Here is a 70,648-nt window from a genome sequence, read left to right as displayed (position 1 = left end):
TTGATAAAAATAGAGAATATAGTTCTGAGAGAAATCTGTCCCTTAAGAAATCTTCTTTCTGATATTTTTCCCCTGAAACTTATGGATCAATATACCTTTAAATATTTTGTACACATATACTCAAGTTAAAGACTGTTGGCTTACATGAATGGTTGTTCTCAGGGCACTGCGAGGAGAGTCCAAGTGTGGGTTAACACAGTCTATCTGCTCTAGGACTGAGTGAGTTTTTTCTCTTGGCCACGCCTCCCTTTGCCTCCATTATTCAGTTTAAAAAACGAGGAACCACCGAGCAGGAAGCCCGTACAGTCATGTCCAGTCATCACCCTCGCATCCGCTAAGACACGGGGTGGGGTTGGACTCTCCTCACAGCGCCCTGAGAATGACCGTTCAGATAAACCAACGGTCTTTCTTCAGTGTGCTGCTTGGAGAGTCCAAGCGTAGGACATGCCCAAGCTATAGTGTCCCCGGGTGGGAAGAAACTTGAGTCTCTGGAACATCCACAACCTTCTGTAGAACTCTTCGCCCAAAGGAGGCTTTGGCTGAGGCAAAGGTGTCAATCTTATAGTTCCTGATAAATGCAGTGGGAGAAGCCCACATGGCCGCTCTGCATACATCGAGAATAGATGCCTGGGTCGCCCAAGCCGCAGAAGTGGCAGCGCTCCTCATCGAACGCGCAGTCACCCGGCTAAGCACAGACCTGCCCTGATGTTCGTAGGCAAGCTTGATGCAGGCCTGCAACCAACGCCCAATGGTGTGGGAAGATGCTTTGTGACCAAGCGACCCCAGATGAATGGCAGGTCCCAGGACGGGTAACGGTGAACAGCTCGGGGGCAGATGTTTGTCGCTTCCTTCAGGAAACTCTTGACCTGCGGGGGTTGGCTCAAGGGCCAGGAGGACCCCTTGATCAGGATGGTAGAAAGGGCCACAACCTGACGCTGGAGAGTGCTGGGGGCCAGACCCCTGTCCAAACCCTCCTGCAGAAAGTCCAGCAGCTGGGGAACAGACACGGACACATCCCTTATGCCTTGTTTCTGGCACCAGGAAGAAAACGCAACCCAGGTCAGCTTGTATATCCTGGTGGTCAAAGGCCTCCTGGAAGCCTGGATAGTGTGAATGACCATGTCCAAGATCTTCTGCCTCCTCAGGAGCTTCCCCTCAAGTGCCAGACAGCTAGTTGCAGCCACTGGGGATCCAGGTGGCGAACCGCCCCCTGGCAGAGGGAGATCTGATCCTGAGGAATCCTCCACAGTCTCTGCATCGAGAGACCCACTAGATCCAAATACCAAGACCTCCTGGGCCAATGGGGGGCGACCAGGAGGATCTCCGCACCTTCTGCAATGACCTTGGATACCACGTGCGGAATGAGAGGTAGAGGAGGGAATGCGTACAATAGTCCTGGAGGCCACTTGCACTTCAGTGGATCTGTCCCCTCCGTCCACTGAGAACGGTATTGGGAGAAGAATCATGGCAGATGTGTGTTGACATGTGTGGCAAAGAAGTCCACTTGTGGTTTGCCGAATCTCCTCACAATCTGTTGGAACAGGTCTGGATGCAGCTGCCATTCGGAGTGGTCAATCTGCTGCCTGCTCAACCAATCTGCCTCCTGATTGCTGGACCCTGAGATGTGGTCCACTCTGATGTATGCCAGGTGGTGTTCTGCCCACCTGCCCAGAGATTCCGCCTCTGCCATGAGCTTTTTGGAGTGGGTACTGCCCTGCCTGTTTATGTGAGCCTTCGTGGCCATGTTGTCCATCAGCAAGAGTACATGGTGCCCCGCAACCAGGCTCGAGAACTGCCTTAGGGCGAGGCTGGCGGCCCTCAGCTCCAACCAGTTTATGCTTTGGGAGGCTTCCCTCTGGGTCCACGGTCCTTGTGTGAGTTGGCCCTGACAGTGAGCCCCCCACCCGAAGAGGCTGGCGTCGGAAGTCACCACAATCCGCTCGGGTTCCTTGAAGAGGCACCCCTTCTCGACTGTCGCTGTCCTCCACCAGGCAAGGGACCAGATCACCTTGGGGGAAGGCATCACCCATCTTGAAGAGTTGCTGATCTTGGCTCTCTGCATCAGCAGGAGAAACCATTGCAGCTCCCTGGCATGGAGATGTGCCCAGGGAACCACATTCAAACAGGAGATCATGATCCTGAGGAGCTGTGACAGCATGACAATCGGCACCAACTTGGATCTCTGACATTGCTGTACTCTGTGTCTGAGGTTCTGCAGGCAGTCTGGAGTGAGAAATACCTGACAGGTGAGAGAGTCTATGACCGTGCCTAGATTTTGGATGCGCGTGGTCGGCTCCAGCTGGCTTTTGGCCAGATTCACTGAGAAGCCGTGTAGACGCAATGTGAGAATGGTCAGCTGGACGTCTCGCCTGGCCTGCTCCCAACTTGCGGAGTGAATGATGATGTCATCCAGGTAGCATTCTAGATGAATCGGGTGGTTCCTGAGTTGAGCCGCCACCACCGCTAGGATCTTTGTGAAAGTCCTGGGCATGGACGAGAGGCCGAACAGCAAGGCACGGTTCTGGTAGTGCCTCCCGTCGTAGAAGAACCTCAGGAACTGTCTGTGAGTTGCGTGTATTGGTACGTGCAGGTAGGGCTCCTTTAGATCTATTGACGTGAGAAGATCTCCCCGCCTGACGCAGTCCAGGATGGAGTGGAGCGACTGCATCTTGAACATCTTGTACGCCAGATGCTGATTTAGGCATTTCAGATCCAAGATGGCTCTCCACCACTGTTCCCTCTAAGGTGCGTGGCTGCGCAGCCGCGCACATGGCAAGAAAACCCCGCGCAGCAGTTTTAACTGCTGCGCAGTGATTTCTGCCAAAGCAAACGTGGGGAAATCCTTTGCGGGCAGCTAGAACTGGCCGTTCGCAAAGGACCTCCACAGACTTGTTTTGATGAGCACGGAGCGATTGATGGTAGTTTGTGCTGTCTGCGGCCGCTCAAACTAGCATCAGTCGCTCCTGTGTTCAGCAAAGCAAGCCTGGGGAGGTCCTTTGTGGGCCGCTAATCCTAGCCGCTTGTGCCCGCGCTGCGGCTAAAGTAACCCCCCAATGCCCCTGCTGCCACCACAATATCTGAGGCCTCCTCCTCCTCCTCCTCTAACAGTACCAGATTTGCCGCCCGACACCGCGGCTGAGATGAAGCCGCCAAAGCTCCCGTCAGCAGCACCCCTCCCTCCCCCTCCACGCGGAGCACCTGACCTGGCCCGCACGTTATCCCTCCCCCTTCCACCTCTGCCGTGCTTTTGAGGAGCCATGAGGCCACGGGAGTTAGTAGAAAGGCGACGAAGGGGGTGGGAGCAGGAAAAAAGGCCTCCTGGCTTCTGAAAAGCACTGTGGGGGTGGAGGCGGCGGCAGGGGTAACCCAGAGCCCAGATGCGGTGCTCCGAGCAGAGTGGGAGGCACCGCCGTCGCTGCCATGGGCGGGGGCGCCTGCGGGAGCTTTGAAGGCTTCACCTCGGCTGCACTGCCGGGCAGCAAATGTGGTGGTCCTCTTGGAGGAAGGGGAGGCAGCAACAGTTATTCTGGTGGTGGGGGCTCGTTGGCATCTTCAGCGACAGCCCTGCCCCCTGTGAAAAAAAACCAAAGATGGAGCAGATCCACGCAGATGACATCGTCGCAACATGACTGGAGGAGGAATTCTGGGAATTGAAGTCCACAAGTCTTAAGCTGTCAGGTTTGAAGATCCCTGTGTTTTTTTTCCCTAAAGGGTTATGGGTGCAAGGATCTTAGAACTTGACAGCTTTAAGACTTGCATGCTTCACTGCCAGAATTTCTGAGCCAACATGACTGGAGGAGGAATTCTGGGAGTTGAAGTCCACAAATCTTAAAGCTGTCAGGTTTGAAGACCCCTGGGTTTTTTTTTCTAAAGGGTTAGGGGTGCGAGGGTGTTGTAACAACAGCTTTAAGATTTGTGTGCTTCAAAAGCCAGACTTTCTGAGCCAACATTTTGGTTGCTAAGCAGTAGCGTTGTTAAGTGATACTGATATTATATAACACTTTTAATTAAGCGGGTACCTTGAATAAACATAACTTTGAGTTTCAAATAATACTGATTTCGTTGTTGTCTTAGGTGACATCTGTTAAAAAAATTCAGGTGCGCAGGCATGAAAATATGCCGCTCAAACACTATACTTTTCTGCTCACACTGAAAGAAAATTAGAGGGAACATTGCTCTCCACCCCCTTGAGCTCTTGGGGACTAAGAACAGTATGGAATAGAACCCCTGCCTCTCCTGTTCTTGGGGAACGGGTTCTATGGCCCTGATCTGGAGAAGATGAGCAATTTCCTCCTGCATAAGGGACCTCTTCAGGGGATTCTTTGGGGTCGGGCACCGGATTAATGTCCTTTGTGGAAAAGAGAGAAATTCTACCACCAGGCCCCTCCTGATCGTGTTGAGGACCCAAGAGTCTGTGGTGATCTCCTCCCACACATTGGCGTATAACTGTAGCCGACCCCCTATGCGAGGACCCCTGTGATGGTCACTTGCCCTTACGGAACTGGCGGGAGTTGTTCCCACCACAGTACAGCTTCTGAAAGGAATGTTGCTGCTGCTGCCTGCCGTGTGACCCAAAGGAACCCCTGTTCTGATTCCTATCCCCACCCTGGGAATAGGGTCTCTGGTAGGTGGAAGAAGTGGACGGCTGGTTGGCGTCTGGAGCCCGAAAGGACTGCTTCCGAAGGGAACCAGAACCCTTGCGCTCGCCCTTCTTCAAGGTGGCCGGGAGAATCTTACGTTTGTCTTTCGTCTCGATGACAAACTTGTCCAGGAGCTCCCCAAAAAGCAAGCTTCCATTTGGCCTTCATGTCGGCTTGCCAGTGACGAAGCCACTGCTCTAGAGGCAAATTTTGTGGTGTTCAATGAGGCATCTGCCGAGTATTCCACAGCCGTAATGATCTTGCTGAGGTCATGCTTCCACCGGGATCCCCTGGCGGGAGGCCTAGCCCTCAGCTGTCTGAGCCAAAGAAGGGACGCCATGATGAAGAAAGAGGCCGAGGTGGATGCCCTGATAGTCCAGGTGGCCGCCTGGTGTGTCTTATGGCAGGCCTTCTCAGAACATTTATCCTCTGCCTTTAGACCTTCCAGGAGGTCTGCTGGCAGGTTCAAGGTCGATGTTAAGGAAACCACTGGCGCATCCACCTCGGTCAGTTTCAGCACATCCTCCATTTTACCCTCCATGGAATAAAGGGATTTATCTGCTCCGCTAGGATTGTGACTCCGCCCCCAAAGCAGCGCACTGGATATGGTTATTGTTTTAGTATATCAAGGCACTTACCTGGCTCAGCTTATTTACATAAAAAAATATTTAACTATTTTATATAGAAAATCTGTACAGGGTGGAAAAATACAAAAATTATGAAATCATTCTAGTGTAAATATTGGTTCCTGCTTTTTCTTAAAATTCTTCTTGCCTAAAAGCAGATATGAAAAATTATTGAGGGAATAGATTTTATTAAAAACACACAAACACATTCATTATCATGTTGTCTTACAATTTAGAAAGATGCAGCAATTTTATGCCCATTTAAAGTGGAAAAAGTATGGCTGTGCAGGCTTCTGAAAATAAAGAAATGCTCTAGAATATGCCAAGGATTAAAGGGGCACTAATGCTGCATTGGTTTGCAAGTCCTTAAAACAGCTACACTTTATTCTGGAATCAATCATGCAGCTTCTGCACAAAAATGCATTTCATTTGAAGAAGTGCAGAGTTGCCTGCCTTCAAAAATCTGCGTAGCATTTTAAAAAAAAACATTGTAGCAGTTTACTGTTCATTTAAAACCAAAATGGGCAACCATCTGAACATAAACTACATTTAACACGTGGTCTAATTTTATACAACCCCCAACATGTGTTATTTTCCTTTCTCTCCTTTTCCAAGGGATTCATGGAAAACAGAGTACCAGCAGGTTGAAACTAGGATGCCTGTCACAGATTGTGGTGTTTATATTGTTCTCTGTTTCATGTCCTGCACAGCTTAGTCTTTCCAAAGAGGTATTCAAATTCTTTTCTCTACCCATATTCCTCACCCACACAATATTCATAATTTCAGGCATGTCCCTATACAAGCCTGCAAGCAATCATTATTACTAAAAAGCAAATTGACAGTCCTACCACCTTTACCCCAAAGTTAGCATTTGAATTTTTGAACATTCCAACTGCTGTTGAACAATAAAATCATAGTCACATTCTCTGATTTAATACATAGAATAATAAGGTTGGAAACGACCTTGAATACCTTTTAGCCCAACCTCCTGTTCAAGGCAGAACTTAATTTACCTAATTAATACATTTTGTAGGGGCTCAAAAGCATCTTGTTTCAGTTTTTTGAATATGCTACCAGTTTAAAAGTATCATGGAAATCATCAATTGAACCAATTTCTTTCCCTTTCTAATCAAAGTGTAGAAATATCTAATAATCGTTAACAAACCAAAGGTCCTTTTACAAAAGGCATTTGGACTTCGCTTTTCATATCTCATCCAAGAGGCTTCTTCAGTTCGGACCATGGATGAGAAGCGAAAGATCTTCAAGGGAAAAACAAAATGCCTTTTGAAAAAGCCCCTTTGGGCTAACCATGACCTGGATGGCCGAGAATCTCCAAAGCCATTAAGCGTCAACAACAGGATTTCTTAAATAACACAGGCTTAAATAATGCCAAAAGCTCTGTGGCCAATCAGTTCAAAGTGGAGTTTCTCAATAAATGTGCTTCGGCAGGATGATGAATCCAGTGGTCGTACGAAGTCCAATTCAGTTCGGTTCCCGTTCCTGTTCCCATAGACCCATTGTGTGCCTATCTTAATACCTCTTTCTTTTCGTTATGCCCTACGATAACACCACCGCTAGTCTCCTCCTTTTGCGCTATTCCGTATCTCTCCTTGTCCCAACAGTTAGGCTAGCCGACGGAGGGTGCCCCCGTTATTATGGGATACACAGCCCTCCAGCGCCTCCTTTGAAGAAGCTCGGCTCTCCCACCGTTCAATTTTACACTCCCTTCTCCGAGCCCAGCCTTCAAATGCCGCAGCGGAGGACGCTTAAGAAAGAAAAAAAAACCACGGCTCCTGTTTTTATTCAAAAGCGATGACGTCAACTTTTAGAACGCTCGCTAGAAAAGTTGGGGGGGGGGGGCGGAGGGCAGGAGAGCGTCGAACTTAAGCCGCGCCGCAGTTCCATAACGGAGGCGGAAAGAAGAAAAAACGACCACCGTCCATAACAGTATTTCCCAACCGTGGCAACTTGAAGATGTCTGGACTGATGGTGTAGACAGTTGGCTGGCTGGGGAATTCTGGGAGTTAAAGTCCAGACATCTTCAAGTTGCCAAGGTTGGGAAACACAGATCTATATGGAGATTCTCAGTCATGGTTGTCCCAAAGGAGCTTTTTTTCAAGAGGCAACTGGATTTTCTGGGGGGTTTTTTCTCCTTTCCTTTGAAGACTTTCACTTCTCATCCAAGAAATGAGCTGAAGGAACTTCTTGGATGAGAAGCGAAATGTCTTCAAAGAAAATAACAACAACCAGAAAGTCCAGTTGCCTCTTGAAAAGCAGCCACCATTCTCCAATGAGGGTTTTGTGGAGGCAGCTTATAATTCACTAGCTTGGCTTCAGTGGCATCCCAGGCGTGAAAAGCTGTTGGAAGGGCGAAATAACTGTGAATGGGAAATAGCCGGAGGTTTTGAAAGCTGCCTTTCAATGTTGAGCCTGAGTGAAATTGCAAGGTCAGAGTGAACTCGGTTGTAAAATCCGTCTTTCTAGGCGTTGCTGCTGCTAGTACCATATCAAGCCTGTCATAAGAATGATGGTGTAGACACCGGAGGGCATCTTCACCCTGACAATTGGCAATTTAGCCTGCATGGATGAGGTCATGAAGCCACCAGAATTCTGTAAGAGATGACAGGCCTCCCTTTTCCACCTTTTACAAGTATACCAATGTCAAGCAAATGTCTGCAGTTGACCAAATCAATCACTGAATTTGCCCATTTCTCACAAAAGGCAGATTTTTGTATGTAGACTGCCTCTGGCAAGGGAAGCTCCACTCATTAATGTAGCTCTGGATGAACTTCCCGTTTCACTTCCATTTTTACTGCTTCCCCTTCCTCCTCACACTTGGAGACTTTGGTACTAATGTATTTATCGCCAAACAATCATGTAGTTTGCCGTCTGGATAGATTTGCAAAACAAAGAATATTCCTGAACTTTGCTTTATGATTTTTCTCATGATTCCTGTAAAACTGTGTGAATGGATCAGTGCAGGGCATGTTGTCTCAGCTTGCAGAGCTTGGATTCATTCAATGAGTTTACTAAAACTGTAAATATTGCAGAAAATACAGCTTCGTGCTACATAACTAAATTCCATTTCAAGCTGAATAAACTAAAGTATTAATGTATCTTAAAAAGAAAATTAGATTGAGATAAATATTTATCCCAAAAGCATTTTATTAAAGTAAATTTGATAAAAAAAACAAGAAATGATTTAATTCAAGGAAAATTCTCATTTTTTATTTTTATTTTTTAATATATTTTTATCCACTCTGATTTCTTCCATGCAATCAACACTTATTTTGTACCATTTCTATTGTATGGAATATAAAACCAAACCCAATTCTGTGTCCTGGATTCCCTCTTTTCATTTAGGAAAATCTCTTCATAGTCTAATTAAGAAATGGCCTTGAAATGGACATCCCATTCGGTGCCTAATTGAAGCAAGTGTTCCCTGGCTGAATCTAGGGCTAATTTGGCCCTTATTGTGTCAGATATGAAAGTGTTTTTCCCTGTCATTGATTGATATATGTGGGTTTTCCAAATGTCAGAACCATGAAAGACCAATTCCAGATATCCGAAACTCCTGTCAGTTGAATTCCCTGAATGGTTCCCTTGTCTTCCAGCAGAAACCGCTATAAGGGACTCTCTAAGGCTAAGAAAACTTTGTAAGATACCAGCCATATTCTCAAAAGGCCTCCATCCTTTTAACCTTAAACACCTGGTTTTTCCCCAGGCGATGGGACATCGGACAGTGAGAAATTGGCATGGATTGAGGATTTTGTTTGTTGGTTTTTGGGGTCTGGTTTTCTCTGCCCCGCCCCCACATTCACCATTCCCCCTCCCCATCTGGGTCCCTCCCTAGGCAAGGTGGCGAGGGGGTCTGGGAGGGAACCCAGGCAAGCGAGAGCTGGAGGGGCCACAGATTTTTACCTCATTTTAATGTTCTTGTTCTACACTGAAGACCTGAGGTAATCTGTTGTTGGAGCTCAGTGAAGTTCTCAAGGTGTTTTTAGACATATGAAGGAAGTTCCCTTGTCAGCTGACAGAATAAGAACAAACAAGCTGGAAGGGACCTTAGAGGTCTTCTAGTCCAACCCTCTGCTCAAGCAGGAGATCATATCCCAAAGGTGCTTTTTCAAGAGGCAACTGGATTTTCTTTGCTTTACCTTGAAGATGTTTCACTTCTCATCCACGAAACTTCTTCAGTTAATAGAATAGAGTAGAATGAATATAATAGAGCAGAGCAGAATGGAACCGAATAGAATAGAATAGTGTGATTGGACATGTCGAAAGTTATCACCGCCCTCTCCCAGAAAAATGAAATAGCCTAGGAAATATTGAAAAGGCAGAATATTTCTCTGGATGTGAAAAGAAAAAACATGTTTTAAAAGACAGAATAGCTGCCTGTAGCTTCCTGCCCATTCCCACTTTGTCAGTGGGCCATTAAGAAGGACAAGATAGTCCCTTTACATAATAAAGAGTTCTCCACTTCAGCTCCAGGGAGATTGGATTAAGGCATGATAATATTGGCACTTTACCCAACTCACAACATAGCATCTGAGAACTCAACCGAACCTGGATTCAAAACACAGCCTAGGGAGTTGCCCCTGCATGGCCCCATGGGAGTCTGACAACCAATCAGAATACAAGCTCAAGATCAAAGGTCAGAGAGGGCATAAAATCAGGGTCTCAGCATCTCAGTCCTTCCTTCTCTTTTCTCCACCAACATTGAAGCATGTGATCACCTTTCCTGTTCAGGACTCAAGCCACGTGGTCCTGTCCACCATTAAACCATCTCCATGTTTCCAGTTTCTTTTTCCCCACCTGGAGCCGAACCCAGAAGGACATTTCTTTCATCAGACACATAATGAATTTGTCTTTGATGCAAAGACTCTCGGTGTACATAAAGAAAAATAAAATTCATTCATCAAGATACAACACTTAGTGATAGTCGTAAGTTACTAATAAGCAAAGAAATCACAGTAGGAAAGAAGTAGAACAATATAAATTGTAAGGATACAAGCAACATGGTTATAGTCCTAAGTGAGAAGAGAGGACGGAAAGCTCCACTCATTAACGTAGCTCTGGAAGAGCTTCCCATCGCATTCCCTTTCTTTTGCCATGCTCTTTTGTGTTTTGTTCCATCATCCCAGGTGAGCTCCCTCCATGATTTCTCCTTAGGTGAGAGACCTTTTTGTGACTCCCAAAGTAATTCAGCAATCCAGTAGAGAGGGAAAAAATCCTGTCCCCTTGGAGAATTTCTGCCAAAAGAAAATACCACATAGCTTAATGATCCAGCTGTTAGAGACCCAGAAAAAAGAACCCAATTTGGATCCTATCAATATTGCATGATTTACTGTTTCCTTTTTCCAACAATGAGGTATTGATTTCTATGAGGAAATTCACTAGCAGGAACCATTGGCAGGAGATTCTCCTTCTCAGGTCCTCTTTAACTGGAGACAGTCTCCTTTTGTGGAAGAATTCAGAATTCTTATATCCAGGAAGAATAATTGTCCTGCATCGAATAGAGGCCATGTAGTTGCTGTTTAAAAACACACTTGAGTGAGTCATATATGGAGAGTTTATTTATTTGGATCCTGACCTTATTATTTCTACAAATAAGATAAGAACAATTACAAGAAAAGGAAGGGGGCAATTTGGAGCTCAGGGTTGGATTGAGGGACTTTTGGAGCTCTCTGAGCCCCTCCCCCTTCCAACCACGGTGACCCCTCCCTTCTCTCTTCCCCCAACAACAACCCTGTGAGGTGGGCTGGACCGAAAGAGCGGCTGCCCCACACTTGAACTCAGGCTCTCTTGCTTTCTCCCCACTGGACCCCACTGGCTCCCCTTTATAGGCGGCTATAAGGTCTACGTCCCAAAAGAGCCCCTGAGCTCCCCCGGCCTCAATAGGGGGGAAAGGGGGAAGAAGGACCCCAAAGATCAAAGGGAGCCCTCCGCCCCACCTCCACGGGGAACCATAGCAACCATCTAAACTGCGCAGGCGCCATCTGGATGGTTGGAGGAAGACGGATGTCAATTGGTCGTTCTGGGGAGGGCGGTGATTGGCAGGAAGACTTCTTGGGGCGGTTCTTCCAAGGGAAAAGACGGACGTTCTGGAGAAAAAAGGGCATGAAGCCTCTATTTCTGAAAACAGTAAGATCAAGGAGGCGGTGCCTGGGGAGGAAAAGGCGGGGCTCCGCAGAAAGGAGTGGCTGGGAAATCGAGCTCCTTCACTTTCGGAACCAGCGAGCAGAGGGAAGGAGCGGTTCGCTTCCGAGACGGAGAAACCGGATGTAAGTAGACGCTGCTGGGACTGAGTTGCAGTCTGGGAGGGTTGTTTTTTCGGGTCCACGTGAGGGGAGGCCTCGGCTTGGGCTTCTCCTGCGGTGAGGGGGACGCAAACGTGACCCGCCTCTCTCTTTCTCCCCTGCAGGAGGGCGGAAGAGCCTGGCGGGGGGAGAAAGGAAGGAAGCGCCGCCTGAGAGGAGGAGGTCCCTGCGCGGCTTCCCCGGGAGACGGCGGGGAAAGGCCTGGAGGCTCTGGGGCTGCAGGAGGGATGAGCCCAGGTGGACCCCGGGAAACGCCGCTGCCTGGAGGGCGATTCGGTGAGGAGGAAACGGGAGGAGACCTCGAGACGGTCCTGGAGAGTGGAGGGTACGTCGGAAGACCCGATATGCCTCAAAGGGTCCAGGAGGGAGGAAAGGAATATCAGTGCCTGGAATTTGAAAAGTCCTTCAAAAGAAATGAACATCTTCAGGGCCATCTAAAGCTCCATTCAGGAGATAATCCATTTAAATGCTTGAAGTGTGGAAAGAGCTTCAGTCAGAGAAGAGACTTTGATAGACATGAAAGAATCCACTCAGGGGAAAAGAAACACGAGCGCACAGAATGTGAAAAATCCTTCAAAAGAAAACACCATCTTAAAAGTCATCTAAGAATCCACTCAGGAGAGAAATCTCATAAATGCCTGGAGTGTGGAAAGAGCTTCAGTCATAGCAGCAGCCTTTATATACATCAAAAGATCCACTCAGGAGAAAAACCTCATAAATGCCTGGAATGTGGAAAGAGCTTCCGTCATAGAAGCACCCTTTATGTACATCAAAGAATCCACTCAGGAGAGAAACCTCATAAATGCCCGGAGTGTGGAAAGAGCTTCCGTCATAGAAGCACCCTTTATGTACATCAAAGAATCCACTCAGGAGAGAAACCTCATAAATGCCAGGAGTGTGGAAAGAGCTTCAGTCAGAGGAGCAGCCTTTATAAACATAAAAAGATCCACACAGGAGAAAAACCTCATAAATGCTTCGAATGTGGAAAGACCTTCAGTGAGAGGAGCAGCCTTTATATACATCAAAGGATCCACTCAGGAGAGAAACCTCATAAATGCCTGGAGTGTGGAAAGAGCTTCAGTCAGAGGGGCAGCCTTTATAGACATCAAAGTATCCATTGGGGAGAAAAACCACATAAATGCCTGGAGTGTGGAAATAAATTTAGTCAGCGTTCATATCTTTATGCACATCAAAAAAGCCATTTCCAGAGAAAACAACTTTCATTGCATCTAAGAATCCACTCAGGAGAGAAATCTCATAAATGCTTGGAGTGTGGAAAGAACTTCAGTCACAGGAGTAACTTTTATAAACATCAAAGGATCCACACAGGAGAAAAACCACACACATGCCTGGTGTGTGGAAAGAACTTCAGTCATAGGGAAAGCCTTTATGTACATCAAAGAATCCACACGGGAGAAAAGCCTTATAAATGCCTAGAATGTGGAAAGAGCTTTACTGACCATTCAAACTTCCGCCGACATCAAAGAATCCATACAGGAGAAAAACCACATAAATGCCTAGAATGTGGAAAGTGTTTCAATACTAGAGATATTCTGTATAAACATCAAATGATTCACACAGGAGAAAAACCTCATAAATGCCTGGAGTGTGGAAAGAGCTTCAGTAAGCGGTGCACCCTTAATAGACACCAAAGAGTCCACACAGGAGAAAAACCATATAAATGCCTGGAGTGTGGAAAGAGCTTCAGTCATAGAAGCAGCCTTTATGTACATCAAAGAATCCACTCAGGAGAGAAACCTCATAAATGCCAGGAGTGTGGAAAGAACTTCAGTCAGAGGAGCAACCTTTATAAACATAAAAAGATCCACACAGGAGAAAAACCTCATCAGTGCCTGAAGTATGGAAAGAGCTTCACTGAGCGTGGTAGCCTCCATAAACACCAAACAATTCACACAGGAGAAAAACCACATACATGTGTGTGTTGTAGAAAGAGCTTCAGTCAGAAAGCACAGCTTAACAGACATCAAAGAATCCACTTGGAGAATTCAGCTGGGAAAATATGATAAAATGTCTGAGTGTGAGAAGCCCTTCAATCACACTGTATCTGAGGAATTGAATTGAATTGTATATTTAATTTGGCCAAGTGTGAATAGGCACACTAGGAATTCGCCTTGAGTGCACAAGCTCTCAATGTACAAAAAAAGCAACAGTATAATAATAATCGTAATATTTTTAATAATTCAAAAAGGAGGAATTATTTTTCTTTGCTCCAAATGAGTAAAGAAGATATTAAGAAGGGTAAATAATAATTACTAAGTAAAGGACTTTCTCAGGCTGAATAATAAAGGCCTTTTTCAATTGTGCCTGGTACATGATTCAACTGACTGAAATTGTACTTTTTCAGAACAAACTTAAGTGACTCATGATGACATTTCCCATGTGAATGTTCTTTTAATGCAACGCTCATTTCAGTGGTTGTACTTAATATTATGGGATGTTACTGTCAATGTCTCTTATGTAACTGTAACTGCACAGGATGATTTCTTCCATGCGATGAACTCTTATTTTGTACTTTTCTTACTGTATGAAGTATAAAATTAAGCCCAATTCTGTGTCCTGAATTCCTTCTTTTCATTGAGGGAAATCTCTTTGCTCCAATAATAAGTTGCCTTTTAAAGGACATTCCACTTGATGCCTAATTGGTGCAAGTGTGGCATGGCTGAATCTATGGCTAATTGGCCTTTAAAAGTTTCTCCCTGTCATTATTTGATATAATCTATATGAGTTTTCCAAATATCACTGTCATGTAAGACCTTCCCCAGACAATTGGATTTTCTCATTGGTCCTGTTGTCTTCCAGCGGAAACTGCTACAAAGGAGTCTCAGGTCCCATAGATGCCTATTCTGTTTGGGGGAGGGGGAGGGGGAGGCCTGGGTGTATTCCTCACTTTATACTCCTTTTCTTGCTTATCCTGTACTGTGATGTTCCTTCTTGGGAATGAAAGTGGGGAGGGAAGCAATTGAGGGCCATCTGTTATGTCCCACCACCAGAGACTTCAGCGAGCGATGCCTGAAAACAACATCGTTTTCTCATACTGCGGTATTATTATTATGGTAATATTATGGGATGATTTCTTTCAAAATGGAATCAAATGTTGATTAAAAATCAATACAGGTTGCATGCAGTAATTCTCTCCCTGCCATTTTAATTTGTTTCGTTTAGAAGAAAGTTTACTCCTAAATTAAAAATTGCTCCTTGGACCAGTTTCAACTGATTTCACAGCAAATTGAGATTATTTGTTAAAAGGGTACCCCTACTTTTCCCATAGTTCATTCCCCCTTTCCCCATGAGCCACCCTCGCTCCATTATAGCAATAGCAGTTAGACTTATATACCGCTTCATAGGGCTTTCAGCCCTCTCTAAGCGGTTTACAGAGTCAGCATATTGCCCCCAACAACAATCTGGGTCCTCATTTTACCCACCTCAGAAGGATGGAAGGCTGAGTCAACCCTGAGCCGGTGAGATTTGAACAGCCGAACTGCAGTCAGCTGAAGTAGCCTGCAGTGCTGCATTTAACCACTGCGTCATTATGTCCCTCAATCACTTCTGTTCATTTTGTTATGGGAAGAAATCAGCCATGCTGGAAAATCTGGTTGGGATGTCCCTGTGGTGGGAGTAATTTCTCACAGGAAAGTGACGCCATTCCCCGCAACCATTGGATTCCATCCCACCCCTCCCTTTTATTTATCCAGGTGGGAGTGAAGTAGAATATAGGTGACAGTTCTAGTCAGTCTTCACATGCTGACACACCCCCCCCCCCAAGAAAGGTTGACCTGAAACAAAACATGTTCAAATTATTACTTGATTATCTGTTTTTCCAGGTGGACAAAAGCTTTTTGTATGCAGACTCTTCCCTCTGTCAAGGGAAGCTCCACTCATTAATGTAGCTCTGGATGAGCTTCCCATCGCATTCCCTTTCTTTTGCCATGCTCTTTTATGTTTTGTTCCATCATCCCAGATTATCTCCCTCCATGATTTCTGCTTAGGTGAGAAAGCTTTTTGTGACTCCCAAAATAATAAAACAATTCAGTAGATAGGAAAAAAAATCCTGTCCCCTTGAACAACTTCTGCCAAAGAAAATACTACATGGCTTAATGACCCTCTTTTACCCAAGTTCCAAATTTTAAGGGATCCATCAGTTAAAAGAAATCAGAAAGAATCCAATGTGGATCATATCAAATGACATGATTTCCTTTTTCCAACAATGAGGTATTGATTTCTATGAGGAAACTCACTAGCAGGAACCATTGGCAGGAGATTCTCCTCTTTAGGTCCTCTTTAACTGGAGACAGTCTCCTTTTGTGCAAGAATTCAGAATTCTTATATCTAGGAAGAATAATTGTCCTGCATCGAATAGAGGCCATGTAGTTGCTCTTTAAAAAAACACTTGAGTGAGTCGCATATGGAGAGTTTATTTATTTGGATCCGGACTTTATTATTTCTACAAAGAAGGCGGAGAAGAGATGCAAGAAAAGGAAGGAGCCAATTTGGAGCTCAGGGTTGGACTGAGGGGCCTTTGGAGCTCTCTGAGCCCCTCCCCCTTCCAGCCACGGTGACCCCTCCCTCCTCTCAACAACAACCCTGTGAGGTGGGCTGGACTAAAGAGCGGCTGCCCCACACTTGAACTCAGGCTCTCTTGCTTTCTCCCCACTGGACCCCCTTTATAGGCGGCTATAAGGCCTCCGCCCCAGAAGAGCCCCTGAGCTCCCCCGGCCTCAATAGCGGGGAAAGAGGGGGGGGAGGGCTCCAAACATCAATGGGATTCCTCCGCCCCACCTCTGCGGGGAACCATAGCAACCATCCACGCCGCGCAGGCGCCATCTGGCAGGTTGGAGGAAGGCGGAGGCCGATTGGTCAGTCTGGAGAGGCTGGCGATTGGCAGGAGGACTCCTTGGAGGCGGTCCCTCCAAAGGAACTGGCACGACTTCTAGGGGAAAAAGGACGTGAAGCCTCCACTTCCGGAAAAGAAATGGGTAACGAGGGAGTTGCTTGAACAGCGACAGAGAGGCCCGGATGACACGGGTTTGGCGCAGGGGATGCTGGGAGTTGCAGTCTGGGAGGGTGTGCGAGACAGAGGCCATGTCTGGGGAGCGAGTCCGGGAAGATGGAAGGGGAGGAAAGGGTAGAGGGAAAAGCATTAATTTCCTCGGCTCCTTTTGATACCGTAGAATAAATAACACAACACTTCAACTTTCTACTTTTATATAATACATAGCTTCCCTAGCATCAAATCTAATTGGCAAAACCCAAAATCAAAGTTTTTTTCCCCATCTTAAGCACAAAATCCAAAAGTGGTTTCCAAATAAAAAATATATATGATCTTTTCTTTAATCAGTCCGTTTAGCTGCCTCTGCTAACTCCCATCAGCTTTTGCAGCCATTATTGTCCATTGAGGGAATGGCAGTTTGGTCATTTGCTTACTGATGTGTCACTTGGACTGAATATTATATTTCTTTACATGACCCTGTTGGAAGAAATGTCCTTCTGGGTTCGGTTCCAAGTGGGGAAAAGGACACTGGAGACATGGAGGCTGCTTGGGAAGATGGTTTTAATGGTGGACAGGACCACATGGCTCGAGTCCTGAACAGAAAAGGAGATCACATGCTTCAATGTTGATGGAGAAGAGAAGGAAGGACTGAGATGCTGAGTCCCCGGTTTTATGTCCTCTCTGGCCTTTGATCTTGATCTTGTATTCTGATTGGTTGTCAGACTCCCATGGGCCCATGCAGGGGCAACTCTCTAAGCTGCATTTTGAATCCAGGTTTGGTTGAGTTCTCAGATGCCATGTGGTGAGTTGGGTAAAGGGCCAATATTATCATGCCTTAATCCAGTCACTCTGGAGCTGAAGGGGAGAACTCTTTATTATGTAAAGTGAACTAGCCCAGGCTTTAATGGCTCATTGACAAAGGGGGATGGGCAGGAAGATGCAGGCAGCTATTCTGTCTTTTAAAACATGTTTCTTCCTTTTCACATCCAGAGAAATATTCTGCCTTTTCAATATTTCCTACTGTTAAAACGGAAAAGGGTTTTCCTCCGCGGATCCGGATTTCCCAGCTGGGAGAATGTCCCCGGCTGAGTGAATGAATTTAGGATCGAAGCAAGCTGCGTTTGAAAGCAAGTTGTCTTTATTGTTTCATGAAGGCCAGACCTACGGTGGTGTAGATCAGCGTTCTTGGGTGAGCTGACCCCGACATACAGTAAGTGTACATTTTATACCATTTTCCTCTTTGAAGTCCTTTTGTTTTCTTTGTACTATTGTTTTACCACTTTTGTGTGTGCCTTTGCTAATGGTTCTAATCCTGTCTTGCGTTTTGTTATTCCTCTGTCCTAAAGTACTCCCCATGGAGCTGAGATGAGCCCAAGTGTCTTCTACTGTATTTCCTATTTTTACATTTTTTGTCCTGAGCTAATCAGTCTTTGTTGCCACTCGGACCTTTTCCTTTGCTTAAGGGTAACTTCTTCCCGCCCTTCCTTATCTTTTATATTATTTCTTAATCTGCAGCTATTCTTGATTGTCCTGATATCCTGGTAATTATTCTCCGGAGATTTCTCTTAGAATGTATGCTGGCTTTGATATTCTAGTTTGGTTATGGGCTGTACTGGTCTACCTAATACAACGCTGTGTTGGTGAAGTTCCCTTTCCACACTACGATATTTCATTTTTCTGGGAGAGGGCTGTGTGATAACTTCCTACAACCCTTAATCAACCATTTCTGCTTTCCTTGAATTACTTGGTGATTTGTATTTGTATGTTCAGGTGAGCAAAGGAGCCCCTTTAGAAAGGCAAAAGTCTCCCAAAGGGGAGGAAATTCAGCTCTTTTCAGCTCCACACAAAAGCGCCTGGCTTTAGAAGCAACAATCCCACTTGATTAAAAACGCTCAATGACTAATTAAAAGAAGGAAGGGAGCTGGGTGTTCTCTGGGGCACATCTTCACCCACCTCCCCTTCCCTGAGAACAGAAATTGAGTTGAAGATTTGGAATACAACTCTGATAAATTGGCTGCAAATAGAGGGAAGCTTCCCCAGAGCCCAGGAGCCCCTCTGAAGACTGACCAACCTCTTGGGTGGCATCTTCACTCTGTCAACTGAGAGTAACTGGCAGCTTAGGCTGCATGGATGAGATCATAAAGTCATCAGAATTCCCAAGGAGATGACAGGTGCCTATCAAACCTCCCCTGCTCCACCTTTTCTACCTGCAACAATGCCAGGCAAATGTCTGTAGGAGGCAAGGAGACAAATCACTCAAGCTGCCCATTTCTCACAAAAGGCAGATTGCTGGATGTAGACTGCCCCTTTCTAGGGAAGCTCCATTAAGACTTATTTATACATCCTCGGGTCAACCTCCCATTGCATTCCCTTTTGGTTGCCCTGTTCTGTTTTGTTCCATCATCCCAGGTGAGCTCCCTCCATGATTTCTGCCTGGGGGCTGAAGCCTCTTTCACCCAAAGGCATCCAGAGAAAGTATGGTGAAACGTTTGAGCACCCAGAAATTCTCAGCGTTTTGAACTTCAGGCCTCCTTTCTCCCCCATCGATCCAGGCCAGGAATATGAATTCCAGCCTCCCTGGAACAGATTCTGCCAAAAGAAAAAACTACACAGCTTAATGGAGCGGGGCGTAGAAGAAGGGGGGTGGGGGTGGGAAGTAGAGGAGGGGCAGGGGGTGGGGAGAGGGATGAAATATGGATCTTGAGCCTGTAATTTAGCGTGTTGGCTATTCCTACCCTCCTAGTATTATCTGCAAATTTGATGTGTCCCCCATCTAGTCCCTAATTTAAGTCATTTATGAAGATATTGAAAAGTCCTCAGCCCAAGACGGAACCTTGTGGTACCCAACTGCTTCCTTCCCTGCCTGTACATATAGTACCATTAAGGACCAACCCTTTAGTAGTTTGTTAGCCGGTTAGAAATCAATCCATCCAACTCAGTCATGAGTTTCATCTCACCATGTTTCAGTAATAGCAATAAGGTGACCAGATGTCCCGCTTTTGGCGGGACAGTCCGATTTTTCAAAATTTGTCCCATGTCCCACTGCATGTTCAAAAAGTCCCGATTTAAAAAGGACGCCGTTAAAATAAAAGTTTTTATTTCTCTGAAGTGTCGTTCCCAATGTGGCCTTTAGAGGGCAGTGGTTTCCCTCCCTCCGCTCGGCTTGCTTGCAGCGCCCGACGAGGGGCGAGGCTCCTCCCTCCGCTTGGCTTGCTTGCAGCGTCTGATGAGGGGCGAGGCTCCTCCCTCCCCTCCTGCTCTTCCAAACATGATCATATCTCCCTTCCTTTCGATCTGGTTGCTTTTCTCTGGTCTCCTTTTGGTGAGCGGGGGGCGGGAGGGGGGAAGAAGATCTGTCATTTTCCTTCCTTTAAAAAAAGGGGGGGGAAAACCCAGGATTTATTGCAAATAAAGAAATCCACCCCAAATGGATCGGGAGGCGGGGTGGGGGGGAGTGGGAATTAGAGGAAAGGGGGATTTTCCTCCTGTGCCTTGGATTTCATTTATTTATTTATTTATTTATTTATTTATTTATTTATTTAAAAAGTTGCTTGTCTTGTATTTCCTTTGCTCCTTTGTTTGGTTGAGGGGGGGATGAGTGGAGAAAAAAAGAGAGAGAGAGATCTGGGAGCTTGAATTGGTGCAGCTGGAATTGGGGCTGTGGGATGGGGAGGGCAGTGTGTATAATTTGGAAGAGGCGGGGGGGATGGAGGAGATTTCCTTCTCTCTGCTGCTCTTCTCTCGTCTCCTTCTGTCGGATGGGGTTGGGAGTGGGTGGGTGGGGACGTACGATCCCCTCTTATTTTTTTAATCTATCCCTTTCGTACCTTTTGATCTCCAATCCCCCTCCCTCCCCTGCGCCCCCTTCCTAGGTTCCCCCATTCCTCCTGAGATCTCGTAATTGCTGTAACCGAGAACTTAACAGCTGCAAATAAAAGACTCTACTAGCAATTCCCCTTTTGTTGCTAGTAAAAATTGTGCGCGCGCACACACACACACACACACACACACACACACACAGTTTGACTTTTTTTTAAAGGGGGCGTTCTATTTAGGAACCGTCTCCCTGCTTCCCCTCTGCAGATTCTGCTTTAAAGCAGTGGTCCCCAACCAGTGGTCCGTGGTGGACCACTGGTGGTCTGTGAGAAAATGTTGGTGGTCCGCAGATATTAACATCTATATCATTCTGGATTGACTTGGAGTGCCTGCCTGCTGGTAAGTGAGCCGGGTTTTTTCTTTTATTTTTTTAATGTATTTTAGAATAATATTTTATTTATTGTGTATAGGATTTTTTAAAATAGTTTTATTCTGTGTGGATTCTTTTTTTTAAATTGTCTTAGATAATTTAAAAAAAGATTCTATCCAAAATAAATTGAAGTGAAACCATTTTTAAAAATTCTATGCACAATACTTTGAAATATATTGTGCATAGAATTTTTAAAAATAGTTTTACTTCAATTTATTCTGTGTGGAATAGTTTGAAATGTTTTACTTCAATTTATTCTGTGTGGATTCTTTTTTTAAATTGTCTTAGACTATTTAAAAAAAGATTCCATACAAAATACCAGCTGCAGTTATTCACTTAAGAACTGTGGCAAGAAAGGTGGTATAGTGACCAAAGTTACAATGGCATTGAAAAAAGTGACTGATGACCATTTTTCACACTTAGCGACCATTTTCACACTGAGCGACTGTTGCAGCATCCTCATGGTCATGTGATCAAAATTTTGATGTTTGGCAACACATTCATATTTATGATGGTTTCAGTGTCCTGGGGTCATGTAATTGCCTTTTGTGACCTTTTGACAAAGTCAAATGGGGAAACCAGATTTACTTACGTTACTAACTTATGAGCTGCAGTTATTCACTTAAGAACTGTGGCAAGAAAGGTGGTATAGTGACCAAAGTTACAATGGCATTGAAAAAAGTGACTGATGACCATTTTTCACACTTAGTGACCATTTTCACACTTAGCGACCGTTGCAGCATCCTCATGGTCATGTGATCAAAATTTTGATGTTTGGCAACAGTTACAATTTATATTTGTAAATTGTAGTTATGTTGAAATAAAAAAAAAATATTACAATTGTAAAATTTTGTATGAAAATTTTTATTGCTCCGTATAAAATTTTTAATCAAGCCCCCCTCCCCCCGGTCAAAGGTGTCCCTCTTTACCAATCTGAAAATCTGGTCACCTTACAATTATATCATACATAACTACATGTATTAGTATTTCAGCTTCTCCCTGTCTATTGAGCATTCATATATAGGGATTAGAGTCCTCCTTGGATCTTGGGTATGTTTCTTGTATCTCCTACTCTGTGACTGGGTTTTCCATCTTTTCTATCACTCTATTTCACTGTGTTTCCCCTTGATTTCTTCTTCTTTCTCTTTACACCCCACTGCCTTGTATGATTGGTTATTTAGTAGCTTTTCCTTGGAATCGGGCTTTAGAGGTCTTGAGGAATGGACCCCCTCCACGCTCAACTGCCTAATTTCACAATGAAGACCATTTTCAAGTAAGGTGACCAGATTTTAACATTGGTAAAGAGGGACACCATTGACTTGGGGGGTGGGGGGGCGGCGTTCTTGATTATTTTTTTTTTAAAAAAATCGGTACTTTTTAAAAACACCGTGGGAGGCGGAACAAATTGTTCACGTCTGCATGCTCACATTTGTGAACCTGTAAGATTCACCACTGGTCTTTTATCAGATCAAACAACACTCGAATAAAGGCATACACCAAGGAGGGAGGTAGAGGGAAAGAAGAGGGAGGAGTAAGGAAGGAGTAAGGGGAATGTAAGGAGGGTGTCCGGGGAGTAAGGGGAGAAGGAAGGTTTGAGGGGAAAGGGAAGTAGGAGGGGAGTGTTAGAGGGAGAAAGGAAAGTTGGAGGGGGTAGATGGGGTGTATGGAGGATGGAAGGGTTAGGTGGGGTTGTGAATGATGAGTTGTGTTTCCTTTTTATTTGTTCGTTTTATTCCCTTTTTCTTTTTTTTTCTTTTCTTATAGTAAATACCCTGTATATAAGTGATTGCAAATGGAATGTGAAAAATGAATAAAATATATTAAAAAAAAAAAGATTCACCACTGGTCCTGTCACTTTTTTAGTGCTATTGTAAATTGATTAGTCATTAAATGAACTGTTGTAAGTCAAGGACTACCTGTACTGTTCTAAACAAAAAACCTGTAACCATATATCCCCATAACCATTAGTCTGATCAGCCCTTGTAACATATATCACAGCCTTCAAGATGGGGATATCTGCAATAGGAGATTAAAAAAAATAGTTTTCAATTATAGGCTGGAACCAGCATCTTGACTATTCTGACTCCCCACAACCCTACTTCATGTTAATATAAAGAAATTGGGTGGATACAATTACATATTGAATTCCAATTGACTTACAATCGTGTGTGTGTGTTCTGTGTGTGTATGTGTATACATACGTACACAGTATATCATATACATATAGCATTGTAAAAGTGAAATTTCCACCTATTGTCACTCATATACTGGGTTCCTAAGTTCCTGTTAATTTTAACGGTTTTATATTGCTGTTTTATTGTATTGTAAGCTTCTCAGTATCACTTTGGATAGTAAGATGAGTGGCATATAAATTTAATAAATAAATAAATAATACTCATTAACTTATCATACCTATCTATAGATAAGGGCAAAAAGCAATTAAACAAGCATTTTCAAGAGGAGAAAAGTATCTTGAGTCTAAAAGATAACCTCTTGGGATTAATTGCAAAAGGTTTGAATGTTCTGCCAGTTCCCTTTTGTTTTGAATTATGCTATCCTGATGGGAAATAGTCTTCAAAACATGTAATTAAATATAATGAACAGAAATAGGATTTTAGGTACTGTTCTAAAGATAGAAAGATATATTGCTCCTGAAAATCTCTTTATAAAGTGTTTATCAACACTAAGGTACCCGTAGCTGTAGTTTCATAGCAAGTTGAAAACTTTATTTCATATTTTTTGAAATTGAAATGATCCCCAACTAATCAAGCAAGGCAGAAATGTATGATATTCTAATAAAGAAAAATAAACCTCAATGGACTCAATGGGAATTGTTTTAACTAAGTGAGCAGAAGATTAGTCCTACTAACAAAACTCATGAATTTGGAATACAGAGTACAGAATTCATATTCTATATTGTGGCATACAGAGCTATTCCTCTGTATGTAAATGTTACAAGGCTAGCATACTGTGGACACTTTCTCCCCTGTTTGCTTCCACAGGCGCTTCTGCTATGCATTTCCAGGATGACCAGAGGCTAAAGAAAATAGGAATGTCATACATCTGCAGAATATATACATAATATCAGCTGGTAATCCATATCTCACTATTTCTTTGCATCTGCTCCCCAGTATTTTTTTCAGGAGCCTGATAATTTAACAAAAAATGCTTTTCCAAGCTTAACCAGTAAGTGGTCAGAAAAGATCCTTCTGCCTTAATTAACCCAGCTAATTGTTGCAAGCACAAAGGTATGCTGTTAGATATTGCACAATAGGTATGCAAGATCTTTATTCCCTTGTCAATTGCCTTTATTAAGGTTTGCTTCCTTAAACTGCTATTAGTACAATACATAGCATTTGTTGTTTTAGAAATTAAATTCCCCCTCCCATCAATACCAGAGCTCATCTCATTAGCAGCGGGGATGGTTAAATGTTACATCGGAAGATTGATGGGGTATTTTGGAATGCAATCAGCTAACAAGAGTATACAACTAAACAGTTGAGGGGGGGGCAGAGAGGAGGGGGGGTGCATCAGCTTCCCAGTTCGCGGCAGACCTTTTCTAGCCGGCGCAAAGGACTTCCCCGGACTTGTTTTGCTGAGCGGGGGCTTCAGTAGAAAGGAAAGCAACTTCAAAGCTACGTCTGGCATCGGGCCGGCAAAGGCTTCCCACTGACCTCCCCCCCCACCTCCGAGTTCCTGACAGATCGAATTATTTCAGCAACATCTCCCCCCACCCCGGCACCCCGCCTCCCCCTCGCACATCACCTCCGCTCCGTTCTCCAGCAAGCCTCATGGGGCTTTTTTTGCCTTTAGGCATAAGAATGTTTAAAAGGCTTTTTTAAATTTGGAAACAAAAAAAGATGATGCAGGTTCTGCAAGAGCAAATCTCCATCGCACAGCTACGCTTTTTCTTCCTTCAAATAATGGTCACTGCTTATTGTAGTGAGTCAGCCTTCTAACTTCAGTCCAGGGTCTGCAATTACCTTCTCTCCCCCGCCCACCCAAACAGGAGGGAATCAGTCATTATCACTAGCACTCTCTCCCACGCTTGGCCTCCCCTTCGGAGGTAAGGGGCGGGGAAGAGCAGGGGACACAAATATTCCCCAAGTGGCCACCACCCGTTTCTCGTCTCCCCCCCTCCCCCTAGAAAACGGGAGAGGAGTGAAATAATGCTACGCTTTGGAATCGCGGATCTCCAACGCCAGGTCCACGCCAGGAGGTTCGGGGCTTCCCTCCAGGCCACCTGCACAGCCAGCAGCCACGTCCACAGGCTCCGTGGGGAAAGGCGGGCCATAGGAAAGGGGAGCAAGCGCGCTCCCCGCCTGCCCGCTCCAATCTTGCCCGCCCAGTTCCCAAACCCTCTCTTCGGAAAGAGTTCTCCAGCAGCCTCTGGCAAGGTGTTGTCCCTGCCCCGCTCGGGCCGAGAGCAAATAAATAAAATATAAAATGCTGGTTTACCTTTCTCTGCTGCTTCTCTCCCAGACTGGAGCCGAGAGGAGATCCCTGTCCTAGTCTTCCTGATGCCCTCGTGGCACGGGGAAAACGGATGGTACTTTGTCCCTTCTGTCTTTGGTGGCAGCAGGCGTCCTAGAATCTGCCTGCTAGCAAAGGACCTTCCTGAATTTGCTTTGCTGAGCAACAGGGAGACAGAAGGGACAAAATACCTTCTGGCCGGGACGGGTATACAGGGCTGGGGGCGGGGCAGGCTTACTTCCAGGTCCGGTCACAAAAATCGGGACTTTTTAAGAACACTGCGGGACACGGGACAAATTGTGCGAAATCGTGACTGTCCTGCCAAAATCGGGACATCTGGTCACCTTATTTTCAAGTGTACATGCTATGCATTTTAACTGGCTCAAATTGTAGCTTTTTGCAATAGGTTTCCGTGACTCCTTTCACCAGCCAGACATTTTCCTTTTCAAAGGTTGTGCTTAATATTACAGGATGTTTGACTGATTGTCCATGTCTCTCATGTAACTGAGCAGGATTTCTTCCACCGAATCACCTGTTTTGTACTTTTTCTGGTGTATAAAAGTGTAAAATGAATCCCGAGTCTGTGGTCGGTTCCATTTTTTCATGAAGGGAATCCTCTTTGCTAGATTACTCTAAGGATGCCCTTAAATGATCTTCCAACTCTGTGCCTAATTTGACCAATTGTGTCAGGCCTGCCCCAACCTGGTCCTTTAGGAAAGGAAGACCCTCAACCCTCTATGTGGGTTTTCCAAAGGTGGGTACCATTTAAGACCCTCCCCAGATATCCGAAACTCTTCTCAGTTGGATTCTCTGAATGGTCCCCCTGTCTTCCAGCAGAAACTGCTACAATGAACTCTCTGCTAGGTCCCATAGATCCCTATCGGACACTGCCGTTCTGGTTTAGGGGGAGGCCTGGGTACATTCCTCACTTTATAACCCTTTTCCTGCCTATCACGTACTTTGAATTTCCTTCTTGGAAATAAACGGGGGGAGGCAATGAATTGAGGGCCATCTGTTACGTCTCAGCATTAGACATAAGCAAGAGACGCCTGAAAACAAGTTATTGCTTTCTCAGGCGGCACTTCAAAGGCCAACAAAGCTTTGTGAGATACTAGCCATATTCTCAGCATATAGGAGGAGAAGTACATTGGGGATTGTACGGATTGAGGCAGGTGTATGTAGGAGATGCAGGTGCTCCCTAAAAAAGGTGGAGGTCAAAATACAGCCCTGGGAGACTTTTCTGAAAAAGATGGCTAGCACATTTCATCCAACTGCTGAATGAGAAACACTTTTTGTACTGTATTTTCCAAGTTCCTCATAATGATTTCTCTCAAAGTGGAATCAAATGTCGATTTAAAATCAACACAGGCTGCATGTAGTCATTCTCTCCCTGCCATTTTAATTTCTTTCGGTTAGAAGAAAGTTTACTCGTAAATCAATAATTATGCTCTGGATCAGTTTCAACAGTAAATTGAGGTTATTTGGTAAAAGGGTACTCCTACTTTTGGTATAGTTCATTCCCCCTTTCCCCATGGGCCACCCACGGTCCATTATGTCCATCAACAACTTTTGTTCATTTTGTTATGGGAAGAAACCAGCCATGCTGGGAAATGTGGTTGGGATGTCCTTGCGATGGGAGTAATTTCTCACGGGAATCGACAATTCCTCCCAAACGGTTGCATTCCATCCCACCCCCTCCCTTTTCTTCATCCAGGTAGGAGTGAAGCAGAATATAGGTGACAGTTCTAGTCAGTCATGACATGCTGACCCACCCACCCCAGAAGAAAGGTGGACCTGAAACAAAAATAAGTTCAAATTATTACTTGATTATCTGTGTTTTCAGGTGGACAAAGAAGCTCCTTTGCTTCTCTCAAAAGTCTCTCAAATTCAGGTAATCAAGTTCTATTCATCTCCACACCAAAATTGGTGCCTGAGTTGGCGATTAAGACTTGATTTAAAATCATCAACCAATAATTAATAATAACAGGAAACAGGGCTCGGTGCACACTGGGAATTCACCTTGAATGCACAAACTCTCAATATACAAAAAAGCAACAATATATTCATGATAATTATAATAATTCCAGTAAGAGGAATTATTTTTCTTTACTCCAAATGAGTAAAGAAGATATTAAGAAGGGCAAATAATAATTACCAAGTAAGGGACTTTCTCAGGCTGAATAATAAAGGATTTTTTTCAATTGTCCCTGGTACATGATTCAACCAACTGAAATTGTACTTTTTCAGAACAGACATAAGTGACTCATGATGCTGTTTCCCATGTGAACGTCCTTTTAGTGCAATGCTCATTTCAGTGGTTATACTTAATATTATGGGATGTTACTGTTGAAACACCTCCTTCCCTCTGTAAATCAGTTTAGATATATTTCGAGTTTTCCTTTTTTTCCTAATCTGATAAGCTAACCATCTGCCAGGTTTGTTTGCATTACAAAATTATTATGTTTTGCATATAATAAATTAGTGGCTACCTGGTCAGAGATCAACATGTCAAATTGAGATTTTAATATATTAATAGCTTCCTTAACCTTTGTATCGCCTGGGTTCATTGTTAACTCCAACTCTTTTCTCTTAATTTCCTCTTCCAGTTCTGTTCGTTTTAACCCTTGTTTATTTCTATGTGTTTTATTTATATTCATCAGCACTCCTCTCATATACGCTTTGCTTGCATCCCATACGAATTCCATAGATGTACCCTTATTCATATTCAAAACAAAATATTCAGATAGCAATTTTTTACAATCATTAATATACTTTTCATATCTAAATAAGTTTTCATTCAATCTCCAAGACCTTCTTGCCTGCACTACCCTTCCCAACTCCATCCAAACTGGGTTATGGTCCGAAAGGACCCTAGCCGCAATCTTTGTCTTCTTGACCCTAGAAAGCAAATCATTAGTGGTTAGTATAAATTCAATCCTTGAAAGGGATTGATGCCTGTCAGAGAAGAAAGTGAAGTCATATTCCTCTGCATTTCTTTCTCGCCAAATATCTCTCAATTCAAAGTCATCCATGATGTCAAAGAAAGGTTTGGGTAACTTTGCTCGCATCTTAGTATTTGGGTGAGAAGTCTTCTTATCTCTCTTAGTGTCTATCACTCCATTCCAATCACCCAATAGTATGCAGGAACTATAGTCCCATTGTACTAATTTAGCATGAAGATTTCTATAGAATCTATCTTGCTGTTGATTGGGGGCATAAATTCCCAAAAGTAATGTCTTTTTCCCTTCTAGGATTAGGTCTAAAGCAATATATCTTCCGAAGGGATCTGCTTCAATTAATTCAGCTTTCATATATTTTCTTAAGTATACAACTATACCATTCTTCTTTTCCATAGCGGAAGCTACAAAATGTTGACCAAGTTTTGAGTTAATCAAATATTTTTGATCAGTTGACTTGATCAAAAGTCAACTGAGTTGAGTTTCTTGCAAATTACGTCATTCTTAAACTGTTTGAGATAGTGAAATATTTTCTTTCTCTTCTGTGGAGAATTCAGTCCATTGACATTCCATGTTAAAATCTTAGTTGTCATCTTTGGTTGGCTGAAGCATTTTAGAGCTTCCTGCATGGCCTGTTTAACCTTAGGCCTAGCTCCTCCCACTGCTTCCAGACTTGTTATTGTAGTTCCTTGATCGATGGCCGGTGATTGTTGATGTTGTTGCTTTTTAGCTTGTTTCTCCATTCGTCTAGTAATCATGTGGCTAGGTCTTTGTTCCATAACACCTTGCACTTCTAGAAGAGAGAGATGCTCCATCTTATCTGGTGGTTGTGTAGTTTGCTGTCTATCCTGTCCTTCTTGTGGTCTTTCTCCAGGTCCAGATGGTGCAGGATATCCAGCCTTCAATATATTATAATAAAAATCTCGGGCTTTCCTTACAGAGTTGAGGCGATATCTTTGCCTATCAAATGTAAATATAATGCCAAATGGTGCGTCCCATCTATACTGTATCTGACGATTTCTGAGTTCTTCGACCAAAAAAGTGTAGTCTCTCCTGGCTCTTAACATTTGAGGTGGTATCTCTTTCAAAACAATCAGGTCTTGACCCCCAATTTGAAGCTTAGTGTTATAAGACTCTTGTAGTACCATATTTCTAAGCTCTCTTGTAGTGAAGTATATAACGATGTCTCGAGGAAGCTGCTTCTGCTTTGCCAGCCAAGAGTTAATGCGATAAGCTTTGTCGATTTGCCAGTCAATATTGGTCCCTGGTCTTCCCATCAGGCAGTCAAAAGCTTCCGATAGGATCTGTTTCAGGTTCTCCTGTTTCTCCTCATGCAGCCCCCTTACTCTTAACGCGAACTCTATTTGTCGATACTGTATCATAATAATTTCTTTTTCAGCGTTTTCCATTTTTTGTTCCACCGCCTCTGTTTTCAATGTCAAGTTGGTATTGGCATCATTAAGATCCTCTAGACTATATTCAATTCCAGAAACATGTTCTGTCAATACAGTTACAAGTCTCAGCATTTCATCTTTAAATTTAAGAACCCTGGCATCGATTTTCTCATACAACTCCTGTTTAAGTCCTTTTATTTCATCTTTGATTTCTTCTTTCATTTCTTTTATTTCCTCTTTTCTCTCCTGTTTTATCTCCTCTCTATGATCTCTAAGCTTATCTTCCATTTTAATTGTCTGTGCATTAAGAGCCACACTTAGTTCGCTCAAGAAAAATTCTTTCGTTAACACATCCCCAGCAGGGGGCGTAGGAAGTGGAGGCTGCAACCTTGTGCCAGACACTGGGGATGTGCCCCTGGGAATAGAGGGTGACGGCTTCAAATTAGAATTTGGTTTTGAAGCCATTTCAAAACTTATCTTCCTGCAATTAATAAAACTCTGCTGCCTGACTATGCAGCTTTAAGCAGCTTTAAGTAAAGAAGCTGAATTTCTCCCTTTACTTTGAAATTTGAGGCTTGGCAAAACTTTCAGTGAGTAAACATTGTAACAAGACAGTTCAGCAGATTCATCAGCAGTCCATTTTTTAAAAAACAATAAAAGTTTCTCACCATCTTAACATTTCTCCTCCATATTGCCCTGACTTTGTCAGCCTTGATAGACTGGAATTTTGATTGCCAGCAGAAGACTTTTGCCTTGCTTTTCTCGGCGATTTTGCGATATCCCCGAGATCAGCAAGATGTAATCTTCCTGTTCACCATCTCTTTGGGATGATTTAGGTCCGTTGGAACCCCCCAGCAATAAAAGTGTTGAGTGCGATCTCAGAGCTTTGAGATCATGCATCGTCTCATCACGGCATCGGCCCCTCCACCCCAGAGAACAACTTCTTATCACTTTCTCAGCCTGCAGTTCCCAAAACAACTTCAAACCCGCAGATTGGCTTATCCTACTCAGGACTGAGTAGCTGTTTTACCCTGAAAGAATTTCATGGAAATCCTCAGATCCTGCTTCTTTGTTTTCCTATCACTTTCTCAATAGGTTTCTTTTGAAATACCAAGCGTTTCAAGAGTTCTAGTTTCTTGAGTGGAGAGACGAGACAAGTCCTTACACACTGTAAGGCCAACAAAGCTTTGTGAGATAGTAGCCATATTCTCAGACTTTAGGAGGAGAGGTACATTGGGGCCCAGGGATAGAGGTAGGTTTAAGTAGGAGATGGTCAGTTGACCTGTTGAGGAGTGGAACTGCTCCTTAAAGAAGATGGAGGTGAAATACAACTCTTGGAAACTTTTCTGAAAAGGATGGTTAACACATTTCACCCAATTGCTGAATGAGAAACACCTTTTGTACTGTAATTTCCAAGTTCCTCTTAATGATTTCTCTCAAAATGGAATCAAATGTCAATTTAAGATCAACACAGGCTACATGCAGTAATTCTCTCCCTGCCATTTTAATTTGTTTCGGTTAGAAGAAACTTTACTTGTAAGTCAAAATTTACGGCCTGCATCAGTTTCAACTGATTTCACAGAAAATTGAGATTATTTGTTAAAAGGGTAGCCCTACTTTTTCCATAGTTCATTCCCCCTTTCCCCATAAGCCACCCATGCTCCATTATGTCCCTCAATCACTTCTGTTCATTTTGTTATGGAAAGAAACCAGTCATGCTGGGAAATCCGCTTATGATGTCCTTGCAGTGGGAGTAATTTCTCACCGGAAAGTGAAGCCATTCCCTCCAAACATTGCATTCCATCCCACTCCTCCCTTTTCTTTTTCCAGGTGGGAGTGAAGCAGAATATAGGTGACAGTGCTAGTCAGTATTGACATGCTGACCCCCCCCCCCGCCTCAATAAAGGTGGACCTGAAACAAAAATAAACATAAGTTCAAATTATTACTTTATTATCTGTGTTTTCAGGCGGACAAAGAAGCTCCTTTACTTCTCTCAAAGTCTCTCAAATTCAGTTATTCAAGTTGTTTTCATCTCCACATCAAAATTGGTGCCTGAGTTTGGAGATTAAGACTTGATTTAAAATCATCAACGAATAATTGAAAGTAACAGGAAACAGGGCTGGGTGTTCTCATTTTCTCCCTGCTTCCCTTTCCTAAGAAGGGGCCAAATGGGCATTTTTGCCCTTGGAATACAACCCTGATAAATAGGCTGCAAATAGGGCCAGGTTTCCCAGAGTCCAGGAGCCCTTGGGACACCAACTTACTTCTTGGAGGGCATCTTCACTCTAACATCTGGCAGTTTAGCCTGCATGGATGAGGTCATAAAGCCTCAGAATTCCCTAAGAGATGACAGGCTCCCTTGGCATCCTACAAAAGGTCACCCGCTCCACCTTTTACAACTACACCAAAGTCAAGCAAATGTCTGCAGAAGGTGACCAAACCACTGGATTTGCCCATTTCGCACAAAAGGCAGATTTTTATACGTAGACTGCCTCTGTCAGTGGAAGCTCCACTCATTAATGTAGCTCTGGATGAGCTTCCCATTGCATTCCTTCTTTTGCCATTCTCTTTTGTGTTTTCAGTGCCTAATTGGAGCAAGGGTTCCCTGGCTGAATCTAGGGATAATTTGGCCCTTATTGTGCCAGATGTGAAAGTGCTTTTTCCTGGCATTGTTTGATACAATCTCTATGGGTTTTCCAAATATTGATACCAATAGTTTTTTGAGAGCTGCAGAATTGACTGAAAGATGGGCATTATAACAATGTTTTAAATGAATAAGTCTCATTAGGGACCTATTTGATCTCCCACTAGGTGCAGAGACTAGTAGTCACTAGGGGTTCCCCAGTTGTCAGGATAGTGAAAGTCCCCCATTACTATGCTTTCTGTTCATCAGCCAAATCGGCGTCCACCCTCCTTCAGCCAGCTAGAGGGCACCTACAAGTCCCTAGTCTCACGGGGAGACGGCGGGGAAAGGCCGGGAGGCTCCGGGGCTGCAGAAGGGATGATCGTAAAAGTTTTCCCGATGCAAATGACACGATCTGACAGGAAAAGCGCTTTCTTCCCGACTTCCGCAATCAGACCAAGAGAGCTGCAGGCGGCAGTACCAGGAGAGGAAGAGGCGGAGCTTGGCCGAAAACGGACGGAGGCCGGTCTGGCCCTCATTTTCGGATACAAAGAAGCGACGGGGGGGGGGAAATCGATTAAGGGTGCGCATGCGGACTAATGCAGGTAGGGCGGAAGGGACGCCGGGAGTTGCAGTCCGGGAGGTTCCTCCGGAGAAGGGAGACCTGTGAGGGAGGAGAGGGCGGGCGCCCTTGGCTTGGTCTGACGGCTGAGGGGGACTTGGCGAGAGAGGCCCGTGGGATGCGGAGGCTTCGGCCTGGGCCTCTCCTGCGGGGAAGGGGACGCAGCCGAGACCGCCTCTCTCTCTCCCCTGAAGGAGGACGGAGGAGCCCGGCGGGGGAAGGAAGGAAGCGCCGCCTGAGAGCAGGAGATCCCGGCGCGGCTTCCCCGGCAGACGGCGGAGAAAGGCCGGGAGGCTCCGGGGCTGCAGGAGGGATGCTCTCAGGGGGATCCCGAGAAAGGCGGCTGCCTGGAGGGCGATGCGGGGAGGAGGAAACGGGCGGAGACCCAAAACGGTCCTGAAGGGCGGAGGGTCCTTCGGAAGACCCCGGAATCCCCAAAGGATCCAGGAGGAAGAAGAGAAATATCAGTGCCCGGAATGTGAAAAATCCTTCAAGAGAAACGACCATCTTGAAAACCATCTAAAAATCCACTCATTTGGAAACCCACATAAATGCTTTGAGTGTGGAAAGAGCTTCAACTATAGAGCAGAAGTTAGGCAACATGCAAGAATCCACACAGGAGAAAAACCTCATAAATGCCTGGATTGTGGAAAGAGCTTCAGTAAATTGGGAAACCTTTATAAACATCAAAGGATCCACACAGGAGAAAAACCTCATACATGCCTGGAGTGTGGAAAGAGCTTCAGTCAGAGGGACAACCTTTATAACCATCAAAGGATCCACACAGGAGAAAAACATCATAAATGCCTGGAGTGTGGAAAGAGCTTCAGTCAAAGGGGCAACCTTAATAAACATCAAAGGATCCACACAGGAGAGAAACCTCATAAATGCCTGGAGTGTGGAAAGAGCTTCAGTCAGAAGAGCCACCTTTATACACATCAAAGGATCCACACAGGAGAGAAACCTCATAAATGCCTGGAGTGTGGTAAGAGCTTCAGTGAGCGGAGCAAACTTTATACACATCAAAGAATCCACACAGGAGAGAAACTTCATAAATGCCTAGAGTGTGGAAAGAGCTTCAGTCGGAAGAGCCACCTTTATACACATCAAAGAATTCACACAGGAGAGAATCCTCATAAATGCCTGGAGTGTGGAAAGAGCTTCAGTGAGCGGAGCAGCCTTTATAACCATCAAAGGATCCACACAGCAGAAAAACATCATCAATGCCTGGAGTGTGGAAAGAGCTTCAGTCATAGGGGCAACCTTTATAAACATCAAAGGATCCACACAGGAGAGAAACATCATAAATGCCTGGAGTGTGGAAAGAGCTTCAGTCAGAAGAGCCACCTTTATACACATCAAAGGATCCACACAGGAGAGAAACCTCATAAATGCCTGGAGTGTGGTAAGAGCTTCAGTCAGAAGAGCCACCTTTATACACATCAAAGGATCCACACAGGAGAGAATCCTCATAAATGCCTGGAGTGTGGAAAGAGCTTCAGTCAGAAGAGCCACCTTTATACACATCAAAGGATCCACACAGGAGAGAATCCTCATAAATGCCTGGAGTGTGGAAAGAGCTTCAGTGCGCGGAGCAGCCTTTATAACCATCAAAGGATCCACACAGGAGAAAAACCTCATAAATGCCTGGAGTGTGGAAAGAGCTTCAGTCAGAGGAGCAACCTTTATAGACATCAAAGGATGCACACAGGAGAAAAACCTCATAAATGCCTGGAGTGTGGAAAGAGCTTCAGTCATAGGAGCACCCTTTATGTACATCAAAGGATCCACACAGGAGAGAAACCTCATAAATGCCTGGAGTGTGGAAAGAGCTTCAGCCAGAAGAGCCACCTTTGTACACACCAAATGATCCATTCGGGAGAAAAAACACATAAATGCCTGGAATGTGGAAAGGGGTTCAAAAGAAATAATGTTCTTAAAATGCATCTGAGTATGCACTCAGGAGAGAAACCCCATAAATGCTTGGAGTGTCGAAAGAGCTTCAGTCTTAGGGGCAACCTTTATAAACATCAAAGGATCCACACAGGAGAAAAACCTCATAAATGCCTGGAGTGTGGAAAGAACTTTAGTCAGAGAAGCAGCCTTTGTAGACATCAAAGGATCCACTGGAGAGAGAAACCGAATATATGCCTGGAGGACGGAGGTTCCTTGGGAAGACCCTGGATTTCCCAAAAGGATTCAGGAGGGGGAAGAGAAATATCAGTGCCTAGAATGTGAAAAATCTTTCAAAACTAATTGACATCTTCAAAGGCATCTAATAATCCACACAGGAGATAAACCTCACAAATGCCTGGAGTGTGGAAAGAGTTTCAGTCAGAGGATCCACCTTTATGCACATCTAAGGATCCATTGGGCAGAAAAACCACATAAATGTGTGGAGTGGGGAAAGAGCTTCAGTCAAAGGGGAAGTCTAGATATCCATCAAAGAATCCACACAGGAGAAAAATCCTACAAATGTCTCGACTGTTCAAAGAGCTTCACTAGTACTTCACACCTCTGTCAACATCAAAGAATCCACACAGGAGAAAAACCACATAAATGCCTGGAGGGTGAAAAGAGCTATACTGAGCGTAAAAAGCTCCATCGACACTAAAGAATTCACGTCGGAGAAAAATGATAAACATGCCTGAGTGTGAGAAGATCTTCAGTCACGGTGTGCATTTAAGGAATTGAATTCAATTGCATATTCAATTTGGCTAAGTGTGAATAGACAGGCTAGGAATTTGTGTCGAGTGCACAAGCTCTCAGTGTACATACAAAGCAACAGAATAAGGATATTCATGATAATAATTGTAATAATCCAATGTGGGGGTGGGGTAGGGTGAGTAAAGAAGATATTAAGAAGAGTAAATAATAACTGCCAAATAAGGGACTGTCTCAGACTGAATAACAAAGGACTTTTTCAGTTGTATATGCTGTTTCAACCTCTTGAAATTGTACTTTTTCAGAAGAGACTTATGTGACTCAGGATGCCGTTTCCCATGTGAATGTTCTTTTAATGCAATGCTCATTTCAGTTATGCTTAATATTATGGGATGTTAGCATCCATGTCTTTGATGTAAATGCAACTTAGCAGGATGATTTTCTTCCATGCAATCAACTCTCATTTTCTACTTTTTTTACTGAGTCTCTCGAGGGTGGGCCGCATACAAATCCTAATAATAAACAGTACTGTATGGAGTATAAAATGAAGCCCAATTTTGTGTCCTGAATTCCCTCTCTTCATTGATGGAAATCTCTTTGCTACAATCCTCTAATAAATTGCCTTTAAATAATCATCCCACTCAGATCGTAATTGAAGCAAGTGTTCCCTGGTTGAATCTAAGGCTAAGACCCCGTAATCCTGCTTCCCCAGCTCTGCTTAATAACCTGTCCAATCACTGCAACTGGGAGAGCCTGGATTGCAGTCGCTGAGCAAAACAGCCACCCGACACAATTCTGAACCCAACTGTGGTCGTAAGTCAAAGGCAATCTGCCCAATTATGGGTCCTGCCCAATTTCCTCTGGCGAACAGAAACCGTGCATCTTGGCTCTGGATGTTTGCTTCCCTCTGTCTCCTCCCTAACACCTTTCCAACTAGCATCCGATTGCACCTGAGATAAAAGGGCACCCAAAACATATTTTGAAAGCAAGGTTTGCACACACACACACACACACACACACAGTCACTGATTTGTCATCAATTCATATTCCCGAGTCGGCTGCTGAAAGAGGCAGAGACATAAATCAACCTGGCTTATGGGAGGGGGGGATATGTCAACTTCTCCAGCAGCCCCTTGAGGCGTGGCCCTCATCCAGATTTCCTTGGTGCAGACCTTCCCCTTCCTCAGTTCTTGAACCCGGTTTTCTTTTTCTTTTTTATTGAAAATTTTAGGGGAAAAAACTTTTACAAATGTTTTACAAATTATTTTCATTAGAAATTGCCAATTCACTCGATCAAAGGCTTTCTCGGCATCTAAAAATATAAGCGCTGCAGGGATTTGATTATTCTTTCCCAAATATTCCAGTATATTAACAATTTGTCTTACATTACTTCTCATTTGTCTCCCTTGCATAAAGCTGGTTTGATCACTATGAATCAATTGCTGAATAACCAACATTAACCTATTCGCTAGTATTTTAGTGAAAATTTTATAATCTATGTTAATTAATGATATAGGTCTATAATTTTTTGGTTGACTACAGTTGCAAGAAAAAGTATGTGAACCCCTTGGGATTATGTGGAGTTTTGAATGAATTGGTCATAAAATGTGCTCTGAACTTCATCTAAGTCACAACAATAGAAAAACACAGTCTGCTGAAAATAATACTACACAAACATTAGATGTTGCCATGGTTTAATTGCACATAACATGTAAACATTCACAGTGCAGGGAGGAAATGTGAACCCTTGGACTTAATAACTGGTTGACCCTCCTTTGGCAGCAATAACCTCAACCAAATGTTTCTTGTAGTTGCAGATCAGACCTGCACAACAATCTGGAGAAATTGTGGACCACTCCTCTTCACAAAACTTTCAGTGTAGCAATATTCTTGGGATGTCTGGTGTGAATCGCTCTCTTAAGGTCATGCCACAGCATTTCAATCGGGTTGAGGTCAGGACTCTGACTGGGCCACAGCTTCAGTTGGCAGACAGATGGTCGTACGTTTTCCTGCAAAATGTCTTGATAAACTCTGGAATTCATTTTCCCATCAATGACAACAATCCGTCCAAGCCCTGAGGCAGCAAAGCAGCCCCAAACCATGATGCTCCCTCCGCCATGTTTTACAGTGGGGATGAGGTTTTGATGTTGGTGTGCTGTGCCTTTTTTCTCCACTCATAGTATTGTGTGTTTTTCCCAAACAACTCAATTTTGGTTTCATCTGTCCACAGTATATTTTGCCAGTAGTGCTGTGGAACATCCAGGTGCTCTTTTGCAAACTTCAAACGTGCTGCAATATATATATATATATATATTTAACATAAAAAATTTTAATTTTAATTTGAAACAAGTATAACATCTTTCTTTACATCTATAGAAAGTGTATCAGTCGATCACAAATAAACTTTGGTACATCTCCTCCACAGTCAACAAACATAACTCATATTAACTCGAGCATTTTAACTCAGATATTCATACCTAACACCATCGTCATATATCCATTTTCATTTGACTGTAATTATTATTTTAAAATATTAATAAAGGTAATAATCTTAAACAATACATGCCCACACCAGTGGGAAAAGAAAAAAGAAAAAAGCAAAAGCAAAAAAAAAAAAAAAGACAAAAAGGACAAAAGACAAGGCAGGGAAGAAAAAAACAAAAAACAAAAAAAAAGAAACACAGGTATATATTATAAAAAAGAAAAAGTATATCAGCTGGTTACAACATGCTTTGGTGCATCTCTTCCATTAATTCATATTAATTCAAATATCTTAACTCAAATGTTTACCATATTAACATCATTATACCTCCACTTTTAGTTAACTATAGTTATTTAAGCATCCTTCATCCTTAACTATGCCAAAGGATTAATCCATAACACATGCTGACATTTCATTTACTTGTTTGTAAAATCCTCTATTAACATCAAATTCTCATATCCTATTTTAGCTGAACATCCATAATATTTAGTTATATCATATATCATAACATTTTCCCCATATTAATTAACATTTAACTGTATATATTTTATTTAGTTTTTTAATAGTGATAATTATTGTAATTAATACCCTTTATATATAATCCAAAAATGTTTCCAACCTTCCTTTCTCATATCCAATTGTTATTTATCATATCAACTCCACATTATATACATTACTATCAATATCAATTATTATTCAGCTATATCTATTACAAATAAGAGTAATTAGATTTAGCTAATTTTCAATTGTATTCTTCAGTCTGTCAGCCTATGTCTCCAATAGCAAGACTTCCTTAGTCCTCTTACCATTCCTAAAATAAATTCCCCAAATGTTTTTATAAGCAAGTCCAAACAGAAATATCTTCGCACCTTTTTGCTTAGGGTGCCTCTGACATAATAACGTTGTCCTTGGCTTGTTCCAATCAATTTGTCTTTCACTTTCAAGGGTGGTGTCGAAAGTTCTGCAAATAATGTTTCATAAAGTATAGATTCTTTAATGTTTCTCATTCCTCCTGGAATCTGTCTTTTAAGATAAATTTTCTGTATGGCCCCCCCTTCTTTCAAACGTTACAACTCTTTCTCTTTCTGCCTCCGAAGTAAGACAGACGCCTGGCGTGTCAGCAGGTTGAGAGACTTCCTTTCTCACATTCTTCATTTGGATTTCAGGAGCACTCAAACATTCAACGCTCTGACTCTTTCTTTCATATTTTGATGTTAAAAACAAGAGATAGTCCTTTTTTTTTCAGATTTTTTTTCAGATTGTTCATAAATATCAAACAACTTCTGAAAAGCGGAAAACATCTTTTGAAATGAATCACTTGAAGCAAGTACAGACGCCATGATGTGACAGAGATGAAATTTGCAAGTGGGGACACGCTGGGAGCTATGCAGTTTTATCTGATCTTAGACCAACACAGCCAAGCAATAAAAGTGTCAGGTTATAAGAAGCCAAATTATAGTAAATTGGTTTACAACCCACTTAAGGAGAGCCGTGAGGGATTGCTGAAGTAAAGTAAACTTTCCTTTATCCACGTAAACAGCATTCAAAACATTTAAGAAATAGAGTAACCACCAGCCATAAATCCATTAAGAAAACCAATTCGCCGCTAGATTCTTCTGTTCTTTGGTTTCAATTAGCTTAAATTTTAGTGCGGACCGTCTCTCTCTTTGAGTAATAAAATCAGCTTACCAGTTGGAAACACTTCTACCATTCTTAGGGGCTGCCTGCAGTTTCGGTTAGCATAGAGCTAATCCAGGAAGGTATGGCAAAAGGGGTTGAAATCCGAGCCCCCCCCGAGACCTGCGGACGTCTCTAAGGTCACTGGATCTCCCCATATATTTTTTTTGGCTAGCAATGGCTTCCTCCGTGGTGTCCTCCCATGTACTCCATTCTTGTTTAATGTTTTCCTTATTGTAGATGTGTCAACAAAAATGTTAGCATGTGCCAGAGATTTCTATAGGTCTTTAGCTGACACTCTAGGATTCTTCTTTACCTCATGAAGCATTCTGCACTGTGCTCTTGCAGTCATTTTTACAGGACGACCACACCTAGGGAGAGTAGCAAGAGTGCTAAACTTTCTCCATTTGTAGACAGTCTGTCTTACCGTGGATACATGAACATCAAGGCTTTTGGAGATACTTTTGTAACCCTTTCCAGCTTCATGCAAGTCAACAATTCTTGATCGCAGGTCTTCTGAGAGCTCTTTTCTGCGAGGCATGGTTCACATCAGACAGTGCTTCTTGAAACCAGTAAACCCACAACAGGTCTGTGTTTATAAAGGGCAGAACAGCTGTCAGCAACACATCCAATATCATCACACTGATTAGAGTCAAGGTTGGCTCACTCCTGGCTCCAATTAGCTCTTGGAGACGTCATTAGGCTAGGGGCTCACATACTTTTTCCTCCCTGCACTGTGAATGTTTACATGTTATGTGCAATTAAACCATGGCAACATCTAATGTTTGTGTAGTATTATTTTCAGCAGACTGTGTTTGTCTATTGTTGTGACTTAGAAGAAGTTCAGAGCACATTTTATGACCAATTCATGCAAAACTCCATGTAATCCCAAGGAGTTCACATACTTTTTCTTGCAACTGTAAGATCTTGGTCTTCTTCAGGTATCAGGGATATGAAGGCTGTCTTCCAAGATGGGGGTACCTTCCCTTTCATTTGGATCTTATTAAATAGTTCCTTAAGGGGTTCTACCATTTCTAATTGTAATTTTTTGTAGTAAGCCACTGTCAGACCATCTGTACCCGGTGCTTTCCCTACCTTTAGCTGTTTAATTACCTGGAGAATTTTCCCCGAAGTTATTGGTTGATTCAATCTCTCCCTCTGCTCATCTTTAACTATGGGTATTTTTTCTTTATCCAGATATCTATCTATATCTGAACCTTGTATTTTGTCATTCATATACAATCCTGTGAAAAATTCACGAAAGACCTTTTGAATCTCATCCTGTTGATACACTTCCTTCCCTTTATAATGTAATTTCGCTATATTGCAAAATTTCTGTTTCTTCCTAATCAGATATGCCAACCATCTACGTAACCTATTTAAATTTATTAGGACTCCTCGCATGTACGCTTTACTTGCGTCCCAGACCATTTCCATAGATGTGCCCTTATTCATATTAAAAACAAAATATTCTCTTAACAATTTTTTACATTCATTAATATTTTTTCTCATATCTAAATAAATTTTCATTTAATCTCCAAGTCCTTCTTGCTTCTGTCCCAAATTTCAGCTCCATCCAAACCGGATTATGATCTGATAAAACTCTGAAACATATCTTTGTCTTCTTTACCCTAGAAAGCAAATCATTTGTTGTTAGTATAAAATCAATCCTAGAAAAGGATTGATGTCTATCAGAGAAAAATGTAAAGTCATGTTCTTCTGGATTCCTTTCTCGCCAAATATCTCTCAGTTCGAAATCATCCATCATATCAAAAAAGGACTTGGGTAGTTTTGCTCACGTTTGGATATTTTGCAGAAGACCCTTCTTATCTTTCTTGGTATCCAAAACACCGTTCCAATCACCCAATAATATGCAAGATCTATAGTCCCAATGTATTAACTTAGTATGGAGTGTTTTGTAAAATTTGTCTTGTTGCTTGGGAGCATATATTCCCATTAGAAGTATCTTTTTCCCTTCCAATACCAGTTCTATTGCAATATATCTTCCTTGAGAATCTGCTTCAATTAATTCGGCTTTCATGTCCTTTCTTAAGTAAATAACTATATCATTTTTCTTCCTAGGGGCAGGAGCTACAAAGTGTTGTCCAAGTCTTGTATTGATCAAATATTTCTGGTCAGTTAATCTAATATGAGTCTCTTGCAGACAAATTATGTCATACTTAAATTGTTTCAAATAATTATTTATTTTCTTCCTTTTCTGTGGGGAGTTTAAACTGTTAACGTTCCAGGTTAAGGACTTAGTTGTCATTTTTAGCTCCCTGAAGCTTTTTAAGAGCCATCTGGAAATCCTGTAGTTTGGCTTTCGGCCTGGCTCCTCCCACTGCTTCTGAGCTATAACCTGTGAGTTCTTGGATGGTAATGTGTTTTTGCTGCAAAGCTTGTTGCTTTTTTAACTCTTGTTCCATTTGCCTAGTAATCACACAGGTTTGTCTTTGCTCCTTCGCTCCTTCTAGTTCTGAGAGAGGAAGTTGATCCAACCTTGATGATCCATTTTCGTTACCAGGTTAATATTGGAATCATTAAGATCTTCCAATTTATCTTCGATTTCTGATACATAGCCAGATAGGCATTTAAAAGCGTCTAAAATATCGTCTCTAATTTGTTGATTATGAATCTGGACCAAATTCATAACTTCTTCTGACAGTTCCTTATTGGCAGCAGATATCTTTTCCTGTATTTTAATTTCCATTGCAGCTGCATGATTTTTAAAGGCCTCGGCTAAGACCACACTTAGTTCATTTTGCAGTATTTCTCGAGTCAAAGGTTCCCCTGTGGGAGTAGGAGGGGGTGGGGGGGGAAAGTAGTGACTGTAATTTAGTTCCGGGAGCAGGTGAATTACCAGCGCTTTTCGAGGCATTTATTTTCTGCTGCTTAGAGGCCATTTCTCATTTAATCTTCTCCACCCAATTACTAAATCCAGGCAAGCCACTTGTCCAGCAATTACTATTTAGCTTAGTAATAAATCACTACTGAGTTAATGATCTTTAAATATTCTGAGCTCCGTGAAAATCTGTAACATCAGAGCCTGACCCGCCTACAAATCTGTTCGGCGCCATTTTCTTTGTGTTTCTAGCAAGTAGTTTATCAGAAGGAATTTTTTTAAAAAATGGAGTTAAAGTCTGTGATACATACAATTAGAAGTTCTCCAGTATCAGTTCAGGCCGTGTTGGAATCAGTAATAAATCAATCATTGAGCTGAGGGTGGACGTATGCCTTCGTTCTGCAAAAAAGCAGAAAAAGTCCTTGACGCAGAGAATTCACTGGGTTACAGGGCGGCTCACACCTCCCACCCCCAGATTTATGTTCTGGGGGGATTAAATGGAACACTACCCAAACGCAGCTTTCTTGCCCCCTTTCCTATGCCCAACCGGAAGCTCAGTTCTTGAGCCTGGTTTTCACAGCCGAAGTCCAAGCAGAAAAGGGGCCGCACACTTGGCGATCCCGCCCAGCTGGCCCACAGGCACCTTGGTCAGGAGAAAGTGCCCACCCATTCTGCTTGCCACTCTGGCCAGTGCCATGTTCCCCAGGGGGAGAAAGTGCACCCCACCCAGAAATGCACTGAGTGCCACGGCCCAGATCTTCAACTGCATCCAGAAGTCCCTTCGCTGGGCGCTTGCTCTGGCTTAAACGAAGCTGGGCCTTTGCTGGCGATCTGGTGCTCAGTCCTCCGCTTGGTCTTCTTCGCCTGAAGCCAGATCCACCCTCTGCTCATCCATGCGCTTGGCTTGAACCCGCTGGATGAGGCTGAAGAAATCCTCATCCGGCACCGTGGGTCCACGGGGGGCGGAATGGGGCGGGGCACAGCATTGGTCTTCCAGGCGGGAGGACTGCAGAAAACGGGGGTGGATAAAAACCAAGGATTAAAAAAAAGAATCTGCAGTATTTACATTCTTGGCAAACTCATTCCATGGATCGAAGCTCCATGCAAGCTGAGGCAAAAGGCACTGCATTGATGCATTCACCACAATTTCCCAGTAACCATGAAAGAAATCATATTCCTTTATCCCCATGTTTTGCAAATCTACGTAGACTACAAACTGCAAGATTGTTTGAAGAGATATACATTTGTACCACAAAGTTCCAGGTGGGAGGGGGAAAAGGCAAGCAGTAAAAATGGAAGCAGCTTTTAAATATAATATTAAAGAGCACCTGTCACTTCAGATCCATCATGGCAGCGCCTGTTAGTGGGCATCTACTCTCCTGTTGCCCACCACGTCCCTCACCTTGCTGTGTCCCTGCCACATCACCAGCCCTCCCATTAAAGTGAATGGGACGGTTGGTGAATCAACAGAGGGTCAGGGGAGGAGCAGCTGCGGGACAGAGATGACAGTTGCTTTTTAAATATTATGATTTAAGTCAGTTTGATTTAAATCAAGCCTTTTTACTAGTGATTTAAATAGTGATTGATTTAATAGGGGTTGATTTAACTCAAACCCACCCTGGCAGAAAACAAAGGAAAAAAACGTAAGTTCATGACTTTAGAGGAGGGCCACCAAACCAGGTTCTTCTGTTCAGTTGCTCCACTAGGCAGGACTTCCTTGCCAGCCAGCTTTGCAGGGCTGTCAGAGGACTTCAGCGTGAAACAGGAAGAACCCCACATACGGCACTGAGCATCTTGCTCAGCTTGAGAAAGCACAAGAAAGCAGGAGGGATTGTAATCTAATTTTAGAGGACAGCCAAGTGTTTGATGTGCTAAAGCTGACTTTAGCAGGGGAAGCCATACACTCTCAAGATCTTTCCCTGCAGTGGGAAAAGGATTGAACCCTCCTGCTTGGCTCCCCAAGTGGAGGACAGGGTCACCCATACTGTGCTTAGTCCCTGGGGCTTCTGGACTGGCATCACACCTCTTACGTTCCCCCAAAAGCTAAGATTTGCCCGATGCTAGATAAAGACGTTAGCCACAACTTCTCACAAACTGGGCCAGACTGCTCCGGTTATGTTGTTTATTTCATTACTGCATTTATATCCTGCTTTGTTGAAAATGGCCTATGTCAGGGGGTATCCTTCCCCCTCCTCATTTCATCTCCACCTCAACAAGAAACTAATCAAGGAGAGAAGCAGTCTAGATCCAGGAGAAATTTCCTGACAGTGAGAACAATTCATCAGTGGAACAACTTGCCTCCAGAAGTTGTGGGTGCTCCAACACTGGAAGTTTTAAAGAAGATATTGGACATCTTTGTCCATTCATTTTCTATTATTCCATTCTAAAGCCTGCGAGATAGATCTAGCTGCAAGAAAGTGGTTTTAAAATCCCCCAATGAACCCCGTGGCTAAACCTTGGACCTTCGCCCCAAGGCCAAAGCGTTAACCCTAAAAGAGGTCTACCCTCATCCAGGGAACATGAAGGCCTGTGAACGAGAGAAGCGCCTTGTGAAGTTTGGCAGAGGTTGAATTTTCCTCCCGTTTACTATTAGAATTTCCCACCAGTGGTAGAAAGGGCAACAAACTCACCTGGCACTTCATCAGCATGTTGAAGAAATCATCGGCAGGTTCCTGGGCCTCGTCGTCCATGCGAAGGTGACCCAGGTTGCTGGGCGTGATGCGGAGGCCGGGAAGATTCCCCACACTGGCCCGCTGATCATCCAACCAGTTACAACTTCTTTTTCCTTTACAACGTCCAAGAGTAAGTGGACTCTCAAAATCCCTCCGGGGGGGGGGACGACAATGTGTGATTTCAGAGCTGTGAAATATTTCCAGCGTCTGTCCGTGTTTCTTTCAGCTGCTTCTGTTAAACTCCACACTGGAGAGAGTTAAACCATTTCCCTTCAATAGACAGTTTCTCAGCGATGTCACCTGCTGGTGATAAATAATGTTCCTGACGGTAAACTGTCTCTTTACACAATTGCAAAAAAAAAAAAAAAGCCCCCACAAAATCCTCTTAGCTTGTTGCCTCCACAATAATGGAAATTTATATTAGGAAGTTGCTGGAAGACAAGAAAACAGAAATACCCCAAAGGCATGGGAAGGCTGGGTGAAGGGAGGGGAAAAGGTGTCCATCTTCCCAAAAGTCGTATTTAGAAATAAGAGTCTAAAATTATTGGCTGTGATTTTAAAAGCTGCCTGCATTGTAGAGCCAAAAGGAGGATACCAGGTTCTTTGCTCGGCGGGATTATTTCTAAACCGTGTGTCCAAATTAGCAATATTACAAGTCTTTTCTCCCATGGCACGACAAAACTGCGGTCCACTAAAGCACGCCCGATTAAAGCGCGCCACTGACGTCATCAGCAGCGCAACAACAACGACCGCAGAGAAAAAAGGGCGCTTTAAAAAGCGCTTTTAAAGCAAGCCGATTCACATAAAGGTAAGGGTTAGGTTTAGGGTTAGGGTTAGGGTTAGGTTAAGGGTTAGGGTTAGGTTTAGAAGCAGATGAAGAAAACAAAGAAATGGCTGCGGAAAAGAAATGCCTTACGAAGTTGTTAATAAATCACTGCTTTTTGGACTACAATATTGAGTCGCTTACTATGAATCAGGCATTGTTAGGAAACTTTACAATGCACATATGCGCTGGGAGACGGGAGCACAGGTGGTCACACGCGCATGCGTTGGGGTGGGTGGACCATGGGGTGCCATACGTGCATGCGCAGGGGACGGGGCACGATGGTCTGTGTGTCACACACGCATTGCATTAGAGCTTTCAGCATGACAAAAAGGTTAGCCATCCCTGGTCTACAGAGTGGTCCAGCAGGGAAGCTGGGGAGAGCCAGGTTCAAGTCTCCCATCAGCTGCAGAAACATCCTGGGAAACTTTGGCCCAGTCGTTCGTCCCAGCCTAGCCCACTTGACAAGGGTGTTGTCCCTCTAAGACTCTGTTTCTCAACCTTATTCTCAAAACAAGACGTTGGGAATTGACAAGCGTCACAGAATCAAGCAGAACGAGATCCATCGGACGAGGATGTCCAGAATTTCATTCTAGATGGAGCTCCACTTTCATCCGTGTTTTTCTGCTTTAAGATGGGGGAGGCATTTTGACTCCCACCCAGAATGCAGGCTGGGGAATCCTGGGAGTTGAAGTCCACCACACCCCTTACAATTGCTGAGGCTTGCAAGATTCAGGTTTATCCCCTCGCTTCAGGGAAAAACCTGACAAAGGTGCGATCCAGTAATGAAGAGTCAGAGGAAAACAGAGACATGGGCATGCATGCGCATGCATCCATGTTCCACAATTCCTGGTGACTTCATGAAGAGCTTTGTGTTTTCTCTTAGCAGCAGTGCAGAATTATTAGTCCTTGGTTTATCTCTGGGGATTCGTCCAGTCTTGCCCACAACCACTTCATGCTTCTTGTAGAGGGCAGGAGCTGTGTTAATCTGCCACAGCAAAAACTCAGGTAGTCTCACTTTTTCTGACCAACCCACTGGATTCCAAGCTCAAGACAACCGATGCGTTTTCCTCACAGGGGTTATTAGGAGCAGGTGTGTACCAATCAGGGGTGGGTTTCTCGCCCCGTTCCAACCGGATCGGTTGGAACGAGGCCGGCGGCGTCCGCACGCATGGACGCGGCGCGCGCGCGCATGCACGCAGCATCCTCGCGCACGCACGTGGTGCGCGCGTGCACGCACGCGGCGCGCGCATGCGTATTAGCATCTGTGCGATGCTCCAGCTGCTCCTGGAGGATTGCGCAGGCGTTCTGCGCATGCGTGGAAAGCGCGAAATTAAAAAAAACCGGGTAAGGAGCGGGCGCGGGTGTGCGGGCACGCGCGGGCGCGGGGGGGGGGGCTTCGCCGTTCCCGGAAGTTACTTACTTCCGGGTTCGGCGACCAACCGGATCGCAGGGACCGGTGCGAACCGGTTGAAACCCAGCCCTGGTACCGATGCCAACCACAGCAAAAACTCAGGTGGTCTCACCTTTTCTGATCAACCCCAACCCACTGGATTCCAAGCTCAAGACAACCGATGTGTTTTCCTCACAGGGGTTATTAGGAGCAGGTGTGTGCCGATGCCAATGGCAGAGCAACTGGTCACGGGACCTCTGCCTCCTGGCAGTCCCTACGTTAACAGAGAGTTCACCCTTTGGCTCAGTGTTGGCACGGTGCCTTGTACAAAGGACAGCCAGGTGAAACTCCCATTTTCCGATGCCAGGGGAAACGGCCACTGCATCTAATCAGCCTCACCCCACTGTTTAAAGAAACCTAGCACAGCACAGAACTTGCAGTCTCTCCACTACTGCAATATTTCTCAGTGTTAGAAGATTTTAAGGTATGTGGACAATTACCAGAATTTTCTCCAGCCAGTATGCTCCCAGAATACTGTGTGTCCTTTCTCCTTTCCTTTTCCCTTTCCTCCTCTCCTCTCCTTTCCTCCTTTCCTTTCTCCTTTCCTCCTTTCCTTCCCTCTCCTTTCTTTTCCCCTTTCCTTCCCCCTCCTTTCCTTTTCCCTTTCCTTACCTTTCCTTTCCTCACTTCCTTCCCTCCTTTTTTTCCTTTCACCTTTCCTCCCTTCCTTTCCTTTCTTCCTTTCCTTCCTTCCTTTCCTTTCTCCTTTTCTCCTTCCCTTTGGTTCAGTGTTGGCACGTCACCTTGTGCATAGGACAGCCAGGTGAAACTCCCATTTTCCGATGCCAGGAGAAACAGCCACTGCATCTAATCAGTCTATCCTCCTTTCCTTTCCTCCTTTCCTTTCTTTTCCTTTCCTTTCTCCCCCCCCCCCTCACACACTTAGCTGATGTCAGCCTCTGTTTTGCTTCTTGCTTTTCGGCTGCCATTGAAATGGGGGGGGGGGGACATGGTATTTGGGTGTGGGAAATATTCTGTGCAGGAGAGACTGTAAGAAAGGAGTTGTTCTCACCAGCTAATGCGCATGTGGCAGGGAGAGGAGTTTCCCCCCAAGGCCAACTGTCCGGCATACCAACCTGATGATGATTTTGGAAGATATCTCCCACATGACACCTGTGGAGTAATTGGTTTGGACTATGGGCTGGGGGTTAAAAAGGGGAGGGGAATGGGTCACATATTGATATCTATGCACATGCTTTTGTCTCAGATCCTGCTTTGCTTAGCTACTATTTACTTATAACTAGTAAAAGTACTCTTAATTCTGCAAAATGGAGTTGAGTGGTTTCTTTCTTGGTTATTAATTGAAGCAGCCCTGACATTAAGCAGGATCTTTTCTCGCAACCATCCCGGAGTTGACACCTTCCGAGTGGAGTGCACCCAAATCCTAAAAGATGTCCCACCAAGGCAGCGATCAAGAAGAAGACATGGGAGCAACTGCATCCTCCTGCCCTTTAGAGATGGAGCAAATGGCTGGCCTGCATTTGGAAGAATGATCCATTCGGCCCAGATGGACGTGGGGAGTGGGACAGAAAGATGACCTCGAAGAACCTCTGGCTGGAATTACTATGAGGACACCGAGACAACCCGCGGCTGACTGGCGGGAATCCAAAGAGGAGAATCTTATGATGTCCCAGGCAATGAAACTCTTTGAAGGGGCTTGGGAGAGGTGCCGAGCCCATGAGAGTGGACTAGAGAGGGAAGCCGATCTCCATGAAACAGAGGAGGCTTTGTTTGACCCGAGAGAAGCTGGTAGGGCTGAAGGTGGAACTGAGCAAGATGACCCAGCTCCGACCCCAGTTACTGCAGTTAGAAACATCCGCAGATGAGCCCCCTGCAGACGCCGGATGGCTAAAGTTCCTCCCCCAAGTGTGAAATTTGGGGGGGGAATCAAAGGACCTAGGATTTTTTGTCGTCCAAGTATGGAATTATATGCAAATGTACAGGGACGAACTGCATAATGATGAAGCCAAGGTAAGAGTGATTACTATGGCGTTGGAAAATAAGGCAGCGGCATGGATGGTGGGCTTGTATAATGCTGATTCCCCCCTGCTGAGGGACTATAATAGATTTATGGCCGCCCTGAGAAAGCGCTTTGATGATCCACTCACAGAGCGTAAAGCAAGAATTAAATTTAAAACTCTCACCCAAGGAAGAGACCAGTAGCTGAATATATACAAGAATTTTGTGAACTATCAGCCTTTATGAGGGGTTGGTCCGAAGAAGCATTATTACACCACTTCACCGATGGGTTAAACAAAAAAATATATCAGCACTGCGTAAACAGGAGGGCCCCCCGTAGACTGCAACCGTGGTATGAAGTGGCTGCAGATGTGGAGATTGACTTAGCCAGAGATAATTACCAGGAGGATAGTGAAAGCGAGAAACCTATGCCTGCCAAACCCCACTCTAGAGCCCCAAAAAGAGGGAAAGGTGGGTCTCCAAGCAAACCAAAACCCTTCATCTGTTTCCACTGTGGGAAGGAGGAGCATCGGGCCACAAATTGCCACACCAAGATGACCCCAAAGCCCCCTCCTTGGAGAGAGAAAAAGCTGGAAAAACCTCCCAGCAAGAGGAGGGAAACTGCCATGAAGGGAGAGGAACCATCTCAACAGTTCCGCCCTGCTGAAAGGAAGGATGATTCACCCTCCTCTTCGGATGAAAGCGAAACCGATTCTGATGACGGACACCTGGTATGTTCCCGGTGGGGGGCCATGATTATTCCAGTTGAGCTAAGGGTGCCCTCTTCTGGCGCACAAGAAAAAATGCTGGCCCACACGCTGCATTGTTAGCCCGGATATAGAAAAACTCAGCTTAAAACTTAAAACTCTAAAAGTCCAAATTACTTTTTGCCAGTTGGATGGTTCAATTGAGGGGGGGAGCCCTGCTCATTTTGTGATTGAGCCAATTGATATCTGGATGGGAACCCACCAAGAGACAATAAGTTTTATTGTGGCCCCAGGAATGAACCGGCCTCTTATATTAGGATTGCTTTGGCTGCGTAAAAGGAACCCACACATAAATTGGAGGAAGGGTTGGTTACACATCCGGTTTGTTACGCCCCCTGAAAGAGAAGGAGGGGTTCCCAAACTGAATAATGCAGACCCCAACCTGGCAGCCAGAGGGCAAGAAAAAATTGAGGGGGAGGAGAAAATCCCAAAAGAGTACTGGGACCTGAAAGATGTGTTCAGTGAAAAGTCTTCTGATAAATTACCCTCACACCGTGCCACTGACTGCAGCATTGATATTCTCCCTGGAGTGAAACTCCCAAAACCTCAAATTTATTCAATGACCCCTGGGGAAATAAGTGAATTAAGGAAATTTATTGACAAAAAATTACAGAGGGGAGTCATTGAGCCTGCTAGGCCCTGGGTGGGTGCTCCTGTCAAAGAAAAGAAAGATGGCTCCTTTCGCTTATGTGTTAATTATAAGAACCTTAACGCGGTTGTGTCCAGAACCTCTACCCGTTACGAAGGACATGCTGGCCCAGTTAGGTAAAGGAAAATTTTTCATAAAATTAGACCTGCGAGAGGCCTATTACAGAGTCAGAATTAAAGAGGGAGATGAGTGGAAAACTGTGTTCAACTGCCCTCTTGGTTGTTTTCAATTCTGCGTGCTGCCATTTGGGCTACAGGGGGCGCCAGCTGTTTTCATGCAATTAATTAATGAGGTTTTGCATGACCACCTCTACAAAGGCTTGATGGTCTATCTTGATGATATCCTTATTTACACGGAAACACATGAAGAACACGTGAAGTTAGTCCACTCAGTGCTTAAAAAACTCCGAGCTGCAAAACTATGTGCTAAATTGTCTAAATGCGAATTTTATCAGGAGAAGGTTGATTACCTGGGATATCGCATCTCCCACAATCGCATAGAGATGGACCCAGCAAAGGTCCAAGCTGTCACTGAATGGGCGCCCCCCCCGCACCCGCAAACAATTGCAAAGTTTTTTGGGTTTTGCTAATTTTTATCGTCAGTTTATTCCTTCGTTCGCCAGAATTGCCCTCCCAAATACGAACCTCCTAAAATCAAGGGGGGAGGCCAAACCTAGACCAGGCGAACCGTTGAATTGGACTATGGAGTGTCAAGCTGCATTCGAGAAATTAAAGTGACTGTTTGCTGCTGAACCAGTTTTAAAACACCCAGACATGGATTCGCCATTTGTGGTCCAGGCGGATGCTAGTGATGTTGCAGTGGCGGCGGTATTGCTAACTGAGACGGAGAGACCATGGGCTATATGGGAAAAGGAGGCTTTTGCAGTCAGGTGGGCCTTAATGACCTGGCGACATTTTTGGGAGGGAGCTAAACACCCATTTGAGGTGTGGACTGATCATAAAAACTTGGAGGCATTAAAGACTCCCTGGAAATTATCCCCCAAACAAATGAGATGGGCACAACATTTCAATATTTTCAATTTCACTTTAAAGTATATCCCAGGGGGGAAGAACTTTATGGCTGATGCTTTATCCCGACTTCCTCAATATAACAGCTCAAAACTAAGTGTGGTCCACCCAGTCATCCTAGCGAAAAGCCTCGCTGCTCCGTTGGTTACCAGAAGCCAGAACAGTACCAATTTGGAAGTCACAAAGGACCTCGTTTCTAAACTCAAGGTGGGCCTTGAGTCTGATGAATGGTTTAACCAACATTCAAATGAGTGTACCATAAAGGATGGTCTGGCTTGGATAGGTGCTAAACTGTATGTTCCTGCGACCATTAGAACTCTGGTTCTTCAACGTGCCCACGATTCACGCATGGCTGGCCATTTTGGCTTTGTAACGACCCTGCATCTCATTAAAAGACAGTTTTGGTGGCTCTCATTAAAGAAGCACATTGAGTCTTATGTGGCCAGTTGCCCCACATGTGCTGTCGCGAAACGACCGCCAGGAAAACCCCAGGGTCTGCTCCAAGGCGTGCCCTGTCCTGAGGCACCTTGGAAAGAAATATCTATGGACTTCATTGTTGAATTACTGGAGAGTCAGGGAAATACTGTGATTTGGGTCGTTCCGGACTTGTTTTCCAAACAGGTTCATTTTATTCCTTGTTCCAAGATCCCATCGGCTAAATCCTTGGCCAAATTGTTCATTACGCATGTATATCATCTACATCAGGGGTAGTCAACCTTTTTATACCTACCGCCCACTTTTGTATCTTTGTTAGTAGTAAAGTTTTCTAACCACCCACCAGTTCTACAGTAATGGTGATTTATAAAGTAATTTTTAATTAAATTAAAAAAAGGAAAGTGCTTCAGTATCAGACAAAACCCCTACCGCCCACCATGAAAGCTGGAACGCCCACAAGTGGGCGGTAGGGACCAGATTGACTACCACTGGTCTACATGGTGTACCGGACCGCATCATCTCTGATAGAGGGGTCCAATTTACCTCCTTATTTTGGAAGGAATTTTTGAAGTTGATAGGCTCTGCCCAGGGCCTAAGCTCCACCTACCATCCTCAAACTAATGGAGCTTGTGAAAGGACTAATTCCGTTTTGGAGTAGTACCTTCGATGTTTCATCAATTACCTGCAAGATAATTGGGTGGAGTTGTTGCCTCATGCGGAGGTGGCCTATAACAAAGTGCACAGCAGCACGGGGTTTACTCCATTTAAGATCCTGCTTTGCTTAGCTACTATTTACTTATAACCAGTAAAAGTACTCTTAATTCTGCAAAATGGAGTTGAGTGGTTTCTTTCTTGGTTATTAAGTGAAGCAGCCCTGACAGCTGGGGAGGAGAAAACAGGCGGAGACCCTAAGACGGGCTTGGAAGGCAGAGGTTCCTTCAGAAGACCCCAGAATCCCCAAAGAATCAAGGAGGAAAGAAGAAAATATCAGTGCCCGGAATGTGAAAAAGCCTTTAGAGAACTTAAAGACCATCTGAGAATCCACACAGGAGAGAGACCATTTAAATGCTTTGAGTGTGGATACAGCTTCCGTCAAAGAGGACATCTTTATAGACATGAAAGGATCCATTGCGGGGAGAAACTGAATAAATGCCTGGAGTGTGGAAAGAGATTCCGTGAAAGGGGACATCTTTATAGACATCAAAGGATCCACTGGAGGGAGAAACTGAATATATGCCTGGAAGGCAGAGTGTCCTTCGGAATACCAGGGAATCCGCAAAGGATCCAGGAGGGAGAAAAGAAATATCAATGCCTGGAGTGTGGAAAGAGTTTCAAAAGAAAGGACGTTCTTAAAAAGCATCTAAGTATCCACTCAGAAGAAAAGAAATATGAAAGCCTGAACTGTGAAAAATCTTTCAAAACAAATGAGCATGTTCAAAGGATCTAAGGATCCACTCAGGAGAAAAGAAATACAAATGCCCAGAATGTGAAAAACCTTTCAAAACAAATGACCATCTTCAAAGGCATCTAATGATCCACTCGGGAGAAAAACCTCATAAATGCCTGGAGTGTGGAAGGAGCTTCAATCAGAGAAGCAGCCTTTATATACATCAAAGAGTCCATTTACAAGAAGAGTACAAATGAGGGGAATGTGAAAAATCCTTTAAAACAATTCAAAACTTTGAAAAACATCTGAGAATCCACAAGCCAAATATATGCCTGGAGTGTGGAAAGAGCTTCAGTCAAAGGGAAGTCTTGATATCCATCAAAGAATCCACACAGGAGAAAAACCCTTCAAATGTCTGGAGTGTCTAGAGCTTTGTTGAGCGTGGTAGCCTCCATCAACACCAAAGAATTCACACAGGAGAAAAACCACATAAATGTCTGCATTGTAGAAAGAGCTTCAGTCGGAGAGGACACCTTAACAGACATCAAAGAATCCACTCATGGGAGAAACCACATAAAGGTCTGGAGTGTGGAAAGAGCTTCAGTCAGAGAGGAAAACTTTCACTGCATCAAAAAATCCATTCAGGAGAAAAGCCGCATCAATGTCTTGAATGTGGAAAGAGCTATACTGGAAATTGCGCAATTTTCTATTTCCTTTTTCCCACAATAATGTGTTGGAATGAGAGGAAATTCATTAGCAGGAACCACTGGCAGGATCTTCTCATTCTTAGGTCTTCCAAAGGCATCTGCTTTGGCATTTGGCCATGTAGTTGCTATTTAAAAGAAGACTTGAGTGAGTCACATATGGAGAGTTTATTTATTTGGATCCTGACTTTATTATTTCTACAAATAAGAACAATTACAAGAAAAGGAAGGAGACCAGGGGTGGGTTTCGACCGGTTCGCACCGGTCCCTGCGATCCGGTTGGTCGCCGAACCCGGAAAAAAGTAACTTCCGGGAACGGCGAAGGCCCCCCCCCGCACCCGCGCGCGCCCGCACACCCGCACCAGCTCCTTACCCAGTTTTTTTTAATTCTGCGCTTTCCACGCATGCGCAGAATGCCTGCGCGATCCTCCAGGAGCAGCTGGAGCATCGCGCAGACGCTAGTACGCATGTGCGTGCCGCGTGCGTGTGCGAGGACGCCGCGTGCATGCACAAGGACGCCGCCAGCCTCGTTCCAACCGATCCGGTTGGAACGGGGCGAGAAACCCACCCCTGAAGGAGACTATTTGGAGCTCAGGGTTGGACTGAGGGGTCTTTGGAGCTCTCTGAGCCCTTCCCCCTTCCAGCCACGGTGACCCCTCCATCCTCTCTTCCCCAAACAACAACCCTGTGAGCTGGGCTGGACCGAAATAGTTTCCCTTGCTTTCTCCCCCAGTGCCTCCATCACTGGACCCCACTGGCTCCCCTTTATAGGCGGCTATAAGGTCGCCTCAGAAGAGCCCCTGAGCTCCCCCGGCCTCAATAGAGGGGAGGAAGGACCCAAAAAGATCAAAGGGAGCCCTCCGCCCCGACCTCCTTGGGAAACCATAGCAACCATCAACACCGGAGGCGCCATGTGACTGGTTGAAGGAATGCGGATGCCGATTAATCAGACTGGAGAGGCCGGCGATTGGCAGGAGGACTCCTTGGGGGCGGCCCCTCCAAAGGAACAGATGGAACTTCTGGAGAAGAAAGGGCATGAAGCCTCCACTTCCGGAAAAGAAACGGGCGACGAGAGAGATGCCTGAATCGGCAACAGAGGAGTCCGGGTGATGCAGATTTGGCACAGGGGATGCTGGGAGTCACAGTCCGGGAGGTGTTGAGTATTGAAAAGTTCTCGATTTACAAACTAGCGGCTAGCAATAAGCCAAGCCACGTCCTGATTGGCTAGGATGCATCTTGGCTAAGCGTGGGCCGCTAGAGGCACGCCTATTGGTTTTCCCTTCTTGACAGCTCCATATAAATAGCTGTCAAGCAGGGAAAGGTACTGAACCGCTACTTGTATATAGTTGATCGTTCTACAATAAAAGAGCTGTTCTCACCACAGACTTCCTCCTGCCTCGTCCTTCGTCCGGACTCACAATACTGCCGACGAAGGTGGAATCTCAGCAGTCTAGCTGAACAGCCACCTAGGTCAAGTGAGAGACTGTTAGCCGAGTGAATGCGGAAGACAATCATTTTTTTCCTGTCCTTTCTCGCCACCTCTTGCGCCTCATAAACTACGAGATGGCAGCTCTGCCTCCTTTCGCTCCCTTTGGAACCTCCGGTGAATCGTGGGCCGGGTTCCTGGAGCGGTTCGAATGCTACCTCATTGCCTCAAAGAACCACAACCTGCCGCCTGAAGAAAAGTGCAGCTTCTTTCTAAGTTGTTGTGGCCCTGCAAGGTTTGCCTCAGCCAGAGCCCTAGCCTCTCCATTGCTGGTCTACCAACTAAATTGGGAGTCCTTGATGACTAAACTTTGCAATCATTATGTTTCTATGCCCTCACGGATCACCCGCCGTTATGCAGTCCGACAATGCATGCAAAAGGAATCAGAGACTGTCAGCCAATTCCTTCAGTCTCTGCGTACGGCAGTGATCCAATGTGAGTTCGGCGATTTAGACGACTCACTGGTGGAGCAATTCGTATGCGATGTGAAAGACCCTCACTTAAAGCACCGTTTGCTGGCACGGGCAGAGATCACCCTGGACAAGGCAAGCCGTGGACGAGGCCAAAGCCACGGAGCTCTCCAAACAGTCCACGGCTGACATGCAGAAGTTCCACTTGCCTCCACCTCACGCCCGTGCCTGCCTCATAGATGAGCTTGTTCCTTTGGATGAGCCTGACTATGACCAAGTTGACTTGCTGCAGTCCCAGCCCAGGCACCTGCCGCCTCAGCCTACTGGCCCTGCCACCTCTCTCTGCCTGGGCTGCGGGGGCAAACATGGCCGGTCCGTTTGTCCCTTCAAAGCCTCAGTCTGCCGCAGATGCAGGAAGAAAGGTCACCTGGCACAGGTCTGCTGTGCGGCCTTGCCAGCACCTTGCCAGCAGCCTTCCGCACAGCAGCTGCCAGTTGCGCCGCAAGAGCAGCCTTGCTGCCTACAGGATCACCGGCCACAGCAGTAAGGCGAAGATTGTTTTACTGTGTCTCTGCCTGATGATCCTGTGGAGTCAGTCAGCAAAATGACGGCTGGCTCCAAGAAGATTTTGACGTCCCTACAGCTGAAAGGTCAGCCCTGCCTGATGGAAGTCGACTCCGGGTCCTCCCATTCCCTGTTGTCCTTCACTCAGCTGTGCCCTGATATCAGCCGTGACCAGCTGGAGACTACCAGCCTAAGAGACTACCAGGGGACTCTAATTCCCATCCTGGCCTGTTTTCCTTTTTGGGTGGACAATGGGTCTTTTCATGGCCACTTCCCTGTGTTAATTGTTGAGAATTCTTTGCCTGCGTTACTGGGGCTGGACTGGTTACCTGCCCTGGGTCTGTCTATTGAGGGGGTGCATCGGGTGGCTAGCTCCTCCCCCAACATTGAAGACGTCCTCACCAAGTATGCGGATGTCATCGATGGTAAGCTGGGGGAGTACAAGGGGACCCCCATTTCCCTTAATCTTGACCCCCAGGTTGCTCCTATTGAGCTTAAGGCTTGCAGGGTGCCTTTGGCCTTGAGGCCAAAGGTAGATGTGGAACTGGATAAGTTGTTGGCGCAGGGTGTCCTGGAGCCCGTTGACCACTCTAGATGGGAGACCCCAATAGTGGTCCCTGTCAAGACCGACGGGTCCATCAGGATCTGCGCCAACTACAAGTCCACCATCAACCTCGGCCTCCAGTCCCTGACGTACAGCACCTGCACAATTCCTTGGGGCGGAGCTGCACCTTTGCCAAACTGGATATGGCGCAGGCCTCCCACCAGCTCCCGGTGGATGATGATGTGGCGGTGACCCAGACCATCGTCACCCACATTGGAGCTTTTCGTTGTCGCCGCCTCCAATTTGGCGTCTCCATTGCCCCGGGTTCTTCCAGAGCAGCTGCTCCATGGGCTCTCTGGCATTGTCCCATACTTAGATGATGTTCTGATTGCTGCAAACAGCCACTCAGAACTCATCAAAGTTCTATGGAAGGTCCTCGACCATTTTAGGGGCTTTCTGATCCCGAACACTATCCTCGGCTGAGAGGAACTACAGCCAGATTGACAAGGATGCTCTGGCTGCGGTCCGGGATTAAGAAATTCCACGACTACCTCTATAGTTGACATTTCACTCTTGTCATGGACCACAAGCCACTCCTTGGGCTTCTGGCCAGGGACAAGCCGACCCCTCCCATCCTTTCGCCAAGGATGACCCATTGGACGGAGTTCCTAGCAGCATATTCATATATGCTGCTGTACCATCCTGGCAAGCAGCTGGGGCATGCTGATGCCCTCAGCCTCTGCCCCTACCAGGCATGGACCTTTCCCCGGTGCCCTCCCGCTCTGTGTTGTCCATTGCTTCCCTAGACCTCCCTCTTACCGCTATGGACGTGGCGGCCCACACCTTGGCCGACCCTGTCCTCTCCCAGGTGTACTCCTGGGTCCTTAGGGGTTGGCCTTTGGGGAAGGTCCGGGACGGGTTCAAACCCTTTAAGACCCTTCAGATGAAGCTGGCCATCCATGGCAGGTGTCTGATCTGAGGAGACAGGGCTCTCCCCTTTGCCGCCAGGTGCTCTCTCAGCGCCATAGAGACCACCCGGGCATAGCGCGCATGAAGCTGAAAATCTGGTCACCTTAGTCAAAGGGGAAAACTTGATACCCATCAAAGAATCCACACAGGAGAAAAACCCTACAAATGCCTCAAGTGTGGAAGGAGCTTTATTGACAAAAGTAGCCTCCATCGACACAAAATAATTCACACAGGGAAATGCCACATAAATGCCTCGAACGTGGAAAGTGTTTAGTAGGACAGGAACTTCACACAGGAGAAAAACCACACAAATGTAAAGAGTGTGGAAAGAGCATCAACCAGAGAGGAAATCTTTACATGCATCAAAGAATCCACTCAGGGGAGAAACCACATAAATGCCTGGAGTGTGGAAAGAGCTTCATTGAGAGAGGAAAACTTTACCTGCATCAAACAATCCACTCAGGAGAAAAACCATATAAATACCTGGTCTGTGGCAAGTGTTTCCGTTCAAAACGAAGACTTCGTTCACATCAAACAATCCATTCAGGAGAAAAACCATATAAATGTCTTGAGTGTGGAAAGAGCTATATGGAGCATGGAGGCCACCATCGACACCAAAGAAATCATGTGGTGGGAGAAAAATAATAAACATGTCTGAATCTGAGAAGTTACAGAGTGTTTCTCAGAAATAGAATTGAATTGCATATTTAATAGTGTGAATAGACACGTGAGGAATTAGTCTCGAGTGCACAACCTCTCAATGTACCTACAAAGCAACAGAAAAATGATATTCATGATAATAATTATAATTCCAATTTGGGGGGGCGGTCAGTAAAGAAGATATTAAGCAGGGTAAATAATAACTGCCAAATATGGAACTTTCTCAGGCTGAATGAAAAAGGACTTTTTCAATTGTACATGCTAGATCAGTGATGATCAACCTTTTTTGGCTCCCGTGCCAAAAGTGGGGAGAAGCGCAGGGGAGTTGTGCGTGGGCATGCCATACCCATAATGCTATGCGCGCGACCACTCCCCGTTTTCACCACTTTTTTTGACCCTCCACAGCTCCCCCACCCTCCGGATAGCCTCCAGAGGCCTCAAGAGCTTCCCTGAATCCTCCGGAGGGCAGAAAATGGACCTACGGGGAACCTGGAAGTGTGGGAATTGTGACTTCCGGTTTGTCTGTAGAGATGATGTTTGACCTCCAGAGCCTTCAGGGGCTTTCAAGAAATTCCTGAACTTTCAGTTTGCTCATAGTGCCATTTTTTTTTGCGCTCCAGAGGCTTCACGGAAACCTCCATAGGGCGAAAAATTGCCTCAAAAGAAGGCTGAAGTCACCTGGCTAGTGTGTGCAAGCATGCTGGCCAGGTAACAGGGCAGTGCCTTGCATACCCTAACAAATGGCTATGTGTGCCATAGGTTTGCCATCACAGTGCTAGATGTTTCAACCTCCTGAAATTGTACTTTTTCAGAAGAGACTTAAGTGACTCAGGATGCCGTTTCCCATGTGAATGTTCTTTTAATGCAATGCTCATTTCAGTTGTTATGCTTAATATTATGGCATGTTACTGTCCATGTCCTTGATGTAAATGCAGCTAGGTGCAGAGACTAGGTGTTTCCCAGTTGTCAGAATCGTGAAAGCATTTCTATGCTTCCTGTTTATCAGCTAAACGATTAGCAAAAGATTCATCTAGTTCCCTGATGTCAAACTCAATTTCATAACCTGCATCAGGGTTATGTTTGACCTGGGGGTGGGAGTGGGGCAGGTGGATGTTTTCAAGGCTAGGCATTGCCATCTCATTGCCTCTTCTGTTGAACTCAGGGCATGGTAAGGTCCCAGAATAAATCTGGGACCCATCCCAGCTGTAGAAGAGCCCTGACCTGAATACAGAGGGGGTGGAAGGGTGGTGGTGAAGACCAGATCCCAAAATTCAAAGGGAGCCCCCACCTCTGCACAGAAGCATAACAAGCCTAAGTGCCATGCAGGTGCCCTCTGGCTCATTGGAAGACATATTTTCTGTGATAACTGACATAACTGTCAATTTAACCTGCATGGATGAGGTCATAAAGCCTCAGAATTCCCTAACAGATGACAGGCCACCCTTGGCATCCTTCCAAAGTTCACCTGCTCCACCTTTTACACCTCCACCAATGTCAAGGAAATGTCTGCAGGAGGTTAAAAAAAACAATAAAGTTGCCCATTTCTCACAAAGGGCAGATTTTTGTATGTAGACTGCCTCTGTCAAGGGAAGCTCCACTCATTAAGGTAGCTCTGGATGAGCTTCCCATCACATTCCCTTTCTTTTGCCATGCTCTTTTGTGTTTTGTTCCATCATCCCAGGTGAGCTCCCTCCATGATTTCTCCTTAGATGAGACACCTTTTTATGACTCCCAAAGTAATCCAGCAATCCAGTAGAGGGGAAAAATCCTGTCCCCTTGGATAATTTCTGCCAAAAGAAAATACTACATAGCTTAATGACCCTCTTTTACCCAAATTCCAACTTTTAATGGATCCAGCATTTAAAGAGACCCAGAAATAAACCAACTTGGATCCTATCAACAATGCATGATTTCCTGTTTCCTTTTTCCAACAATGAGGTATTGATTTCTATGATGAAATTCGCTAGCAGGAACCATTGGCAGGAGATTCTCCTCCTTAGGTCCTCTTTAACTGGAGACGGTCTCCTTTTGTGGAAGAATTCAGAATTCTTATATCCAGGAAGAAAATGTATCCATGTAGTTGCTCTATAAAAACACACTTGAGTCACCTATGGAGAGTTTATTTATTTGGATCCTGACTTTATTATTTCTGAAAACGAGGCAGAGAAGATGTGAAAGAAAAGGAAGGAGCCAATTTGGAGCTCAGGGTTGGACTGAGGAGACTTTGGAGCTCTCTGAGCCCCTCCCTCTTCCAGCCACGGTGACCCCTCCCTCCTCTCTTCCCCCAACAACGACCCTGTGAGGTGGGCTGGACCGAAAGAGCTTCTCTTGCTTTCTCCCCCAGTGCCTCCATCACTGGACCCCACTGGCTCCCCTTTATAGGCGGCTATAAGGTCTCCGCCCCAGAAGAGCCTCTGAGCTCCCCCGGCCTCAATAGGGGGGAAAGAGTGGGGGAGAAGGACCCCAAAGATCAAAGGGAACCCTGTGCCCACGCCTCCACTGGGAACCATAGCAACCATCAACACCGGAGGCGCTATTTGGCTGGTTGAAGAAAGGGGCACGCCGATTGGTCGCTCTGAGGAGGGCGGCGATTGGCAGGAGGACTGCTTGGGTCCGGTCTCTGCAAAGCAACAGGCGGAACTTTTGGAGAAGATAGGGCGTGAAACAAAACGGGCAACTTGGGAGCTTCATGAATCGGCGACAGAGGAGGCCGGATGACGCAGGGGATGCTGGGAGTCGCAGTCCGGGAGGGTCTTTTTCGGAAGGGGAGGCTGCGGGAAAGGGGACGCAGCCGTCACCCGCCTCTCTCTCTGTCTCCTCCCCTGCAGGAGGACGGAAGAATCCGGAGGGGGAAGGAAGGAAGAGCCGCCCCAGGGCACGAAAGTCCCTTCGCGGGCGCCCCGGGAGACGGCGGGGAAAAGCCGGGAGGCTCCGGGGCTGCAGAAGGGATTAGCGTAAAAGTTTTCCCGATGCAAATGACACGATCTAGTAGGAAAAGCGCTTCCTTCCCGACTTCCGCAATCGGACTAAGAGAGCTGCAGGGGGCGGTGCCAGGAGAGGAAGAGGCGGAGCTTGGCCGAAAACGGACGGAGGCCGGTCTGGCCCTCGTTTTCGGATACAGAGAAGCAACGAGGTGGAAAAAAATCCTATAAGGGTGCGCATGCGGACTGATGCAGGTAGGGCGCAAGGGACGCCGGGAGTTGCAGTCCGGGAGATTCCTCCGGAGAAGGGAGACCTGTGAGGGAGGAGAGGGCGGGCGCCCGAGGCTTGGTCTGACGGCTGAGGGGGACTTGGGGAGGGAGGCCCGTGGGAGGCGGAGGCTTCGGCCTGGGCGTCCTGCGGGGAAGGGGACGCAGTCGTGACCGCCTCTCTCTCCCCTGCAGGAGGACGGAGGAGCGCGGCGGAGGAAGGAAGGAAGCGCCGCCCGAAAGCAGGAGATCCCAGCGCGGCTTCCCCGGCAGACGGCGGAGAAAGGCCGGGAGGCTCCGGGGCTGCAGGAGGGATGCTCTCAGGGGGATTCCGAGAAAGGCGGCTGCCTGGAGGGCGATGCGGGGACCAGGAAACGGGCGGAGACTCCGAGACGGTCTGGAAGGGCGGAGGGTCCTTCGGAAGACCCCGGAATCCCCAAAGGATCCAGGAGGAAGAAGAGAAATATCAGTGCCCGGAATGTGAAAAATCCTTCAAGAGAAACGACCATCTTGAGAACCATCTAAAAATCCACTCATTTGGAAACCCACATAAATGCTTGAAGTGTGGAAACAGCTTCAATTATAGAGCAGAACTTAAGCAACATGCAAGAATCCACACAGGAGAAAAACCTCATAAATGTCTGGAATGTGGAAAGAGCTTCAGTCACAGCAGCAACCTTTATACACATCAACAGATCCACACAGGAGAAAAACCTCATAAATGCCTGGAGTGTGGAAAGAGCTTCAGTCAGAGGAGCCTCCTTTATAAACATCAAAGGATCCACACAGGAGAGAAACCTCATAAATGCCTGGAGTGTGGAAAGAGCTTCAGTCAGAGGGGCAACCTTTATAGACATCAAAGGAGCCACACAGGAGAGAAACCTCATAAATGCCTGGAGTGTGGAAAGAGCTTCAGTGAGCGGAGCACCCTTTATATACATCAAAGGATCCACACAGGAGAAAAACCTCATAAATGTCTGGAGTGTGGAAAGAGCTTCAGTCAGAGGAGCCTCCTTTATAAACATCAAAGGATCCACACAGGAGTGAAACCTCATAAATGCCTGGAGTGTGGAAAGAGCTTTAGTGAGCAGAGCAACCTTTATATACATCAAAGGATCCACACAGGAGAAAAACCGCATAAATGCCTGGAGTGCGGAAAGAGCTTCAGTCAGAGGGGCAACCTTTATACACATCAAAGTAGCCACACAGGAGAGAAACCTCACAAATGCCTGGAGTGTGGAAAGAGCTTCAGTAAGCAGAGCAGCCTTTATATACATCAAAGGATCCACACAGGAGAAAAACCGCATAAATGCCTGGAGTGCGGAAAGAGCTTCAGTCAGAGGGGCAACCTTTATACACATCAAAGGAGCCACACAGGAGAGAAACCTCATAAATGCCTGGAGTGCGGAAAGAGCTTCAGTCAGAGGGGCAACCTTTATACACATCAAAAGAGCCACACAGGAGAGAAACCTCATAAATGCTTGGAATGTGGAAAGAGTTTCAGGGACAGGAGCAACCTTTGTACACATCAAACGGTCCACACAGGAGAGAAACCTCATAAATGCCTGGAGTGTGGAAAGAGCTTCAGTTATAGGGGCAACCTTTATGTACATCAAAGGATCCACACAGGAGAAAAACCTCATAAATGCCTGGAGTGTGGAAAGAGCTTCAGCCAGAGGAGCACCCTTTATACACACCAAAGCATCCACACAGGAGAAAAACCTCATAAATGCCTGGAGTGTAGAAAAAGCTTCAGTCGGAGGAGGAGCCTTTATAAACATCAAAGGATCCATTTGGGAGAAAAAACATATAATTGACTGGAATGTGGAAAGAAGTTCAGTTGGAGGAGCACCCTTTGTAGACATCAAAGGATCAACTGGGCAGAGAAAGGGAAGAAATCCCTGTTGGGCGGAGGGTCCTTTGGAAGACATGGGAATCCCCAAAGGATCTAGGAGGGAGGAAAGAAATCTCAATGCCTCAAATGTGGAAAGAGCTTCAAAAGAAATAATGTTCTTAAAATGCATCTGAGTATCCACTCAGGAGAGAAACCCCATAAATGCTTGGAGTGTGGAAAGAGCTCCCAGTCATAGGGGCAACCTTTATAAACATCAAGGGATCCACACAGGAGAAAAACCTCATAAATGCCTGAAGTGTGGAAAGAACTTCAGTGAGTAGAGCAGCCTTTATAAACATCAAAGGAGCCACTGGAGAAACCGAATATATGCCTGGAGGATGGAGGGTCCTTGGGAAGATCCTGGATTTCCCAAAAGGATCCAGGAGGGAGAAGAGAAATATCAGTGCCCGGAATGTGAAAAATCTTTCAAAACTATTCATGATAATAATTATAATAATCCCAATTTTGAAGGGGGGGATGAGTAAAGAAAAGTATTAAGAAAAGTAAATAATAATTGCCAAATAAGGGACTGTCTCAGCTGAATAACAAAGGACTTTTTCAATTGTTCAACTGTTTTGACCTCCTGAAATTGTACTTTTTCAGAAGAGACTTAGGTGGCACAGGATGCCATTTCCCATGTGAATGTTCTTTTAATGCAATGCTCGTTTCAGTTGTTATGCTTAATTTTATGGGATGTTACTGTCCATGTCTTTGATGTGAATGCAACTTAGCAGGATGATTTCTTCCATGCAATCAACTCTCATTTTCTACTTTTTCTACTGTATGGAGTATAAAATTAAGTCTAATTTTGTGTCCTGGATTTCCTCTCTTCATTGTTGGAAATCTCTTTGCTACAATCCTCTAATAAATTGCCTTTAAATAATCATCCCAATCGGATCCTAAATGAAGCAAGTGTTCCCTGGTTGAATCTAAGGCTAATTTGGCCTTTATTGTTCTGGGTGTGAAAGAGCTTCTCTCTGTCATTGTTTGATACACTCTATTCTATGTGGATTTTCCAAATGTCAGAAGCATGAAAGACCAATTCCAGATATCCGAAACTCCTATCGGTTGAATTCCCTGAATGGTCCACTTGTCTTCCAGCAGAAACCACTATAAGGGACTCTCTAAGGCCAACAAAGCTTTGTGAGATACCAGCCATGTTCTCAAAGGGCTTCCATCCTTTTAGCCTTAAACCCCTGGCTTTTCTCCAGGTGCTGGGAGAACAGACAATGAGAATTTGACGTGGATTGATGCCAGTCTTTTGTTTGTTGGTTTTCAATTTTCAATGTTTTATGTTTTTATGTGTTGTATAGTTTTTAAAACTGCTTTTTGGGAGCTGCAGAGAGTTGACTGAAAGATGGGCAGTTATAAGAATGTTTTAAATGAAGAAGACTCATTTGGGACCTGTTGGATCTCCCACTAGATGCAGAGACTAGGTGTTACCCAGTTGTCAGAATCGTAAAAGCATTTCTGTGCGTCCTGTTCATCAGCTAAATGATCAGCAAAATATTCATATTGTTCCCTGATATCAAACTTGATTGAATTCAGGACCACATCAGGGTCGGGTTTGACCAGCAGTGGGGCAGTGGGGGGGGATGTTTTCAGGGACCATCTCATGGTCACTTCTGTTGGGGGGCACCTGGGGTGGCTAAGTGACCAAGGCAGGACTTCCCTCAGACCCTCCCTCTCTCACTATAATCTTCCTCCCTCCCTCCTTTTTCCTTCCCTCTTCTTCCTCCTTCCCTTTTCCTTATTTCTCCTCCCTTCTTCTCACCTTTCCTTCTTTCTCTTTCCTGTTTCCTTTTCCTGTCCCTTCTTGCATGCTCAAGTACAAAAGTTTCTTTTTCTTTTAGTTTGTTTTTCTAACACTGCAAGTGAAAATGGAACTGCGGGGGGGGGGCACATTTTGCTGGCAGAGGACTGCAGGAGGCCATAAATGCTGAAAATGGGGCCCAGTAGGGCTGCACACATCACTGCACATAGCGGGACGGTCCTTTGCTTTTTCCAGGGCACCCCCCATGGGCCATAACCAAGCACCCTTGAGTTTGATACCCCCCCCCCCGATCTAGTTCCTCCAATTGGGTAGTCCGCAGTATACACCTATGGCAATCTCATTCAGTTTTCCTTTCATATTAACCCAAATGCATTCAAGAGCTGAGGTGGCGCAGTGGTTAAATGCAGCACTGCAGGCTACTTAGCTGACTACAGTTCTGCAGTTCGGTTGTTAAAATCTCACCGGCTCAGGGTTGACTCAGCCTTCCATCCTTCCAAGGTGGGTAAAATGAGGACCCGGATTGTTGTTGGGGGCAATATGCTGACTCTGTTAACCGCTTAGAGAGTGTCAGCTTCTGCTTTGCTATCGCTTCAGCTGCCATGAAACGGGGAGGGAGGGCATGGTATTTGGGAGGGGTTACTCATTGTGCTGGAGGAATGTTCTGGAGTTCACCGGCTGATCAGACTACGCATGCGTGGGTGTTTCCCACCAGGACTAACGGCACTGACATTCCATCTTCGTGATGCCTTTTGAAGTTATCTCACACCTGACACTTGGAAGACTTATGATTGGACTGGGACTATGATGCCAAGGGGTGAGGAATGGGCTATTCTATATATCAATTGCCTGGGTGAGTGAATGAGTATAAGCGATTAACAGTTTGGTTTGAAAACGCAGCTGATATTGAACTAGATTTAATGCGACTCCGATGTGCAAAGGAGGAGAGGCAGAAGCAAAGGGACAGAGCTGCGAAATCTTCCCCCTCAAGCCGCAAAACCCCTTTCGGAGTGAGAGGCGAAGGGAGGGGAGACCCCTCTGGAAAATCCAGACCGTTTACCTGCTTTCGTTGTGGGAAGGTAGGCCATCGCGCACCAGACTGCCGGGCCAAGCTACCCTCAACCACCCAAACCCCTCCAGTCTGTGGCACGGCCTGTTGCCCCTTGGAAGGAAATTTCAATGGACTTCATTGTCGAGCTTCCTGAGAGCCAGGGACACTTTATACCTTCATTTTATACCTTGCCACAAGATTCCTTCTGCTAAGACTCTCACTAAACTCTTCATTTCCCACGTTTACCGATTGCATGGAGTGCCTGATCGTATTATTTCTGATAGAGGTGTCCAATTCACCTCAACCTTCTGGAAGGAATTTCTTAAGCGCATTGGCTCCACCCAGGGCCTTAGCTCCGCCCACCATCCTCAGACTAATGGGGCCTGTGAAAGGACTAATTCTGTTCTAGAACAGTATTTACGTTGTTTCATCAATTATCAGCAGGATGATTGGGTAGACTTGTTGCCGCACGCTGAAGTGGCTTACAACAATTCTGTTCATACCAGCACTGGTTTTACCCCTTTCCGGGTTGTTTTTGGTCAGGACTTTGTACCTATTCCTGAGTTACCACGTGACCAACCGCAAGTTTCTTCCGTTGCTGACTGGAGTGAGCGTCTCAGCCGTGTTTGGCTTTTGGCTCTTGCTATGTTGGATGCTGCTCATCGAGCTCACAAGAAGCAGGCTGATAAGAAGCGTACGCAGCCTTATCAGTACAAGGAAGGTGACCTGGTCTACTTGTCCACAAAGTTCCTTCAGACCACACAAAAATCCCAAAAATTGGGACCCAAGTATGTTGGTCCTTTCCCCATCCTCAAGATCATCAATCCTGTCTCTGTTCGTTTGCGGCTGCCTAAGCATCTCAACCGTGTTCATCCCATGTTCCACGTTAACCTCATTAAACCTGTTCGTGTTTCAACTTTACATCCGCCTGCTAATCCTCCACCTGCTCCTTTGTTGATTGATGGTGAACAGCACTTTGAGGTCCGTGAAATCCTGGACTCCCGCAAGCGGCGTAATCGCATCCAGTACTTAGTGGCTTGGAAACATTTTCCCCCCTCCCATACGGAATGGGTTGACAAGTCCCATGTTCGTGCTCCCCGGCTGCTTCAGAAGTTTTATGCTGCCTATCCTGACAAGCCTTAATTTTCTCTCCCCCCCCCCTTTTTCTCTTTTGTGTTTTGTTGTTTGTCTGTTTGTTTGTGTTTTTTTCATTTTCCAGGCCTGATCGCCTTTTTCCGGGGGACGGCGGATGTCAGCTTCTGCTTTGCTATCGCTTCAGCTGCCATGAAACGGGGAGGGAGGGCATGGTATTTGGGAGGGGTTACTCATTGTGCTGGAGGAATGTTCTGGAGTTCACCGGCTGATCAGACTACGCATGCGTGGGTGTTTCCCGCCAGGTCTAACGGCACTGACATTCCATCTTCGTGATGCCTTTTGAAGTTATCTCACACCTGACACTTGGAAGACTTATGATTGGACTGGGACTATGATGCCAAGGGGTGGGGAATGGGCTATTCTATATATCAATTGCTTTCGCGCCTAATTAATCAGACTTCGCTACGCTTTGCCTTTTAACCATTCTTAATTAGTAAAAGTACACCTGATTTTCCACACATGGAGTCTGATGGTCTTTCTTTCCTAGTTAATTAATGGAGAGGAGCTGACAGAGAGGGCTGAAAGCCCTATGAAGCGGTATATAAGTCTAACTGCTATTGCTATTGCTATGGTTTTCTTTTCTTTTGCATTTCTACCAAGGTTTAGTGCAACTTCTCCTCCTCTTTTATTAGGCCTGTTTTGAACATTTTAAATCCTCCTGGTTTCTTCCCACCGTATTTCAGTAACGGCACCAATGTCATCTTTGCTCTCATGTACTAAGACTGTTCACTCTGTTTATTCTTCACGCTTTGGGTGTTAATGTGTAACAAGATGTCCTTTTTAAAAATTGTGCCTAAGTTTCCTTCCTCCGTCTGCATTAGTCCCGGACGGTTGAGAAAATAATTTCCAAAGAACTTTGCTCACAAAGAGTTTATTCAACAACTTTTATTTCTCTCTCTCTCCTCTGAGATCTCTGTACTTTTGAATTAATTTGGCAGCTCTTTGACTTTTGAGGGGGAAAGGAAAGAATTAAAACTTTTTTGCTTTCTTCCCCCACCTGCCCTTTCAAAAAATCACAAGAGACACATACTTCAAAAACAATAAGTTAGCGATACATTCAAGTATACCGGCCAAGATGATCCCTGCAACAGCTTTTTTTTTCTTCTGGTCTGCCGCAGCCTAGAGAAAGGGATGGGCCTGGCCTTCTCCACCAGCTGACCTTCCCCTCTGCAGCAGAGAAGTGGGACTTTGGCCTCCCGGCATGGAGACCCCTTAACTATGGCACAAAGCAATGGGTGGGGCTGTTTGCCCCAGCAGCCGCCATGCCTCCCTCACTGCCCATGGACTCTGAGGAGAAAGGCTTTCTGGGTGTGGCTGTGTCCAGAAGGGGGATTTGGGACCCCCTGAATCCTTTTGGAGTCAGGGCACGTTCTCTACCACTGGAGGTTTTGTAGGATGCCATCAAAGAGGCTTTTGCTGAGAAGACAATTTGTTTGGGAGATACTCACCCAGCAACGAGAACAATCCCTCACCTCGGCCCTTCTGTTAATTAGCTGGATAGTCAATGGATGGGATGGAGAAAGGGAAGAAGAGCCAGCCTTTCACTGCAGTTGCCAGGATTTCTGAGCTGCTGCAGTTGGATTCCCAGGGCAAGAAGTGCTGGATGGTCCTTCCTGACCCCCATCTCTGGCCCATGAGCATGCAAAACTTCAAGGACCTCTGAAGGATCATGGGAATGGAGACCACTTGGGAGAGCGGCACAAGGCAGCCTTTGTAAGAAGGTCTTGCCGCACACAGGCCGGGCACGCCTGACCTTGCTTGGGAAGGGATGGCAAAAGTGTGCTAGCACACCAGACCTCCCTACCCTAGTGGGCTGGATACAAACTTTGTGATGCACTGTAGCATCTGCCATCCTGCCTCGGGAATCCCAAGATTTCCCCAGCCTTCCTAAGACACCCCTGGCACATCGAACCAGGGATTCAGTCCACCTGAGGAGCCATCACTTAACAAGCAGGAGTGCTGGGTTCGCAGGCTTTGAGCGAAGTGATCATATCCCACCTGGTTTTAAGAACTGTGGCGACTCCATCCCTCCACCCATCTACCCGATTTCCAGAGAGATGCAGAATACTGAAGGTGACTAGCACCGAAAAGAAAACACCGGGAGCCATAAAACATGGGTAGGCGTGGCTACGGTGAGTCATGTGACTGGATGGGAATGAGCGACGTAGAGTTAGCCATGCCCACCCAGGTTTTCTGGCTCCCGGTGTTTTCCTTTCTGTGGAAAACGGGCCCAAATGGCTCTTTCTGTGTTGAAGGTTGCCGACCCCTGACTTAGAATAACTTTGTCACTATTGAACGGCATGGAGCAATTTACAAGTGGTGCCGGATCCTGTAATTGGGCCAGAGCTGGCCGGGCAGGCAGAAGGCCCATGAATATTTCTGTGCCCCATTGGGCCCTGCAGCTGACACAGGCGTGGCCTGTGGGAAGATTTCTGCAAACTGCACAGCCTGATCCCCAACCCCCCCGTAATCCCGCTTCCCCAACTCTGCTTAATATCCTGTCC

General features: G+C 45.3%; 4 protein-coding genes across 5 annotated transcripts in view; 2 read left to right on the top strand and 2 right to left on the bottom strand.

Moving 5' to 3' along the window:
* The first annotated feature begins 11,055 nt into the window (after positions 1–11,055).
* On the top strand, positions 11,056–35,424 carry LOC116519599 (zinc finger protein 721-like). Of its 2 annotated transcripts, XM_032233556.1 has the most exons (4): positions 11,056–11,550; positions 11,691–12,774; positions 12,898–13,470; positions 33,497–35,424. In XM_032233556.1, the coding sequence occupies exons 2-4, from the start codon at positions 11,814–11,816 to the stop codon at positions 35,146–35,148; spliced, it is 3,186 nt and encodes a 1,061-aa protein (XP_032089447.1). In that variant the 5' UTR covers positions 11,056–11,550; positions 11,691–11,813; the 3' UTR covers positions 35,149–35,424. The 2 variants fall into 2 exon arrangements, with proteins under 2 accessions (XP_032089447.1, XP_032089448.1); XM_032233557.1 differs by lacking the exon at positions 11,056–11,550 and having other exon boundaries at positions 11,566–12,774.
* A 7,927-nt stretch (positions 35,425–43,351) lies between these two features.
* LOC116519349 (G-protein-signaling modulator 1-like) lies at positions 43,352–45,916 on the bottom strand. The gene is made up of 3 exons (XM_032233191.1): positions 45,843–45,916; positions 45,206–45,398; positions 43,352–43,581 (listed from the first exon to the last, which is right to left on the bottom strand). Exons 1-3 carry the CDS (start codon positions 45,914–45,916, stop codon positions 43,414–43,416), a joined length of 435 nt encoding a protein of 144 aa, XP_032089082.1. The 3' UTR covers positions 43,352–43,413.
* A 15,780-nt stretch (positions 45,917–61,696) lies between these two features.
* LOC116518881 (zinc finger protein OZF-like) lies at positions 61,697–64,380 on the top strand. The gene is made up of 2 exons (XM_032232417.1): positions 61,697–62,261; positions 62,469–64,380. Exons 1-2 carry the CDS (start codon positions 62,246–62,248, stop codon positions 64,088–64,090), a joined length of 1,638 nt encoding a protein of 545 aa, XP_032088308.1. The 5' UTR covers positions 61,697–62,245; the 3' UTR covers positions 64,091–64,380.
* A 4,643-nt stretch (positions 64,381–69,023) lies between these two features.
* LOC116519362 (G-protein-signaling modulator 1-like) overlaps positions 69,024–70,648 on the bottom strand; it is a 5,067-nt gene continuing 3,442 nt past the window's right edge. Inside the window, exon 3 of the mRNA XM_032233213.1 lies at positions 69,024–70,648. This exon is cut by the window's right edge and continues 895 nt beyond it. The gene's annotated coding sequence lies outside the window, so the exon portion shown is untranslated.

The sequence above is a fragment of the Thamnophis elegans genome, chromosome 16 (assembly GCF_009769535.1).
Source record: "Thamnophis elegans isolate rThaEle1 chromosome 16, rThaEle1.pri, whole genome shotgun sequence".
Classification (NCBI taxonomy): domain Eukaryota; kingdom Metazoa; phylum Chordata; class Lepidosauria; order Squamata; family Colubridae; genus Thamnophis; species Thamnophis elegans.
Note: the sequence above shows the minus strand (reverse complement) of the source record. Positions and strands in the feature narration are given on the sequence as shown.

Excerpts from the sequence above, each read along its gene's own strand:
- LOC116519599 (XM_032233556.1), top strand. The coding sequence starts at position 11,814 with ATGAGCCCAGGTGGACCCCGGGAAACGCCGCTGCCTGGAGGGCGATTC. Across the intron at positions 12,775-12,897 it reads GCGTTCATATCTTTATGCAC|ATCAAAGGATCCACACAGGA; the intron begins ATCAAAAAAGCC and ends ACTTTTATAAAC. Across the intron at positions 13,471-33,496 it reads AAAGAGCTTCACTGAGCGTG|CAGAAGTTAGGCAACATGCA; the intron begins GTAGCCTCCATA and ends TCAACTATAGAG.
- LOC116519349 (XM_032233191.1), bottom strand. The coding sequence starts at position 45,916 with ATGGGAGAAAAGACTTGTAATATTGCTAATTTGGACACACGGTTTAGA. Across the intron at positions 45,399-45,842 it reads CCCGCCGAGCAAAGAACCTG|GGATTTTGAGAGTCCACTTA; the intron begins GTATCCTCCTTT and ends CCCCCCCCGGAG. Across the intron at positions 43,582-45,205 it reads ACATGCTGATGAAGTGCCAG|TCCTCCCGCCTGGAAGACCA; the intron begins GTGAGTTTGTTG and ends CGTTTTCTGCAG.